General features: G+C 48.8%; 2 protein-coding genes across 2 annotated transcripts; one reads left to right on the forward strand and one right to left on the reverse strand.

Moving 5' to 3' along the window:
* The first annotated feature begins 7,562 nt into the window (after nt 1-7,562).
* Nucleotides 7,563-47,737, forward strand: Srpk1 (SRSF protein kinase 1). Its single transcript, XM_051153435.1, has 16 exons — nt 7,563-7,663; nt 8,031-8,091; nt 22,052-22,170; nt 23,865-23,973; nt 24,629-24,716; nt 25,509-25,596; nt 32,120-32,226; nt 33,164-33,329; nt 35,235-35,260; nt 35,675-35,888; nt 36,252-36,665; nt 37,204-37,304; nt 40,735-40,842; nt 42,262-42,331; nt 44,824-44,916; nt 46,003-47,737. The coding sequence occupies exons 1-16, from the start codon at nt 7,651-7,653 to the stop codon at nt 46,185-46,187; spliced, it is 1,962 nt and encodes a 653-aa protein (XP_051009392.1). The 5' UTR covers nt 7,563-7,650; the 3' UTR covers nt 46,188-47,737.
* A 5,676-nt stretch (nt 47,738-53,413) lies between these two features.
* On the reverse strand, nt 53,414-60,860 carry Lhfpl5 (LHFPL tetraspan subfamily member 5). The gene is made up of 4 exons (XM_051153431.1): nt 60,145-60,860; nt 56,411-56,647; nt 54,987-55,032; nt 53,414-53,848 (listed from the first exon to the last, which is right to left on the reverse strand). The coding sequence occupies exons 1-3, from the start codon at nt 60,554-60,556 to the stop codon at nt 55,022-55,024; spliced, it is 660 nt and encodes a 219-aa protein (XP_051009388.1). The 5' UTR covers nt 60,557-60,860; the 3' UTR covers nt 53,414-53,848; nt 54,987-55,021.
* Nucleotides 60,861-70,341: the final 9,481 nt, after the last annotated feature.

The following is a 70,341-nucleotide window of genomic DNA, read 5'->3' on the forward strand; positions in this document are numbered from 1 at the left end:
TCCTGGACAGGCTGGACTGGCTAGTCTCCACGGGGCTACTTTCTGCTCTCCTCCACCCAGCTAGGGCTGGGAGGATGCCTGGAGGACGTCCTAACAGGGTACACCCCCACCCCCTTCTGACTTCAGGTGGGTTTCAGCAGTGGTAGCCTCTGCCTGAGAGCATGTGAGGAGAAAGCCCCCACCACCACCACTCCGTTGTGCATATCAGAGGGCACAGCTGTTGCTGCTACTGCCTTTGTCAGCGCAGAGCCTGGACCCTGGCGGCCCCAACCGTCCAGTCTCAGTCATCCATCCTCAACAGCCAGTCAAAGAACTAACTAAGGCAGTGACAAGCAGAAAAAGGTGATGGATTCAGTGTGGCCCCATTGAGATGACAAAAGAGGCCCAATGACCCTCACGTCTGTCTAAGCAGTCCTCGCAGAGTGGGGCCCCGCCCATCAGTGACCCAGTGCTGTCTGTCTGGGCTCCAGTCTCTGTACAAGGTGGTCTGACAGTTGTCTTTAGGGGAGACAGGTTCCCCTCCAATTGGTCCCAGGCTTTGGGCTTTTCCTTCTCCAAGCACAAGAATCCTGGGGACATCCCAATTATTTGAGGGCCATTGTTTCAGTAATCTGATGGCCAAAGGGAGGGGCATAAGTCCCTGTCTCTGTCTCTACACCCACACCCACTCACAGGATTTCATGGAGCCCAAGCTGACCTCAAATGTGTTGTGTAGCTGAATATGATCCTTGCGCCTCTACCTCCAAGTACTGGGATTACAAACATGCACCACCACACCAGGTTTACCAGGATCAAACCCAGGGCCTTGTGTACCCTGGGAAAGTACTGGGCCACATTTCCATGAAAGTGTGCATTCAAAATATCTTCAGTGCTGCCAGGGTTGTTTGGTTAGCAGGGGTCCTCCCTCCCTCTCTCTCTCTCTCTCTCTCTCTCTCTCTCTCTCTCTCTCTCTCTCTCTGCTTTTTTTTTTTTTTTTTTTTTTGAGATAGGGTTTCTCTGTGTAGCCTTGGCTGTTCTGCACTGCACTCACTTTGTAGACCAGACTGGCCTGGAACACACAGCCATCTGCCTGCCTCTGCCTCCCAAGTGCTGGCATTAAAGGCCTGCGCCACCACCCTAGGCCTCTCTTACTGTTGCAACTTTGTTACTAGTTGAGACATAAGGAGGAAACGGTCACTTACTAGAGAAGCAAAGGAGCTGAGAGATTCTCCCTCCTAGCACTCAGGAAGACGCAACAATGTCAACACCTCCATCCCAAGCACCTAGCTTCCAGAATGTCTGCTGTTGTCTCCAGCAAACTCACATAAACTCTCTGTGGGTTCTAGAGATGTTTCCTTTTCTTGTCCCTCTAGGCCTTGGTTGGGCGAAACTCAGGTTGATGCTGGGCCCTCGATAACCTCAGTTGACTTTCCTTAACCTGCATCCCTCCATTAATTTATCTTCTGTTAGCCCTATGCTCACCAAACTTATCACAAAGGTAAGGAAAGGTTCTATCGGAGATCTCCCGTCTGTGGGAACAGAGAGACTCTCAGCAGAAAGCATCTTGACACACCTTAGGTTTCTTTGTTGTTTGTGGCATCCATTAGGATGAAGGGGCACCATAGAGGACTTGCCACTTTGTAACATTTTGTCTCCCTCGATATAAAAGAATGCAAGCCAGCACTCAACAGGCAGAAGCGAGTAGATCTCTGTGAGTTCAAGGCCATCCAAGGCTAGTTTAAGATCCTGTGTCAAAACAAAACAAAAGCAAATAAAATAAAATAAAGATAGAGAATGTATCTGGGTGTGATGGCACACACTTAGAACTCAGGAAGCAGAGGCAGAGGGATTGTCTGGAGTGTGAGGACAGCCTGGACTTTGTAGCAGGAAAGGAAAATGACAGTGAAAAGGACCGAGACTGTCAGGCTTGAGGACACATATGCATTCAGGTTTAAGCGATCAGATTTAGAAGCTGGCTCAGCAGTGTCGGGGGAGACTACAAGAACAGTCTCCTCAAGTGTGCTACTTCCAGAGGGATGGCATGTCTTTCAGAAATTAAATTCTGACACCGCCCATGAGCAGCCAAAAATATGATGGCTTTTGCTGTCTGAATAATTCCACTTTAAAAAAGATTTGCAGAAAAACAGCTGGGGGGGGGGGGGGGAGAAGGTATGCGTATCCAAGAGGTAACAAAGGCCAAAAAACAGTCACCACTCTCTGAGACAGAGTCTCAAGTAGCACCGGCTAGCCTTGAACTGGCTATGTAGCCAAGGATAACCTTGAACTTCTGATTTTCTTGTCCCTACCTCCTCAGGGCTGGGCTTGCAGGCAGTTTTATGTAACCCAGGGTATCTGCTTGCACTTTACCCACCGAGACACATCCTCAGCCCCAATAGCTACTACCATTGAATCATTCCCAGAGAGGGCAACCTCTCTGAACTGGTAGCAAAGAGCACAGGAAGGTATAATATACATATGGCATATTGGTTTACATATATAAATAAATAAGCAGAAGCCAGGTGGGTGGTGGTGCTTTCCTGTAATCCCAGCACTCAGGAGGCAGGGACTGGTAGATCTCTGAGTTCAAGGTCAGCTTGGTCTACAGAGTGAGTTCCAGGACAGCCAGGGTTACACACAGAGAAATCCTGTCTCAAATATGCACACACACACACACACACACACACACACACACACACACACACACACCAACCACAACAACAAAAGCAGAACTGGAACTAGTTTGTTTGTTTTTTTGGGGGGGGAAGGGGGGATGTTTCAAGACAGGGGTTTCTCTGTGTAGCCTTGGCTGTCCTGCACTCATTTTGTAGGCCAGGCTAGCCTCGAACTCACAGAGAACTGCCTGCCTCTGCCTCCCCGAATGCTGGGATTACAGGTGTGTGCCACCGAGTCCAGTTTGGAACTAGCTTTTTATTTTTTTAGGGTAGGAGGCGACGTTACAAGCTTACACGAACATTCATCAGGAGCCTAATGCCAGGGCAATAGGGAAAAACACATGAGGGGGGAAAAAGGGATGGCCAATTGTGGGAAATCAATTCAGTGAATTTTACATGGACACTGAAAGAGATTCTCAGCTGAGCTGTTGAGTAGGTGAGCAGCAAGACGCAAGCAGTGAGCAGCAAGTCACTAAGACCTTTCCTTGCCAATGTTTCTGCAACAAACGTGTGTGTGTGTGTGTGTGTGTGTGTGTGTGTGTGTGTGTGTAGCCCAGGTGTCAGCTTCTGGAAGTGGTGGCATAAGCCCCCGGATGGGTCTAGGAACCAAAGGAGCAGCAAGTGCTCTTAGCTTCTGAGCCATCTCCGCAGGCCCCTGGTCACCATCCTTTCACTAAGCCACTCTAAGGGTTTGGTTGCTCCTGGAAACCTGACTGAGATGATGTGGAATGAAGAAACGTCAGAACTCTGGGATGGGGTGGGCTGTGTTTACAATGGTGGAGGGCACCCACTATGCAACTGAAAATTCAGAGGGTTTACTCAAGGACTGCTTATCCCATCTCCAGGGAGGTCTCTGCGGGGGGGGGGGGGGGGCAGTCTCAGGCTATAAACATCTCCAAGGAGGGAGCTGTGGTTCCAGCTGGTACTACCTTCCGCCTTTTAGCTATGATACAGTAGTTAGTCCTTAGTAAACACTTGTACTTGGACCAGAGGCAAGCTGAGTCACAGCAAGTTGCACCCACTTCCTTGCTGATGTATCTGCAGTAAACACTTCCAATGTTTGTGTGTCTGAGTGTGTGTATGTGCACCTTTGCCATCCCTCTGAACCTCATCTAGGGAAGGCTTTGATCCCATGGGTGGCAGGCATCGGGGTCCTTGATAGGGCTGGACCCGTGCTAACAACACACACACATTCACTCAGGACGTCATTGGCTCCCCACAGCGTTTCCCCGAGCTAGTGCAGTCTCAGACTCCATGGCATCCGGTATTTCCTGGTCCGGTTATCCTCTGAGTCCCGAGTTTAAAGCAGAAAGCAGTTTTCTTTGGCTAACAAGTGCAGGCTTCTTTCACAATAAGCCCAGAAACGCCATCGTTCAGGTTCTGCGCAGCAGACACAGGTGATCTGAGTTTCCAATCTGGCAAACCCACCTTTCCAGCCCCGCCCACCTTTCCAGCCCCGCCCACCTCGTCCCTGCAGTCATTCCTAGCCCCAGTCTCCACCTACAGGATTCCACCCCCCGCGCCGCCCCCCCCCCCCCCCCCGGCCTTTTGGCACAATTGATCTTTCTTTCAGGGATGCTTGACATGTCCTTCCCCACCTATGAAAATCCTACACGTTTCCCAACACCCACATCAAACGTGGTGGCCTCCTCCCCGGCTAGACTGACTTATCTGCGTTGCTCAGTAGGTTGTGCCTGGGCTCCATTCTCCTTTCCCAACCAATTGATTACTTATCTGTCTTCCCTCCTTCCATTCATCCTCCTACTCTTGCTCACTTTTTTTTTTTTTTTTTTTTTTTTTGCCTGTGCATGGGGAGGCCTGAGGTATCTTCTTCCTCAACGGTTCTCCTCTTTATCTGTCGATGCAGCGTCTCTCATTGACCCAGGAGCTAGGCAGCACATCTAGCTCGCCGCCAGCTTACTCCTCTTGGCTCCAAGGCACCACTGCACCTACCCAGCAGTTCTATGGGTGCTGGGGATCCCAATGCTAGGCAAGCACTTTACGCTCGGAGCCAGCTCCTGAACCTGAGTCCCACTTCTTTTAGAGCACGGTCTCTGAGCCCCTGCCCTGTCCAGCTATAGCACAGAGACAGACCTGCCTGCCTCTGTCTCCTGAGTGCTGGGACTAAAGGTGTGCACTACCACGATCGGCCTGTTTTGTTTTGATTTTAAGAATTATTTTTTATTGATATGCGTTTGCAGGTTTGTGCCGGGCAGTGCAGTAGCCTACAGAAGTCAGGTGTCAGGTCCCCTAGAGTTGGAGTTACAGATAATTGTGAGCCACAGGAAGTGGGTGTTGAGAACCTAACTCCAGTCCTCTGCACGAACAGTATGCGTTTGTGTTTGTTTTTTTTTGTTTTTGTTTTTTGTTTTTTGTTTTCCCCAGACAGGGTTTCTCTGTGTAGCCTTGGCTATCCAGGATTCACTTTGTAGACCAGGCTGGCCTCGAACTCACAGTGAATCACCTGGCCAGTGCTGGGATTAAAGGCATGCGCCACCATGCCCGGCCAGTATGTGTTCTTAACCACTGAGCCATCTCTCCCGCATCTATCTGTTCATTTTGGAACACAGTCTCACTTTGTAGCTCAGATTGGCTTGGAACTAAGTATATAGCTCTGGGCGGCATGGCACGTGCGGCAATCCCTTGTCTCAGCACAGAGCACTAACATCTGGCTTACCTAGTAACTTTGTAGCCATATTCGAAGTAAGTACTCTTAGCAATTAGGCAGCGGTACAAGCCATCCCAAAGGCCCAGAGGACCATGGGAAACAGGAAACCTCAGGACCACCCTAAAATACGCAGGTGTCATCAGAAGCAAGTCACCGCCAGGATTCAGGTACCCTTGTTACCTGTGCATTTCTGCGCATGCGCCAGGCCATTTATAAAGGGAGGCTCACCCCATCCTCGCTTTCTCTCTTCCTCGCGTCTTCCCAGAGACCACCTCTGTATACCCCTTCCAAAAAACCCTCCTAAGTGGGTCTGCCGCGTGGTGTGATTTGTATATCTATTACATAGTTACGCCGCGCAAACTCTAACAAGTACATTCTCTGGTGTTTGCACAGGGACAAAAACCACCTTGTACCACATTTCTCAGAATATATTCCTATCTTTAAAATATGCACGACAGGGGCTGGAGTGATGGCTCTGTGATTAAGAGCGCCGCCTGCTCTTCCAGAGGTCTTGAGTTCAATTCCCAGCAACGATATGGTGGCTCGAAACCATCTATAATGTTATCTGATGCTCTCTTCTGCAGATAAAGCACTCATATACAATAAATAAATACATCTTTAAAAAAATATGCATGACAGCTGGGCGTGGTGACGCACCCTTTAATCCCAGCACTCAGGGAGGCAGAGGCAGGTGGGTAGATGTGAGTTGGAGGCCAGCCTGGTCTACAAGGCAAGTCCAGGACAGCCAAGGTTACACAGAGCAGCCCTGTCTTGAAAAACCAAGGGGGAAAAATCACGACACTTTTACAACAGAGGTTGTAAGGCCTAAGCATGGTTTTGAAAAAATCATGCTCAAAAAAAGATTAAAAGGAGACTGTTTTGACGCTGTGGGAAGTACATAAAATTCAAATTTCAATGCCTGTAAGTAAATCTGTATCTGGGAGAAATACTGGGGTCCAGAGAGCCTCGCCCTCCACTCTCCTGCCCATTTCAGAAGCACCTGCTGAGCCTACTTTACTGTAAGGGTTTTGATGCCTGAATCACTGGGTTGGGACACCAAGATTCTGAGCGAACATCTGTCCCATATTTTAATCTTTGTGCAATGGAGATAATAACCACCTTGGCCTGAAGTTGACATCAACATCACGTAAGATCTCACTGCACTTAGAAAGGTATGGAAACACCCTATCGCTCCCATGATGCACAGCACAGATAAAATGGTAAAATGCAAACACAGAATTTTCACTTCCCCTTTCCTTTAAAGCTTTTATCTCAACTTCAAACTTTTAGAGAAAATTCACTTTTAAAGTTTTCGCTTTTATCTTAATTTTTTGTTTTTTTTGGTTTGTTTGTTTGTTTTTCAAGTCAGGGTTTCTCTGTGTAGCCTTGGCTGTCCTGGACTCTCTTTGTAGACCAGGCTGGCCTTGAACTCACAGAGCTCTGCCTGCCTCTGCCTCCCCAGTGCTGGGATTATAGGCGTGTGCCACCACGCCCATGCCCTTATCTTAATTTTTAAAAAATTACATTTATATAGTTACGAGGGTGGAGTTGTTGCATGTACCATGGCTTCTTTGTGCAGGTCAGAGACAACCTGTGGGGATTGGTCCTCTAGATCCGGGTTTGAACTCAGGTCTTCAAGCTTCTGAGTCATGTTGCTGGCCCAGTTTTTTAATTGATTTATTTTGTGTCAGGGTCTCAGTTTATTGCCCTGGCTGGCCTAGAACTTGCTATCTAGACCCACGGTTCCTCGAACTCCCAGAGATCCACCTGCTTCTGGAGTGCTGGCATTAAAGGCATGGGCTGCTGGGCCAGGTTCTATTTTTAAAAGACGGTAGAGGCACATGTCTCCTCCCTCCAGCCTTTATTCTGTATGAATCCACGTACAATTGTAATTTTCCATTTTCTTTAGTGTCTTAAATTGGCTCCGGACATCTTTGGTTAATCCGTTTTGCAAGCCGGGAAACTGAGGCAAATCCCGGCTGACTGCGGGGCTTTTACCTTCCACAGGAGGTAAGAGTTTCTCAACAACGTCGCGCGATCTACTTTACGGGCGGCCAGGCCACTAAAACCAGACCCAAATTAACCAGGTTCCAGTTCAGGGTTCCTGGGTCACCTGCGATCCTCTCCAGCACTCCCTGAAGGAGGTGGTAGGCTCCGCGCCCAGTGCGCAGGCGCGCGGCGCCGTGCGGAGGGCGGGACTGGGGCGTGGCCAGGCGGGCCCGGGGGCGGGGCCTGCTCGCGCGGGGAGGGGGAGCTGGGATTTGGGCCGCGGCGGGAGCCCGAGTCGCCGTCACTCGAGTGCGCAGGCGCCTGGCGGTTACCGGTCTCGCCATGGAGCGGAAAGGTGAGCGGCGGAGCGGCCTCCGCCACGAGGAACGACGGCGGCCCCCGAATGGGCGCCGGGCGTCTCTCCTAGCCGCTGTCGCGGACCCCTGAATCGGCGTCGCCCTCGCCTCTTGTCCCCCCCGGCCGCGGCGTCCTCGGGCGCCCGCCGTCCCCGCCCCTCGTTCCGCAGCCCCCAGGCCGGGGCGGCGAGGCCTCATGGCTAGCCCGAGCCCCCTGCGGGTGCGCTGGGCCCGGCAGCCGCCGTGCAGCCCGTGCAACCGGCCCCGCGCCCAGCCCGCGTCCGCAGGCCCCGCCGCCCCGCGTTCTCGCGCCGCTCCCCACCTCCCTCCTCCATCGGCCTTTCATCCATCCCTTTCCTCCCGCAGTGCTCGCGCTCCAGGCCCGAAAGAAAAGGACCAAGGCCAAGAAGGACAAAGCCCAAAGGAAGTGAGTGTTGTACCCCAACATCCCGCCCTTTGCGTCTCCTCGGGGACCTCCTCCCGGGTTGCGGGTCTAGGACAGGCACCGGGTTCGGGCGGCTCCCCGCCGCCCCCCGCCCCGCAACCCCACCCCACCACATGGCTTCTGGGCTGCTACTGCATGATTCGCCCTCCGGGAGCCATGTGGAAAGGAGCTGGGGCGCCAGGCCCGGGTCTGAGCTGCTCCCCGGGCCTGCAGGAAAGGACCTGCACCACTCACCAGCTCCAACGTGGAGGCCGGTGTGGGCTGGCGGCCGGAGCTGGTAATGATTACCTGCCTGTCTGTGAACTCTGCTCTCCCTTGCTCCGCAGCGTCTTAGCCTCCTACGTCTGTCTGTCTGCACGCTAGGCCACCAGGAAATTGTTGAATGAATTTTCCCTGTTTATTCTTGGCCCTGCTAAAACACACGTTCGCTTGGGTAGAGGAGAGCGCTTCCCCGCGCCTGGTTAATCTACTTCCTAAGTCTTCGAGGCGCATCGCCGCCCTGTCGCTATGCCGGCTGACCGCATCAAGCACTGCCGGCAGGCGTGTTATCACCTCCTCTGCCTATAGAAGTTAGTGCATTAATCACATATGCCGTTTGGGTGGCCCTAGTGCCACATTTTTCCTATCGTGTGTGTGTGTGTGTGTGTGTGTGTGTGTGTATGTGTGTGCAAAAAGAGGGCACACACAGCCTGATAGAAACCCACATCGAGGAGGGCTTCATCAAGTGAGCTTAAGCTTTTTTGTTTGAGACAAGGACTCACTGTATAGCCTTGGCTGACTTGGAATTCCAGGATGGCCTCGAACTCACAGAGATTCGCTTGTCTCCGATTCTCAAAAGCTGGATTTAAAGTTGTGTGCAACCACGTCAGGCAGGTGATCTTCGAGGATAGCTTTAAGAACAATGTTGTTCTAACATTTAGTTGCGAAGGCTCCTCCACGTCGTCCTTTTTTTGTTTTTCGAGACAGGGTTTCTCTGTGTAGCCTTGGCTGTCCTAGACTCGCTTGCCTTGTAGACCAGGCTGGCCTCGAATTCACAGAGACCCACCTGCCTTTGCCTCCCGAGTGCTGGGCTTAAAGGCGTGCGCCACCACGGCTCCTGGCTCCTGCAGGTCGTCTTACAAAGTTCTCTGCCCAGCTCTTGCTTTCAGACCCATTATTTTCTGTGGTTTTCCATTTATCTGATACTTTGTGCGTTGTACCATCCAGCTGGGTCTGCGCTGATGTAACACATTAGGGCTCCCTCGGTGGCCTTGCTGGGTAACAGCAGCAGATTCCAGTGGGTTGGGTGTGTTGTTTTTGGAGGCTCCTTAAAGTTTGGGGAAGACATGCAGAGTGTTTGAGTAGGACGGAATGGTGAATGACCTCACCCATTGCTACATTTCCTATTGTGTGTCTTAGGTTTTTCTTGTCTTGTTTTTTGTTTTTTAAATTAGCACGTGACTGAGTCGTGGGCAGGCATGAGAGTGCTCAGGTTCTTGGGTTGATTATCGATGTAGGGACTGTCCAGAGCTAGTTTTGAACCCTGCATCAATTGGTTAATAGAAACATCAAGGAGCTAACCTAGCAGCAGTTGGGAATCTAAGCACTCATTGAGGGAAGCCATGTATTTATAAAGTTTTCTGATGGAAGGAGGAAATTATATTTATTTATTTGGTTTTTTTGAGACAGGGTTTCTCTGTGTAGCCTTTGGCTGTTCTGGACTCCTTTTGTAGACCAGGCTGGCTTTGAGCTCACAGCGATCTGCCTGCCTCTATTTTTCTCCATGTCGCTCTGGCTATCCTGGAACTTGTTCTGTCAACCCGGGCTCTGCCTGGCTCTGCCTCAGGAGTGCTGGGATGGAAGGCCTCGCTATCACACATGCTTTAAAAGGATTTTGAGACAGCCTCACTTTAGTGGTCTAAACTCAGTTGATCCTCCTGCTTCAGCCTCCACGGTGGCAGGGTGACTGGGTTTGTGCCATCATGTCCTGCTGGCTAAAATTAGCCATATAGTATTTAGAAATTTTTTCCCAGGTCACCTGTCTTGTGTAAGACATGGAATTTTACTTTGATATTAGGGTGAGTCAGGCTGTGATTTGTCAGGTGAGTGTGTGGATGGATGCCTAGCAGGCGTTCAGCACTTCATGTTGTCGAGGTTGCATGTGTAGTGGGTGTGGGCGTGAATGCATAAGTCAGAGGCCAACTTTTAGGACTTGCTTCTGTCCATCACCGTGGAGGTTCCAGGGGTTGAACTTGGGTCATCGGGCCCGGTGTCAACAATGCATACCCAGCCTTTTGGTGGTGGCGCACACCTTTAATCCATCCCAGTGCTCAGGAGGCAGAGACAGGTGGATCTCTTGAGTTCGAGGCCAGCCAGGGCTACACAGAGAAACCCTGTCTCAAAAAACCAAAACAAACAAAACATAACAACACATACACACCGAGTCATCTCACCTGTCAGCGTGTTCTTGTTTTTGTTTTTTCTTGCTTTATTTTTGATTTTTCAAGACAGGGTCTCTCTGAGTAGCCTTGGCTGTCCTGGACTCACTTTGGTAAACCAGGCTGCCCTTGAACTCAGCCATCCACCTGACTGCCTCTGCTTCCTGAGTGCTGGGATTACAGGTGTGCACCACCCTGGCTGTGTCTTGTTTTTTAAAAGCAGAGGCTCCTACTTTGTGTCACTGTACCCTTGTGTTCACTGCTGCAGGCAACTTAGCCTTGTCTGTGATCTTAATTATTTCTGTTCTTACCCTTTGGTGATTACAGACTTAGCAGTTATTTCACTGAATATAATTTACTTCCCTCTTGTTTCTTCAGCTGCTTTTCAAGTTGTTGAAACGTCTGATTAATTTGGTTAGAATCTTCTATGAGAAGTCCCAGCTGACCCAGGTAACTTGGTCTGTTCTTGACTGCATTCCTCACAACTTTGCTGTTTTTCAGGCAAACTTTACGTTGCTAGGAAGTTGTTGGGAAGGCCTGCCATACTATCATCTTCTGGTTTTGAGTTCTGGTTGCAGCCTGACCTTGGACAAAATTAGTCCTTTATTTGAGTAGCTCAGCTGTAGTGAAAAGTTGTCAGAACTAAACAGTACAAAAAGTACAGGTGTAAGCCGGGCGTGGTTGCGCACACCTTTAATCCCAGCACTCGGGAGGCAGAGGCAGGTGGATCGCTGTGAGTTCGAGGCCAGCCTGGACTACAAAGTGAGTCCAGGACAGTCAAGGCTACACAGAGAAACTCTGTCTCGAAAAACCAAAAAAAAAAAAAAAAAAAAAAAAGCACAGGCTTAGGGCCTTCTCACTGCTCCCCTATAGCCAAGCCATGAAGGGGCACCGAGGGGATACATTGTCTGATGCTGGGGATTGCCTGGAAAACTAGAACCCAGGCACTTGGAGCAGTTGCCATAGTCAGAGCCTGCTGCTGCCTGGGCAGTGTTGCTGCCTCCAGAGCACAGGCCAAAACTTCTGGCCCTTGGGGTTTTGTGCTGAAAGGTTAAGGGAAGTGAACTTGCATTATTCAAACAGAGCAATTCCTTCTCCACCCTGACTTTTCTAGACTACCCCCCCTTTTTTTTTTTTAAAGACAGGGTCTCTGGAGCTCATTGTATAGATCAGGTTATCCTTGAACTCAGACCTGCCTCAGAGCTAGGACTGAAGGTGTGCACATCAGGCCCTAACATTGCCTAGTTGTGTGGTGATCAGTTCCTCTTTATAGGTGAGTACGGCCTATGGCCTCTTCAGATCTGTAGACCTAGGCCCTGCAGCACATGTCTAGATGGTAATTCTTTGCTGTGTTGGAGACAAAGACGGTAAAGCCTGAGGGGGAAGGTGCCCACCTGTGTGCACAGGGCTTCTGTGCCCTGAGTGGTTAGCTTCCGGCAGCTCGGGGCCTGCAGGTGGCATGGAGCCAGGGTTAGAGCGGCTTCACTCACGTCTCATTAGTCAGCTTGCAGGTGAGTTAGGACTGCAGTTTTCACTGCTTGCAGTTAAGCACCATACAGGTTTGTGCAGATGTGCTGTGTGACTGAGCTGGGAGACCGCTGACATGGGTTCTGGTGCTCCAAGCTGGGGGAGGGAGATGTTTTCTATCCATTTATTTTCCCTAAGTGTAAATTGTTACATTGAAACTTCATGAGAAGAAAGCATCAAGTTCCTAACACAGTGTCTAGTAGAAAGTCGAGCCAGTGCAGGAGACTGTGGGGCTGAGTTCTCTGTCAACTCCACACAGTAGAAATCTTGTGTGTTCTACGGTTGGGTTCTTAAGTTCTGATAGGGTTCTAGTTCAAGACACAGAGTAGCTTCCTGAGCGTCTCAGTAGCTGGGCTACCCTAGTTTAATGCCTGCTAACAAACAAACTACTTTTTGAAAAGAATTTTGAGACAGTTTTTCTCTGTGTAGCCCTGGCTATCCTGGAACTTGCTCTGTAGATCAGGCTGGCCTAGAACTCAGATCTGCCTGCATCAGCCTCTCGAGTGCTGGGGTTAAAGCTGTTCCACCCCATGCCCAGCAAGTTGCTTTCTCTTAAATTATGTACAGATATGTGTGTGTCTTTAGAGACCAGAGGATGTTGGATCCTTTGGAACTGTGGTTACAGGAGGGTGTGAGCCACCATGTGGGTGCTTGGAACTGAACCTTTAGTCTTTAACAAGAGCAGCCAGTGCTTTTAACTGCTGAGCCATCTCTCCAGCCCCCCTTTCTTGTTCTTTCTGCTTTCTTTTGTTTTCTGAGCAAGGTTTCTCTATGTAGACTTGGCTGTCCTGGAACTCAGGGTGGCCTTGAACTCTTGGTTTTTCAAGACAGGGTTTCTCAGTGTAGCCTTGGCTGTCTAGACTTGCTTTTGTAGACCAAGCAGGCCTCAAACTCACAGCGATCCACCTGCCTCTGCCTCTGCTTCCCTAGTGTGTGCCACCACCTCCAGGTTCCTTTTCTTGCTCTTAATAGGTGTTTATAAAAGATACATCCTTTGTCATTTGGAATATTTGTATTTCTCATCTTCTTAAGGACTCTTTGGATTTCACTTGTTTTTAACATAAAGTGATTTTTTTTTTTTTTTTTTGCCCCGTGTGTCTTATTTTCACTTCTGAAATTTTCATTGTTAACTTGTAATTTTAATTGCATGACTATTAAATCTACGTGTGTGTTTTTAAAATGGGATCTCAAGAACCTGTGTCAGAAATACCTTTCTTTGTTAACAGGTGTATGTTAGCACATTTTGCTTACATGGGTGTTTCTACATGAGATCCAGACTTCCCCCTAGCCTCTTAGAATGATAAAGTAAATAAGACTTGTCTTCTGTTAAAAGGGAAGCTAAGAAAGGTGATCAGCTAGAATCTAGATTTTGTAGAGTTACCACCCACCTGCCTTCCATGCTGTGTCAAATGTATCAACCACTCAGGTCTGCAGATGACGAGGTCGGGAAGACATTGTGCACGCGTGGACGCTTGCACACCTGCACGCATGGACGCCTGCCTGAGCCAGAGTGGCACGAGCTCTTCTGGTTCTCCTCCTTTTTTTTCACCTTTGACTTTTTGTGATATTTTTCATGACTGCACTTGTATCAAATTCATAGTCTTGGTTTACTTGGTAGTGTTCCATTGATACATATCCACATGTGTACACTGCAAATCTGTGGCTGGTCTAATGGTCAGGGGTCAGTTGTATTTAATGTTTGTAACTTGAAACGTTGTTCATGTAAAAACTTTTATTCTCCTGAGATAATTGTTGTCTGGAGGATTATTGCTTCTGTTTGCTGACCTAGGCCTACCCCTAGAAGCTGTAAATCTAACCTAGAATGTCTTCAGTCTCTGAAACCTATTGCTTAATGAGCTTACCCTTTCTTGTTCTTACTGAGCTCTGGGCTGGCTAGTTTGACTCAGCTGTTGTGCCTCAAACTCCTCTCCCAGCTGACTTATTCAACCTGGCTTCTCTCTCTGGCCCCTGAATTGCTGTTTGGCCTCAAACTAACTCCAGCAATTGACTCTATTCTTCAGGCCCCTTCTCAGTCCCTGGCTCCTTCGGTCTTTACCTCTCTGCAGCCCATCCCTCTGTCACTGCCCTGCCACAACTGCCTGCTCTCTGCAGCCCATCCCTCTGTCACTGCCCTGCTACAACTGCCTGCTCTCTGCAGCCCATCCCTCTGTCACTACTGCCCTGCTACAACTGCCTGCTCTCTGCAGCCCATCCCTCTGTCACTGCCCTGCTACAACTGCCTGCTCTCTGCAGCCCATCCCTCTGTCACTGCCCTGCTACAACTGCCTGCTCTCTGCAGCCCATCCCTCTGTCACTGCCCTGCTACAACTGCCTGCTCTCTGCAGCCCATCCCTTTGTCACTGCCCTGCCACAACTGCCTGCTCTCTTCTCCTGAGAGTTGGGTGCATCCTATTCTGTCAAATCTTTCTCTGATTTGTCACTTTCTTTTTCGCCACTCAATGAGGCATCACTTTCAAACATGGGTGCTTTCTTCTACAAATTAACTTTACCTTCATTGTTTGGGATTAAAGGCTTGTGCCACCACACCTGGACCTAAGCTTTTCTTTACCTGAAACTCTATACCAGATCTGTTTGCCCCTGTGTCCTGGATTCCAGATGGACCACACCGACCTAAGGTCTTTGGATGTGATGTCTTGCCAGAGCAGCCATGTTCTGAATTAAAATTCCTCTATGTGTTCATTTTATTTTTATAATGTGAAAGCCTTGAGTTAAGACTTTCTTTTTGAAAGGTGGTGGTGTCGTACCCCGTTAATCCCAGCCCTAGGGAGGTAGAGGCAGTTGGATCTTTTGAGTTGTGGAGGCCATCCTGGTCTTCCTGAGTGAGTTCCCCGAGAGCCAGGGATACACAGAGAAACCGTGTCTTGAAAAACAAAACAACAAAAGGATTTCTTCTTTTTTTTTTTTCTCCCATTTATTTGTTTTATGTGTATGGGTGTTCGCCTGCACTAAATCTGTGTACCATGTACAGGCACCCTTGGCGGCCAGAAGAGAGGGGTCAGATCCTTTGGGACTGGAGTTACAGATGGTTGTGAGCAACTGTATGGGATGCTGGGAACCAAGCCCAGGTCTTCTGCAAGAGTAGCCAGTGTTTGTAACTGCTGAGTCATCTCTCTCAGCCTGTTTCTAGCATGTAGCTTGTCTTTTGAAGCCTTAGGGATCCGTTTCTTCACTACTCCAAATCTACTCACAGCCCAAATGCCTGCTTCACTTAGGAACCCCAGCGTGCATTGTTCAGGTTAAAGCCTGGCACTTCCTTACTTAAATGTCACAGTGCTATTCACACAGTGCAAGCGTCCTCTTCCCTAACCCACTCACTCAGCTTTCTTCCCTGGCTCCCCTCGGCCACCATCCTACCAGAGCATGGGTTTCCTGGAGGGTGGGGCCTGGGTGGGATTCTGTAGTTTGCCGGGGGAACTCAAAAGATAAGAGATGGTGGCTTCAGATCCATCAGGGTCCCTTGGTTTCTTTCATGCGGAGATACACACACTGTGAAGTCACTGTCTCTTCCCCAGCCACAGCTTCAGTGTCTAGAAGAGTGCCTGGCAGAGCGGTCCACACTGCTCAGCCTGGGGATGAGTGTCTGTTTCCAACACACATGCCGATAGAAGCTGTGTTGGAACACCGCGTGAATCATCTCCCCCCCCCCCCACACTGTGAGATGACTGTGACAGAGAACTATGTTGTTTGTGTTTTGACATGGCCTCATGTAGTCCAGGCTGGCCCCGAAAATTACATGTAACCATCATGCCTGGTTTCTGAGGTGTTGGGGATGGAGTCAGATCTTTGTGGGTGCTAAGCAAGCAGTATACCGGCCGGGCCACACCCTCAGCTCATCAGGGAACTTCGTAAGGGGTTTCTGATAAGCTAGAACCAGTCTGAGTCTCCTGGGCCCAGAGACCTGACCTGTAACACCCAGCCTCCTCTGTGGTGTCCTGCACCTGCTTCTAGCTGCGGCACTCCAACAAGCCTGCCTGATATTTGAGATTTATTAAGGACCGTCTTATTTTAAAGTGTAGTTTTGAGTCAGTGCGACTGTGAGAAGAGGTCACTAATGGCTGAAATCTAGCCTCGAGAAAACGAGCAGGTTCTATGTAATTATAGTGCCAGCTCAGTCTCAATGGAAAATGTGAACGCTTAGAAAACAAACATTAATTTATGAGGTTTTTTGAACTAAGTTTCAAACAGCACATCCCCATATTCTCCATTTAGTCCCTGAGTCAGTGCTCGCCTATATATCCACAATGGAATCATTAAAACAGCAAGTAAAGTATTATACAACATAAGTTCATCCAAATCTCACTTAACATAGCCAGCTTGTCCAGGAACCTTTTACAGAGACCAACAATGTTGCCTCAGATGGCTCAGCAGGTGAAGGCTCTTGCTGCCATGCCTGCTGGCCTGAGCTCAGGCTGAGTTCACATGCTTGAAGGAGGACCAACTTCTAAAAGTTGCTGTCTGACCTCCACACACCTGCCATGGATGTTCCCCACACATACTTGTGTGTTGGTATGCACACAATAAAAGAGATGTTGCTCGGCTTTACATTCTGATAAGTGATTATGAGTGCCCATGATTTCTCATTCACTAGTTGCTAGCATTTTGTCCTGTGTGCGTGTGCATGCATATGTATGTATTTGAAATGTAAAGTTTCATTGGGCGTGGTGGCACACACCTTTAATCCTAGGCAGGCAGGTGGATCACTGTGAGTTCAAGGCCAGCCTGGTCTATAAAGTGAGTCCAGGACAGCCAAGGCTACACAGAGAAACCCTGTCTTGAAAAACTAAAACAAAAAGGGAAAAAAAGAAATGAAGAGTTTCCAAAAGGTTCCAGAAGTTTCCTCATTCTTTGGAATCCATCCTCCTTACCCTTGGGCGGTGGCTGGCTACAGCTTCTGTAACCATGTGTAATATATTTTGTATTTTCCTTCTTTCTTTCTTTCTTTTTTTTAAATTTTTTAGAGACAGGGTTTCTCTGTGTAGCCTTGACTGTTCTGGACTCGCTTTGTAGACCAGATCTGCCTGCCTCTGCCTCTGCCTCCTGAGTGCTGGGATTAAAAGTGTGCGCCACCACCGCCTGGCTGTATTTTCCTTTTTTTTTAGTAAACAGTAACTTTTGGAGCAGGATGGCGTGCATGTGGATTTGGGAAGAGACCAGCTTACAGCCCAAGTGTCCCTGGCCTGCACGCTGGTCTGGCCTGTAAGCTGGTCTCTCCCCAAATCCACGTGCCATCCTGCTCCAAAAGATGCTCCTCTCCTCCGCCTGCAATGGCCAGTCTGGGTCAGGATTCCTGCGCCCACTGCCCACTGGAGTTGTCCGTCCGTCCCCCCAACCCCCGCTTCCTGAATATCCGTGGTGTTTCCAAGGGACAAAACCCACCAAGACTGCTTTTACCTGGGACAAAGCTTACAATCCTCCCCACAAATAACCCTGCCTTTGGTCAAATTGGCTTTTAGTTGCCCTAACTTACCTTTTGGTGAGCATTTAGGTGGTTTCCTGTTTTGTGTCTTTATGAGTAAAGCTATGTGGGAACGTTTTTTGTTGAACCGTTTGAAAATTGCAGAGGTCATGACTAACTACTACCACTCTAGCTACCTGAGCAGAATGGTGGTGTCCTTGAAGGACCATGATAGCAGAATCACTGCAGGAACTGACAAGTGGAGCCCAAAGTGTGTGCGCTGAGTGGAGTGGCCATCATCACGCCTGCACCCTCACAGCAGTCTTTGTTCCGCGACTCAAGCCTTAAATTAGTCCTGTTTCTTTATGCTTTCAACTCTTGCTAGCTGGCTGTCCATGCTCACCACATGCTTTCCCAGATGGTAATCCCTCAGCTCTCCCAAAGGCCCGCCTTACTGATGGAGAGACCAGGGCTCATTGTCTCTAGGCCATTCAGCAGGCCTGGGACTATTTGTTGGATATATGTCCCACTGCTGTTAAGCAGTATCTGTCTGTAGTGTGTGGTGTTTTCAGTCCAAATTGTTTTTAGCTTCCTCCATTACTCATAAGTGCCCACACCAGCTATACTGAGTTCAAGGCTCCTCAGTGTTCTCTAGCCCTCAGGTTATATTCAACTCGGAAGTGTACAGTTGGAGAACTGTTCCCAAAATTAAATTATTATGTTCCTGATTTTATCATACTAATATATAGTTGGGCTTATTTTTCATCTGTATTTAGCTTTAGGGTTTGCTTTTTGTTTGTGTTTAATTTTATTTAGCATTAAATATGAACCATGTCTCATTCTTTTTAAAATTGTAAGAACTTTTATTTTTGAAATTTGAAATAACACTTTTCCTTTCCTCCAATCCCTCCCATGAACATTGCCCCATTACTATCTCAAATTCATGGCCTCTTTAATTGTTACACACATAGTGTTACTTGTATGTATATGATTTCAAGACTGACAGTTTGGCATTAGATAACCAGTTGGAAGACCTTTAAGATATATTTATTATTTATTATGTATACAGTGTTCTGTTTGCATGTACACTTGCATATCAGAAAAGGGCACCAGCTCTCATAGATGGTTGTGAGCCACCATATGGTTGCTGGAATTGAACTCAGGACCTTTGGAAGAGCAGCCAGTGCTCTTACCCTCTGAGCCGTCTGTCTCTCCAGCCCAATTGGAGGGCTCTTAAGTAGAGAAGGGTCCTCAGCATTCCTTATTTGCTTACAGTTCTCACCGAGTGTTGAGGCCCTGCGAGACCCCTTCTTCCATGTCAGCGTGTCAGTTGGTGCTGCTCTGTGCAGGTCCTGTTAAGGCAGCCATGTTGATGAGACTTAATGGATGTAACTGACATTTTCAGGAGATTCAGTCTCACAGAAAACTCCCTCCTCCTCTTTTGCAAAGTCCGTGAGCCTTAGGTGCAGCAATTGCCTTGCAGATGTATCAGTTAGGGCTTGTTCTCTGCAGTTTGATCAGTAATGCTTTTCAATCATGGTCTCCATTTGTTGCAAAGAGAAGTTTCTATGGCAGAAACTATCTATCTATCTAGATACCAATGTTTTGTTTTGGGTTTTTTGTTGTTTTGTTTTTTGTTTTAGTTTTTTGAGACAGGGTTTCTCTATGTAGCCTTGGCTGTCCTGGACTCAGTTTGTAGACCAGGCTGGGCTCAGACTCACAGAGATCCACCTGCCTCTGCCTCCCGAGCGCTGGGATTAAAGGTGTGCACCACCAGGCCCGGATTTGTGGAGTTTTTCTGTTTTATTTTTTTTCCTAGATAGGGTTTCTTTTTAAAGTTTTATTTTGTATACAATGCTCTGCCTACATATATACTTGCAGTTCAGAAGAGGGCATCAGATCTCATTATAGATGGTTGTGAGCCACCCTGTGGTTTCTGGGAATTGAACTCAGAACCTCTAGAAGAGCAACCAGTGCTCTTAACCTCTGAGCCATCTCTGCAGCCCCCAAGATAGGGTTTCTTTATGTAGCCCTGGCTGTCCTGAAACAGGACAGGCTTTGAACAGAGAGAGATCCTCCCGCCTCTGCCTGGGATCAGAGGAGTGTGCCACCACTGCATGGCAACAGAAACTTTATTTACTTGTGCGTATTATTTAGGATAAGTATTTAGACTGTAGTTGGGAATTATGCTGAATTAGTAAAGTGTTCAGATCTTCCTTAGTAAGCTTTTTGCCCTGCTTTTCCCCTCCACTGCTGAAAGCAAACCATTTTATTCCACTCTGGCTATTGCTTTGAGGTAATAAGAATGTGGAATGAATGGTTGTTGTTGTTGTTTTTAAATTTCAGTGTGTGTGTGTGTGACAGAGAGAGATTGGTTGTGGGGACTCCTGTGCCACGTCAGCATGTCCAAGAAGTAAAGCTGCTTCGTTACTGCTTAGAAAGTCAGGAAGAAGCCGGGCAGTGGTGGCGCACGCCTTTAGTCCCAGCACTTGGGAGGCAGAGATAGGTGGATCTCTGTAAATTCAAGAACAGCTAGAGCTGTTACACAGAAAAACCCTGTCTTGAAAAACCAAAAACAAAAAAGAAAGTAAGGAAGAGCCGGGCAGTGGTGGCATACAGCTTTAATCCCAGCACTTGGAGGCAGAAGCAGCCAGGCAGATCGCGGTGAGTTTGAGGTCAGTCTAGTCTACAGAGTGAGTTCTAGGACAGTTAGAGCTAAAACAAAGAAACCCTGTCTTGATTTTTAAAAAAAGAAAGAGCTGGGTGGTGGTGGCGCACGCCTTTAACACTCCTAGCACTTGGGAGGCAGAGGCAGGCCTCTATAATCCAGCCTGGACTACAGAGCTAGTTCCAGGACAGCCAGAGTCTGCTAACAGAGAGACCCTGTCTATAAAAGCCAACCCTCCCCCCCCAAAAAAAAAATTAATAAAGAAATGAACATGACTGAGACACCGTTCCAACAACAAGGAATGCCTTAAACATTGTGTTGTTGTTCATTATTGAAAATAAGTATATATGTATAAAAGCACAAAGCTTCTCGTGCAGCCTTGATTGTCCTAGACTTGGCTTTGTAGACCAGGCTGGCCTCAAACTCACAGAGATCCACTTGTCTCTGCTTCCCTGAGTGCTGGGATTGCGGGCATGTGCCACTCTGCACCCAGCTCAAAAACACTCTTTTCTAGAAGAAATGGACTTGTGATCCAGTTGGAGAAGTGAAGCTGAGGTTGGAAAAATTGCAGAGGACCCAGTTACAGTTCCCAGCACCTACTTGATGACATATGGTCATCTGTAACTCCAGTTCCAGGGCAAGCAAAAGCCACCTTCTGGCCCCTGGGTGGGTACCAGGCCCATGTGTATGCTGCATATTGATACAAGCGGGCAAAACAATCACATCAAAAAAAGTGAATACAACTTGATTTGTTGTATTTTATGTGAATATGTGCCTCAGTATATGTGTGTGCACAGAGTGTCTAGTAATAGCAGAGGTCAGCAGAGAGTATCAGATCCCTAGAAAGGAGCGTCAGGTGGTTGTGAGCTGTCTGTGGGTGCTGGCAACTGGACCGGGACTCTTGTGAGATGAGTGGTCTTAACTGCTGAGCCACATCCCTAGCTCACTGTTTGGCTTCTTTGACAGCATAGCACTGTCAGTGTTAGCTATTGGCCACCATGGAGCATGCTGGAGAGTCACACAGCTAAGAGGACTGAGCTCTCAATGAAATGTAAGCAATTTTCCCAAGCTGACCAGTACCCAGTTCACAAAAGGGCCCAAAGCTCACAAAACACTTAACACCTGGCCTTTGGTGCTTCCTGTAAACCCAGCACTCGGGAGGCTGAGGCAGGAGGATTAACAACAGTTCCAGGCTTAGCCCTCTTTTAGACATAGGAGGCTACCTAGACCGATAGTCAACTATAAGGCTAAAATAAAGATTTGAGAAGATCCTAATTTAGCTCCTGTTTTCAAACATCACTGATGGAGAGTGCAGATCGAAACGAGTGGTGAGTGGTTTTCTCAGCAAGCGTGCCTGGATATTGACATGTCAATACGTTTCTCAGCTCTCATTTCCTATGGGCCTGCTAACTGCATTTCTTTCTCCTTCTCCTTCTCCTCCTCCTCCTCCTCCTTCTCCTTCTCCTCCTTCTCCTTCTTCTCCTTCTCCTTCTTCTTCTTCTCCTTCTTCTTCTTCTTCTTCTTCTTCTTCTTCTTCTTCTCCTTCTCCTTCTTCTTCTCCTTCTTCTTCTTCTTCTCCTTCTTCTTCTTCTCCTTCTCCTTCTTCTCCTTCTTCTTCTCCTTCTTCTCCTTCTCCTTCTTCTTCTTCTTTTAATATTTATTATTTATTTATACAGTATTCTGCCCACATGTGTGGCAGAAGAGGGCACCAGATCTCATTGTAGATGGTTGTGAGCCACCATGTGGTTGCTGGGAATTGAGCTCAGGGCCTTTGGAAGAACAGAAAGTGCTCTTAACCTCTGAGCCACCTCTCCAGCCCGTAACTGCGTTTCTGAGGCTGCTTCTGGTCGTGTTGGGTGTGATGATACTTCTTTTGCTGTCCATATGAAGTGAATATGTTATGTTGTTTCTTAGGCCTGAAACTCAGCACCGAGGCTCTGCACCCCACTCCGAGAGCGACATCCCAGAGCAGGAGGAGGAGATCCTGGGGTCTGACGACGATGAGCAGGAAGACCCCAATGACTACTGCAAAGGTGGGCTTGTAAGATGCTGGGGTGTGCTTCTCGCCTAGTGCTTGGTTGTCACCACCAACATAGCTTTGAGGTTGCCTGCTTGCTCTGTCCTGTGATAAAAGATGCAGGAAGTGGTGTTTGCTCTAAGTTTGGTTATATTAAATTTTTAAGCTTGTTGGCAGCGCTAGGATCATGCCAGGACATAAGTTACTAGACAAGTGCCTCCTGCGCTCAGCCCCTTTAAAATATCTTTTTTCCAGGCTAGGTAGAGTGACACACACCTTCAATCCCAGCATGAGAGGCAGAGGCAGGTAGACCTTTGTGAGTTCAAGGCCAGGCTAGACTATAGAGTGAGTTTCAGAACAGCCAGAGCTATATAGAGAGATCCTGCCTCCAAAAATAAATAAATTTTAAAAAATTGAGAGAGAGCAAGAGCATGAGTGAACGAGCTGGGTGTGGTGGTGCACACCTCTAATCCCAGCACTCAGGAGGCAGAGGCAGGTGGATTGCTGCCAGTTGAAGGCCAGCCTGGTCTACAAAGCGAGCCCAGGTAATCAAGGCTACACTGAGAAACCCTGTCTTTAAAAAAAAAAAAAAAAGGAAAAGGAAAAAAAAAAAAAAAAAGAAAGGCTTGTTTCTCCTCTATGAAGGTACATGTTTACCTGTGGACTTCTCAGAGATGTGGTGGGCAGATAGCAGAGCTTGCTGCGTAGCCCAGTCTGTGTGTGCGGTTATAGTGTGTACCACCGCACTCAGCTGACCTGCAGTCTGTGTGTGCGGTTATAGTGTGTACCACCACACTCAGCTGACCTGCAGTCTGTGTGTGCGGTTATAGTGTGTACCACCACACTCAGCTGACCTGCAGACTTGGTTTTGTTTGTTGAGACAGGGTTTCTTTATATAACAGCCTGGCTGTCCTGCATAGTTAGTTAGTTTGTTTTGTAAACACATTGAGGATAGACACAGTGAATCTGCTCTCTAGGAGAACTTGAGCATGGCCTCCCTCAACCCCCAATTTTATTAACATTCATCCCTGAGACTGCAGAGGTGGCTCAGGTTAAGAGCACTGGCTGCTCTTCCAAAGGTCCTGAGTTCAATTCTCAGCACCCACATGGTGGCTCACAACCATCTATAATAAGACCTGGTGCCCTCTTCTGTCCTGCAGGCAAAACACTGTATACTTAATAAATAAATCTTAGGAAAAACAAAACAAAACAAAAAACATGCCTTGGTGTACTTGAGGCAGTTTTTCTGTTTGCTGCCTTTTTCTCTTTTCCTTTCTGGGGTTGGGAGGGGCTGGGTCTCATTTGCGAGGCTGGCCTGGACTCACTGTGCTGACTTCTATTGGGAAGAGCACATCTTACTGTAATAGTATGCATGTTATTTTCTCTGAATTTTTGAGATGACAAATGGTAGTAAGATAGGTTTGTTTGGACGATAGATCTGTTGGTCTTTGAGGGCCCAGCACTGTGGCCATAGGCTGGTGCAGACTATCACGTGCTCAGTTTAAATTCTCACCCACCTGTTCCTCACTCCAAGCTGAGTGGCACTGGAGGCTCTGACTGAAGGAAGAGTCTCCCGCTGAACTGATGTCACAGCTTTATCTAGTAAACGGTATGTGAATGCTGAGATAGGACGCAGGGCAAGTGAGGAGGGCTCTCCTTCTTCCTGGCTCCTCTGATTACATCACCCTTACCTCTCCCCTGTTCCTCCAGGAGGTTATCATCTTGTGAAAATTGGAGATCTATTTAACGGGAGATACCATGTGATCCGGAAGTTGGGCTGGGGACACTTTTCCACAGTGTGGTTATCGTGGGATATTCAGTAAGTTTACGTGGCCGCGGGCAAGGAATTGGATACACCTGATGCTTTTGTCTGACCTCCAAGATGGGATCTGGGTCTATATCAAGACTGATTGCCTTTTTAAAATTTATTTTTTAAAATAATTGATGTTTATGCGCTAACTATACCTAACGGATTTCGGTTCCTAACCGGAGTGTGGTCAGCGTTCCAGTGCTGCACCGCTGAGGGGCAAAGAGTCCGTTACCTCTCCGCCTCCCCCGCTGGATGCGACGGCCTGAGTACGCGTCAGTAAAGCGGCCGTGCAGACATCTAATGGTGTGATACACGTTCATGATTGTCCTCAAAAGACTCGAGTTAAATTTCCAGTAATTAGACCAATCAACACAACATTACTATACTGTAACATTTTCTTAACCGTATGGTGTAAAATTTTATCTGTCCCCATGATCAGAAGGTAGACATTTAGTTCAGAGAAGATGTTCAGTGTTTTGAGTTTGCCTGGCACGGTTCTGTTAGCTCGGTCTGGCTGGTTTGTGTCACTCTTAGGTGTACAATGTCCTCTGGAAGTGGCTCCCCTTGGCCACAGGGTAGTGAGGACTCATTTCCCCAGTTACCACTAAGACTTAACTGTAAAGGGAATGGTCAGATAATTTAGTTTGAATTGTCTTTGTTTTAGAGGAAAGAAATTTGTGGCAATGAAAGTAGTTAAAAGTGCCGAACATTACACAGAGACAGCGCTAGATGAAATCCGGCTGCTGAAATCGGTGAGTGTGTGGTCACTCTGTGGCTGGGGTGCTGGTGCCAGGTGTAGAATCTTAGCCTCACGTAGAGCAGGGTGACTGCAGACTTGGGGCTCCTCAGAGCCACAGAGGAAGATAGATAAAGGTACTGGTGCGGTCCCTGAGTGTTGTAGGGATTGCTGTGATCAGTGGTCAGATTTGTGATACAGGCATCACACAGCATTTCAAGTAAGCAGGACTGTGACACTGTCATGAGTGTCTTTCCTCTGGTCAAAGGAAACATTTGTGATACCTACTTTATGTTGTAAAGTCAGCCTGCCTGGCGTGGTGGGGCGCGCCTTTAGCCCCGGCACCTCGGAGGCAGAGGCATGTGGATCTCTGAGTTGGAAGCCAGCCATGACAGCATAGTGAGACTGTCTCAAGAGTCACAGAGGGTTCTCAACCTTCCCAGTGCTGCAGCCCTTGGACACAATTTCTCATGCTGTGGTGACCTCCAGCCATGCAATTTTTGTTGTTACTTCATAACTAACTTTGCTATGGTTAGGAATCATAGTGTCAATACTTTTGGAGACAGAAGTTTGCCAAAGAGGCTGAGGCCAATAGGCTGAGAACCACTGGCCTAGAACAAACACTAGAAAAACAAATTGCTTGGGTTATACCTGGAAACACAAGTTTATTTTACCCAAAACCTTACCATACCTTTTTTTATGGTGAGTTGTGGTAGCAGCCGTGTGGGGAGTGGGCTCGGCAGCCTGCTCCTGCTGACGGGCGACCCTGCTGCTCCACTTGTGCTAAACATGATTCTCCCCAACACAGGTTCGGAATTCAGACCCAAATGACCCAAATGGAGAAATGGTTGTTCAACTACTGGATGACTTTAAGATATCAGGTGTTAATGGAACGCGTATCCTTTAAGAAGAGGCGCAGTGCTTTTTTTTTCTTTTCAGATGTATTTTTTAACCTGTGTGTAAGAGCGTGTTGTATGTATGCATGTGTGTGGATGGATGTGCACCGAATGGTGCAGTGCACACAACGGGGTCTGGTAACTTTGAGGGATGCTATGTGGGTGCTGGGAATTGAACCCAGCTGCTCTGCAAAAGCAGCCCTGGTTTTATTTGGAGTGCATGCACACACGTCGGCTCTGAGGATGGAACTCAGATAATCATGCTTGATCAGCACCAAATCATCTTAGTAGCCCAAGAACTTTTCTCAATTAATTATTTATTACCAAGAGAGATGCCAGGTTTGTGCAGCCATCACCCGCGTCTTTGTTCTAGGTAAACAGTGATAAAAAACAACGGAAGATTGTGTCTGTATTTGTTTTGTGTTTCTTCAGAATGTTATTTCCATTGTCCCCCTTTAAGAATATAAAAATCTAGCCGGGTGTGGCGGCGCACACCTTTAACCTCAGCACTTGGGAGGCAGAGGCAGGTGGATCCCTGTGAGTTTGAGGCCAGCCTGGTCTACTAAACGAGTCCAGGACAGTCAGGGCTACACTGGAGGGGGGGGGGTCAAGAGAAAATAAAAATCTGGGGCTGGAGAGATGGCTCAGAGGTTAAGAGCACTAACTGCTCTTCCAGAGGTCATGAGTTCAGTTCCCAGCAACCACATGGTGGCTCACAACCATCTATAATATGATCTGATGCCCTCTTCTAGTGCTTCTAGTGAGCAGGTGTATGTGAAGGCAGAGCACTGTATATATAATAAATAAAATTTTAAAAAGAATATCAAAATCTAAAAATAATAAATCTTGGCAGAGTAAAGGTTCTATGAACTGGTTCTGTCTGTCTAGAATGTAAATGGGGGGACAAGGGGGTACTAGAGAAGGGTCAGAGGTCAAGAACTGCTCACTGGTCTTCAAGAAGATTCAGGTTCAGTTCTCAGCACCTCCGTGGTGCATGCCTCAAAACCCACATGTAACTGGCTCCCGGGGCTCTGATGCCCTCTTTTGCTCTCCTTGGGTACTGCACACGTGTGGTGAGCACATTCGTGCATTTAGGGAAAACAACATGCACTAAAGTAAGATAAATACTTAAGACAGAATTTTTTTTCTTTCTTTCTTTCTTTCTTTCTTTTTTTTTTTTTTTTTTTCCTTGAGACAAGGTTTCTCTGTGTAGCCCAGGCTGGCCTTGAACTTACAGCGATCCACCTGCCTCTACCGCCCAAGTGCTGGGGTTAAAGGTGTGCCCCACAACCGCCCCGCTAAAGGCAGAATTTAAATGGAGTGACTTTTCACATCCTGATCTAAAAGAAGTGAGTTAGAACAGGTCTGTCAAAGTTTAGATTTTTAGAGCTGGAAGAGGCTCTAAAGTTTTCTGATGGGCAGGTACATGTGATGTACAGTGGGCCACAGCCCGCTGTGCTGACGTGAGACTTGATGCTGCTTGTGCGGCATCCACTAGGAAGGAGGAGTACAGCTCCGTGTACTGGCAGATAGGCCTCCTTGGTGGGTAGGAGTGTTTGCCTGCCTGTATGCCTACATGCATAGTCTGGTGAGACCAGAATTGGGTCTTGGAAACCATGAAACTAGAGTTAGTTACAAAGGGTTGGAGCCACCTTGTGGGAGCTGGGAATCATCCAGGCCCTGGAAGCAGCCTGTGCCCTTAACTGTTGCTCCATTTCTTCAGCTCCCTGGGTCTTATTTCTCAATCTTAAGCAATCATAGCAGCAGACACACACACACATCCTCCCAATAATTATATCACCTATCTGAAATTAACAGATGGCTGTTACTGGTACCATTCTGCCCATAGAATTCAACCTAGTAACTTTACATTCTACTTACTGTATCTGCAAACCCATAAATGTCCTGGCATACCTGTGGAGGTCAAAAGATAACTTAGCACTATGTGAACTGGGGATTGAACTTTTATCATCAGGGGTGGTGGCAAGTGTCTCTGCAGCCCTAAGCCACTGAGCCATCTGGAAGACCCAAAGCAGTATTTTAAATGTACAATTCAAACTCCCATGACACACAATTAAAATTTTTAACCTTTTAGAATATTTTCCCCTTGCTATTACCATTGCTTACCACCAAAGAAACTAACAATTAGTAAAAACATAGCTACAGATCTTCTAGATTTAACCTGATTTGAAAAGTTAGTTTGTAAAACTAAGATTAGGATATCTGTTCCAGTTATAACAAAATCAAAAAGAGCTATTCATACTTTCTTGTCACTCTGCAGCCCTGGCCGGCCAGAAGCTCACTGTAGAGCAAATCAGCCTCAGTTGTGGCAGGCCTGCACCACTGTGCCTTCTCCTCCTCCTTGCTTGGTCTCGCTTTGTTTTACTTTCTTTGTCACTGCCCCAACAACTCCAGTAACAATAAAAAGTGCCAGCACTCTGCCACTGAGGCCTCGAAGCATCTCACTCATGAATTATTTACATAAAATCTTCTGCTCAGTTATAACTAGCTCCACCAGAAAGCCTAACCCTGACTGCTCCTTACATGTGAGCCCCTGTCTCAGAACATCCTCGTGTTACCAGCAGGGTGTAGTTGAGTGGCACCAAGCACAGAAGCAGTTAACTCCCCAGAAACAGCCACCAAAACCTGTCTCCACCTCACACTAGTCACGCTCCCTGCTAGCCCACCACAAGCTGGTGAAGGGAAGTGAAACAACCCGCGCGTGAGAACAAGACTGGTAGGTAAATTATATATTATAATTTTTACATAGACTTTAACCCTGACCAGTGACCTAGACAGTCACTCTGCTATAGACGCCTCAGTGAGCGTCATGCAAGCTCTCATTTGTTAAATTGCCCAGCACCAACCAGTACTGGTGTGTGGTGAAATTTCAGCTCCCCACCGGGGGTGTGCTTGGTGTTGCAGACCATCACAGGCCTTTCTAGCGATACCTCCTGCATCAGATGACTGGTTTTTTATCAGTTGCCAACGCTCGCCAAGGTGTCAGTGTCTTAGTGTTCTATTGCTGTGAGGAGACACCTTGACCAAGCCAGCTAACAAAGGAAAGCATTTAACAGTTGGGGACTTGCTGGCAGTTTCAGAGGCTAGTCCACTATCACAGTGTCACACAGGCAGGCATGGTTCTGGGGAAGAGCTGAGAACTTTGCATGCTGATCTTCAGGCACCAGGCAGATACACTCTGGCCTGATGGGGGCTTTTGGAACCTCAAAGCCCTTCCCTAATAGGTGCACCTCCTAACCCTTCCTGGACTGAGCCTGTGGGGCCTGGGCCAGAATGGGCTGCTCCTGCAGATGGAGCAGCTGTGTTTTTATCTGCCTATTCCTCTGGAGGATGATGGGTTTTGCTGTGCTACTTTTGTCCTGTAAGAGACATGCAGGCAGGGCCCCTCTGAGGATCGGCCATCATCCCTGGCCTTACCTGCCACTCTTTGTGTCACATTTAATTAACTGGAGTGGGGTGGAGGGCTCTTATCTGACAGCCCTGTAACCATTTTTTGCCTTCTGTTTGTTATGGCTCTAGTCATAATTCCTCTGTGTGTTGAAAAGGGCTCAAATGACCCATCTGAAACACCCAGTAACCCAGACACACATGTGCTGCACCTCCCTCGAGAAATACAGCCGTGCATGACCTTTGTCCTTTTTTTAGTTGTGTCCTGTCCATCAAGACTGCACACCCCTCACACTGACCTCTGCCTATGCAGCCCTACGCTCAGGACCTCAGGGACCGTGCGGCCCTGGCCCTGCTCCATCTTCATCTTAGCCTCGTTTCTAGGCGGTGCTCCCTTCTCTTCCCAGCACTTGGCCAGAGCGTTCTGAATCTTGGCAGCTAATGGCTCTACACTCCGTTATCAGTATTGAGATTAGTGTTTCACAGCCCACAGCTCTCTTGTCCCGACTCAAGTACTCATACACCCCAGGCTAGCCTTCAGCTCAGAAGGTGACACTGAAACTTCTGATCCTGCCTCCTCCCTAGCGCCAGGTTATAGGCAGGGTGTTTGGTAAAGGATGCGGAGTGTAACAAGGATGTGTGTGTCCTTATGCAGGCATCCCCAGCTCTGCTGCATCCCTGTCTGCTGATGGTGACTCCTGTGGTTCCGCGTCAGGTTCAGGTTAGGTCCTGGCTGGTGACTGTGGCTCTGGCTTTAGGTGCTTCCCTGCAGCTTTTGTTTCCTAGCATGTGCTACACAGGGTTGGTGTTACTACGATATATCTTTGGTATGTATTCCAGGGTGCCCGCAACTGTGTTACTTGCAGAGTGGTCCCCCCTGCCCCCCCCACGGCTCCCCCAGAGGGTTTCTCTGTGTAGCCTTGGCTTCCTGGACTTGCTTTGTAGACCAGGCTGGCCTTGAACTCACAGCAATCCTGCCTCTGCCTCCTGAGATTAAAAGCGTGCGCCACCATCGCCTGGCTTTGTAGAGTGGTTTTATCCTTTCAAGATTTGCTTTTCTGATTCAGCCAAACAGTGGTTGGTCCAGGAGTAGTAACCTCCCTGAATATTATTTTTTTTATCCAGTACCTTGTGACTGAATTTTTGTTTTTTGAGTTTTTTTTTTGTTTTTTTTTTTTGAACAGTGTTTTAGCCCTTGAGCAGAGGCTGGTTCCTGCCCTACACTCTGATCCTTCCCTGTATCAGTAAGGATTTTATGCACAGTGCCCACCCAGCTCCCGAGTAATGACCCGAAGACTTACAGCAGTAAGTCTTCTAAGTTACTTTAGAAGTAAGATTCTAAGTTACTTTAACGCAGCAATACTGGCCTGGCCTGTGTCCCAGCCATGTGGTCCAGTACCTGCCCTTTCTAGTCTGTCTGGCACCTGCTTCTTCATCTGATGATTACCTCTCCCCACCTGGAAGTACCCCTTCCACCATCAGCTTTTTATTAAAACCAATCAGAAGGTGATGTTTTATAAAACATTGAGACTAGAGATGCTTCTTAAAAATGGCAGTGCCAGAGTCCAGCCTGTAATCAGATCTGCATTTGAATAATACAAGGGTAATGCTGACACAGTGCACAGAAACACTTTGAGATGTTTCCTTACCCCAGTGCTTGAGCACTCTTGGGATTAATGAAGGGAGCAGCAGCAGGCTTCTACCATGGTGGTCCAGCTTTCCCTTTGGCACCTTGTGCTGTGCGTTGTCCCTGTCTGGGACTCCCTAGATTCACAGCTCACGAGACTGCCTAGAGAGTCTCAAGACCTTCCTCTTCTGGGACTACTGCCCTTGTTGCCCGGTGCCACTGCCTCCTGTTTATGGTTGTTTGAGTTGCGCAAATGGAGCCCTGTTATGTGTTGCCTGAGGTTGCTTAAAAACTAAAGCTACTTGTTCATCCCTTAATTTAGGTCTGTGTGGTTCTTTTCTTGGATTAGTCGGTCCTCACCGTTGTGTGTGAGTGATGTGTGCTCTTTATTGCATTGAATCAGCAAATGATGTGACTTGTCACTTGTACTAATCAGAGAGGCCTGCCCTGCTGTGTGTGCGTATCTGTGAGGGGGTCTCCACCCTGGGCTGTTAGTTTACCTGCAGATTTTACAGGCAGTCTTATTGTTTGTGTATTTCTTGGAAATAGGAATGTTGTTTCTGTTACCACAGCATGTATATTTATTATTTGGCTTTTTCTAGGAAACTTTCTTTTGCCCTTCCTCAAATTCTGTATTCATATTAACTTTCATTTTAAAGTAGTATAGTAACTTATAACGTCCCTCAGAATGGTGCCACACACTAGCATGGTCCTGTTAGCAACAGAGATGCTGCCTACTGCTCTTGTACTGTCTCCACAACCACCTTGTGAGTAGACCTAGGCTTGCCCATCTCAGAAAGCTTAGGCTTCCTTTTAGCATCAAAATGTTAGGCCTGCAGCTTGGCTTTCCAGTCTTTAGAAGCTGAGTTGGTCAGCACCAGCATGGCTGCAGAGCCTCTGCACTGCCACAGGGTGTGCAGCATACAGGCGTGAAGACTGCAGTGGCACCAGGCTGAGCAGCACAGCTGTCTAAAGCAAGTCAGAGCTGTTTTTTAAAATGTCGGCAGGGGAGGGGTAACCCAGTGCTGGGCGCTTGTCTCACAAAACCCTAGGCGTGTTCCACTCCACTAGAGACAAAAACATGTTGGTGTCATCTTCTCCTTTCCAGCTAAGTTTTTTACCTTGTCATTGTTGCTAAGGAAGAGTGTGTTCTTTACTTTGAGCCTGTGAGAGTGCGAGTGTCGCCTCAGTGATGCTGAAGGAACCCTGAATCTGACCAGCCCTTGAGCCTGCCACTCTGCCCATTTGCACACCCAGACCTTTCTTCCCTTTCACCATCTGAGTGTGTTAATGTGCTCACTCTCAGCCCTAACTGGCCTTCCTCACAGTTCTCTCCTGTGAGTTGTCACTGATTACAGATGTCATTATTGAAAGCTTCATAATTGCAAAGTAGTTCTGTGACTGAAAAAGTAACCTTGATGTTTTTATTGTGGTGGGGCCCACGTTTGCCTGTTTTCTTGTGCGTCCTTTTTCCTAACGGACTCCTAGATATCTGCATGGTGTTTGAAGTGTTGGGGCATCATCTACTCAAGTGGATCATCAAGTCCAACTATCAGGGGCTTCCACTGCCTTGTGTCAAAAAAATCATCCAGCAAGTATGTATGTTGGTCATTGCTGTGTGTGTGGCATACTTCCCCCCAGGCCTGTGGGGTGCTCTCTCTCTCTCTTTTTTTGGGGGGGAGGGGAAGGAAAAACCTATAATTGTGTAGACCATGCTGCCCCAGAACTGAGGCCTACATTTTCTTCCTGGGTGCTGGGATTTTAAAGGCTTTCACCACTACACCTGGCTATGGTACCTTTTTACATAAAAATGTCAGGTGTTTCCTGTTCATAACAAAACTTTAGAAACTAATGATTACGGCTGGGAAATGATTCACTCAGGAAGGGTCTGCCCCTGAGTGTGAAGACCTAAGTTTGGATTCCTAACACCAGACACAAAAGCTGGCATTGTGCTTTTAAAAAAAGGGGCGGGGGGGGGGGAGGAGCTGGAGAGTTGGCTCAGGGGTTTAGAGCACTGGCTGCTCTTCCACGGGGCTCAGGCTCAATTCCCAGCACTCACATGGCGGCTCATAACTGTAACTCCAATATCTGACACCCTCACACAGACACACATGCAGGCAAAACACCAGTGCACATAAAATAATATAAATAAATAAATAAAATTTCTTTAAAGTGTGTGGAGCCTGGCGGTGGTGGCGCATGCCTTTAATCCCAGCACTCGGGAGGCAGAGGCAAGTAGATCACTGTGAGTTTGAGGCCAGCCTGGTCTACAAAGCGAGTCCAGGACAGCCAGGGCTACACAGAAACCCTGTCTTGAAAAAAAAAAAGTGTAGTATTTGCCTGCATGTCTGCTTCGCATGTGTGCCTGGTGTAGACAAGAGACTGGCAGAGGGTGCTGCGTTCCCTGAGACTGGAGTTGAGCTGGGTCTTCTGGAAGAACAGCCAGCATCCTTATCGGCTGAGCTGTCTCTTTGGTTTTTTAAAGTGTGTTGTGATCTTGCGCTGAAGAGACTTTGCTCTATCTGCATTCAGGTGCTGCAGGGCCTGGACTATTTACACACCAAGTGCCGCATCATCCACACGGACATCAAGCCAGAGAACATCCTGCTGTCCGTGAACGGCCAGTACGTGCGGAGGCTGGCTGCAGAAGCCGCGGAATGGCAGCGATCTGGGGCGCCCCCGCCTTCTGGGTCTGCAGGTACACGGGGAGCTCTGCTTGAGTCAGAACCTCAGGAAGAATTCTGTTCTCACTTGGTCATAGACTGTGGAACAGCACTCACTTACTGAGAAGGTGCTTTAGAAACACCAGCAACATTCAAGACACTTAGCAGGATTCTTCCAAATGGGGAGAAAATGAGCAGTTGTTTTTTAGATAAAAATATCTACACAGTAAAATATCTGACTTAAGTTACTGTTTTAAGGTTTGTTTGTTTGTTTGTTTGTTTGTTTGTTTTTTAAGAACTTTAAAATGTTGACTTTGTAAGGGCAGCTTTTGTGCATGTGGACATTAGGACGGCGTGTGGGAGTCAGTCCACCACCCTGTGGGTCTTGGGGAGTCAGGCCCAGGTAGTTAGCCTGGGTAGCAAGTGTCTTCTTACACACCAGCCGGGCTGAGTTGGGCTCCCGATCCTTGTGTCTCAGTCCCCCATGCCTAGATTGTAATTGTGCGTGACACTGGGCGCTCCCTATGTATTTGCCCATTGGTGCTCACACACTTGGTGAGGACTGGGTGACATGGCCGGGGAGAACCGCAGCTGTCTTCACTGATGAGGACACCTTAGCCGAGTCACCTGGTGGCGTAGCTCGTAGAGCGCCACGGTGCTGATCTCAGTGTGTGGTGATTGCTGACTGGGCAGCTTTGCCATAGGCTGTGCAGAGTTTTATTTTAGAAGCTGGATTGTATTGGAAGAAGCACTTGACACTTGTTCCTTGAAAGGAAGAGCAGACAAGCAGCAGGAGGCGGCAGCTGTTGCGGAGGGCTCAGTTGTAAGAGGAGAGGAGCTTGAACTGCATGGCCGCCCTGACGACCTGGGGAGGAGATGAAACAACTCAGCCCAGCCCAGCCATCACCTGTAGTGTGCCCCAGATCACCCTTTAACACTGGCAGGGAGTGCACCAGCACATGACATGTGCCGTGCACACCTGCTGAGCAGAGTTTGATTCGTAGAACCCATACAAGGCAAACGTGGGAAACTGACTCCAGAGTTGCCCTCTGACCTCCACATGCATGCATTGTGCCACAAAGCCATACAGTAAAAACACCATGCTTTTCCCTTTTCTTTTCTTTTTTTCTTTCTCTGTCTTTTTGCTGTTGTTGGTTTTTCGAGCCAGGGTTTCTCTGTGTGGCCTTGGCTGTCCTGGGTTCACTGTGTAGACCAGGCTGTCCTTGAACTCACAGAGAACCGCCTGCCTCTGCCTCCCAAGTGCACCACTGTATCCAAATGCTTTTTTTTTTCTTTTTTCTTTTTTCTTAAAAGAAATAAAACTGGCAAGTGCCAGAGGGGAACATAAAGAAGCAGGAATGCTGGCTGCTTGTGCATGGAAAGTGCAGCGCTGGTGTGAGCAGCTGTGGCATTAACTGAGCTTGACTCTGCATAGATGGGCACTGGTGGGGAGAACATTTTACAGTCTTTATGACTTTGGCTAAGCTGGCCAAAGAGGTGCACGCCTTTAATTTCAGCAGACAGAGGCAAGTGAATTTATGAGTTTAAGGCCAGCCAGGTCTACCTAGTGAGGCTTTGTCTTTTTAAAAAAACAAACAATGCCGGGCGTGGTGGCACACGCCTCGAATCTCAGCATTTAGGACGCAGAGGCAGGCGGACTGCAGTGAATTCCAGGCCAGCCTGGTCTACAGCGCGAGTCCAGGACAGCCAAGGCTACACAGAGAAACCCTGTCTCGAAAACCCCGCCCCCCAAAAAACAAACAAACAGACTACTTTAAATAACATTTGTCATCTTTCTATGTATTGATTGTTTTCTTAAAAAATAATGCAGCTTCCTGAAGTGTCACTTAGACAGTGTAGACTGTGTGAGGGGAGGGCCCCTAACCTACCTTCTTGCCTGCCAGTGCCGGGACTCTTACTGTTTTTCTCTTTCTTTTCAGTCAGTACTGCTCCACAACCTAAGCCAGTAAGTATAAGCACACAGTGCTTCTGTGTTACTCGTGGTCTCTGAGTGCTGGGTGCAGGTGCAATGTGAAAGGTCATAGCTTGCTTAGACTTTGGAAAGGAAAGAAAAAGACTATGTCCTGCGCTTTTGTGATTTTTCTTCAGTAAATGCCATCGTGTCGTCAGCAAGTTTGTCCTGATGAGGCTTCTGTAACAGAGGTGTCTGAGTAACAAGCCCCACAGACCAGAAGACAAAGACGTCTTATTAATGTCCTTTTTTATTCAGTTTCATAGAAAATCTTCAGATTTTACATTAATGAAATACCAGGGAAAGAGTGGAATTTAATTAGGAAATAATTAAAGTTAACAATCGTCTCCAACCAGGGGTAATGGATTAGCCACCTGAAGGCCTTATCTGTTTGTAATCTCCGCCCAGGCTGACAAAATGTCAAAGAATAAGAAGAAGAAATTGAAGAAGAAGCAGAAGCGCCAGGCAGAATTACTAGAGAAGCGAATACAGGAAATTGAGGAAACGGAGAAAGAGTCGGGCCCTGGGCAAGAAAGACCTAACCAGCCAGAAGAACCAGAGAGTCCTGTTGAAAGACCCTTGACAGAGAACCCACCTAATAACATGACCCGAGAGAAACTTGGTATAACAGAGCATTGCGACAGTGACTTGATGGCACTCTTGAGCACTGGTTGTTATCGTTGTTATGTGATGTTTGGTTTCATGTATGCAGCTCGTCTGTGGGGGTGTCCTGTGAGGACTGAGACCTGGCCGTAATGTAGGCCGGCCGTGGTAAAGTGTAACTTGTTGCTTTCTCCCCAGAAGTGGAGCTAGACTTGTAGCTACTGGGTAAGGATGAAGTGTTTGTCCTCCGTCAGCAGCTGTTAGAGGGCTGCTGTCTTGTTTTTATGCCACTCATTATGAGCTCTAGAAAATGCTTTAATCTTGTGACAATTGTCCCGTTGTTAACTGCACACACATGCATCCTTTTCTCTTTGTTCCTCAGAAGAGTCCAGTTCCCCTGGCCAGGATCAGACACTCACGGAACGTGATGTAGAGGGTGGTACAGCAGAAGTTAATTGCAATGGAGTAATTGGAATCGCTAATTACACTGAAAACAGTAATAATGAAACAATGAGGCTTAAAGAGGACCTACGTAATGCTAACGACTGTGATGCGCACACTTTGAAGCAGGAACCTAGTTTCCTACACTCCCCAAATGGAGACAGCAGTGCATCTCAAGAAACGGATTCTTGCACACCTGTGACCTCTGAGGTGTCAGAGACCATGGTGTGCCAGTCCTCTGTAGAGCAGTCACTCAGCGAGCAGGACGCCAACCATCTTGAGGACAGCATTCGGGCGGAGACACCTTCTGGGGATGAGCAGGAGCAGGAGCACAACGGGCCGCTGGACAGCAAAGGTACCACACACAGCCTCCACAGCTCTGCCCGCGCAGCTCGGGCTCAAATCCCCGGACACACTGGTGCCGAGGGTTTTCTAACTTCGGGTTTACAGCAGGCTCTGGTTTGGGTTTTTTGGTGGAGAGAGGGGTATTTATTTTTCAGTGAAGCGGGTGGTGCGCTGGGCAGACTCCACTCCTGAGCTGCGTCTTCTGGTGTGCAGGTTACTTCATTATATGAGTGCTCCGTCCATCTGCATGTGCACCCGCAGCCAGAAGAGGGCAGTAGAGGATGTAGACGGTTGTGAGCCGCCACGTGGTTCCTGGGAATTTAGCTCAGGACCTCTGGAAGAGCAGACCACATAGCCATGTCTCCAGTCCGTTTAAATGCATCCTGTGGGGGTTTTGCATCCTAGAAACTGGAGGCTTAGAAAGCTTCCTCACTGGTTGCCCGGGGGTGGGGGAGGGGCTGACTAGCTAAGTCTCACTGTGGAGACCTTTGTTTCCCTTAGGCTATCAGATTCATTACATTCTTACTGATAATGGCTGTTGTCTGTAGGAAAATTCACTGCTGGAAACTTTCTTATTAATCCCCTTGAGCCAAAAAATGCTGAAAAACTCAAGGTGAAGATCGCTGACCTTGGGAACGCCTGCTGGGTGGTGAGTCACACTCATGTGCTGTGTTCTGAAATGACTGACTTAGCATAGCATGGAAAGGAGGATACTGTGGGGGATCAACCCCAAGCCCCACCCAGCTCCGTTTTCCTGCTTCAGTCACGCCTGCAGCTTCTTCCTCACCTTTGCTCACTTTGCCCTTGGGGCCCTCGTCATACCCTCCTCCCTCACACAGCTCCATCCTCAGAGTGCACATTGACTTTCAAAGCTGTAGCCTTGTCAATGCAGTTACCGTTTTGCTCACCAGGCATTGATAGAGATTCGGGTGGCTGTGTGTATTGCAAGTGTGCCCGTTACTGCAGACTTGCTCTTACAATGGCCATCTCTAGATGCAGGGTCCTGAGTCAGCTCACGTGGAATGGCTGCATCAGAGGCTTTGTGCCGAAGTGTTCTGTTACTTAACTTCAAAATACATGTGATTATATATTTTTTTAGTAATAGTTTCTTTGCAGCCCGGTGGTGGTGGTGGTAGTGCAGCACACCTTTGGTCCCAGCACTGGGGAGGCAAAAGCAGGCAGATCTCTGAGTCCTAGGACAGCCAAGGCTACACAGAGAAGCCCTGTCTCAAAATACCAAAACCTGAGTAGTGGCACCACGTGCCACGTTCCTGACTGGACAGCCCTCCTTTACACAGGGCCTCTCACTGAACCTGGGCCTGGCCGTTCTTCAGCTAGCTTGTCCTGCCTGTCATTCCTCCAAAGACCTTCCTGTGCCGTCCCCGCCTGTCTTCCACGTAGGTGCTGGGGGGTCACACTCAGGCCTACCGTAGCTATTTTCTTTGCCCTGTGTGCTGCCTTTCACGTATCACTGCTGAAATGTCTATAATCTCCTCACCCTCTCCCATTGGGTACTGGTGTGTCCCACCTGGCTGAACTCTAGTCAGTTCTCACTTTTCAGCCATTTCTTCAATTTGCCAACTTCTGGCATTCAATAATGGGATTTTATATGATTTCCAAAACGCTTGAGTCTTGTTTTTGTTTGTTTTGGGCTTGGGTTTTTGTTTGCTTTGTCTTTATGTATCAGTTTTACCGTGTGTGGTTTAGAGACAGTGCAGATTTGACTTTAAATCCAGCATCTGCCTGGTTAGGTTTTCACTCCCTGGGACAAGTTCCTGCCTGGGAGCTGGTAATGCATTGTGCTGTGTCCCCGCCCGCCTGTCCTTTGCCTGTGATGGCTCAAACCAGTATGAGAGGAGAAAAGCAGTGCCCTCAGCCCAACAGCAGCCTGTAGTCAAGGCTTCCTTCAAGGTCTTGTGTAGAGCTGGTCTAAGGGTCATCAGTTTCTGGAGCCTGTCTCTTACTGGGCCAGGTCTTTCTCCCACAGTTATAAGGGGCTATTTTGCTAGGATAGGCATAGCAGCCTGGGCGGCTCGCAGGCTGGCTGCCTTTTAGAACCTGAAACCCACCATTTCAGCAAGCACTCCTGGCATCTAAGAAATCTGCATCACCCTGAAGGGCCGGCCTGCTTTTCTCATTGTTCTGCTGTTGCTGTTTCTGTTTCCTGTGCTCTTAAGTATTTCATTTATTACTACTCTTTTCTGCTGTGACTATTAACAGAGCTTTCTGGGCCTTGTGAGTGAAATTCTTCTCCCACGTCCATGGCTATATGAGGTCTTTTCGTTGTGCCCAGTGTGGTGCTGCCGCTCGCCTACCCTACCAGGCTTGGGTGTCCTGATTGTCCAACCATGTTTCTAGGTCTAATATGGCCTTGCCTTGACTCGCCTGTCATCACAGCAGAGCATCTCCCAGGACAGCTTTGGAGAAAGCTCCTGGTTCCAATTGGTCCAGCATTTTAGACTGTCCCACACAGGACTTTTATTAAGCCTGAATTTCTCAACATTTAGAGCCTGGACCACAAATGCTATCTCAGCTTGTTTAACCATTTTCCTAGTTTTATTTGGCCCCTGTATAGGTATTATTCATCCCAGATCAGCGTGAAGAAGCCTTAAAAAGAGAACACCGTCCCATTTCCCTTAAGGGGGGTTGGGTAAGGTTTGGGGCTGTGGAGGTTTATCTTCATTGGGAATTGGTTGTATTATTTATTACTGGTTTTGTTCAGAGAGAGAATGAGGTTGGACTCAGGGATTTTCCCTGAGAATATAGAAGTATATAGGAATGAGAGGACCAAAGGTGGATTATTGAATCCACTCTGCAACTTAAGGCCTTAGTTGTTACTCACAAGGCTGTTTTTAATTCACTGGTATAGGATATTAGAGAGTGATGTAAAATAAGCTTGTTTCTAATTCACTGCACTATTCAATTTTATCACAAGACTATACAGCCTAGGTTTAATAGATAGATAAGGTAAAATATTTAGATTAAGTCTTCAAAAACCTCAGAGACCTACAGAATATGGCATTTAAAGAAATTTTGTTTTGAGAATTCTTTGAAAATGAGACAGATTGACTCCTGGCAACACCCAGCCTGCCTCAAAGAAGGTAATGAGCATCAAGGAGCCTCCTTATGGAGATGGCTTCAGGTGTGGCAAACCAGCCACTGGGCCGAAATGTCCTTGCTTTCTGCCACAGACAGAATTCTGCCTGAAATGGGCAAGCTGGGATGCAGGTGGAGTTGACGGCCTAACTCTGCCCAGACAGGGTAAGCAAGTCCTCTGTAGTCCCTGCTTCACAAACGTGCCTGCCAGATAAAGTGGGCCAGAAGGCTGAAGACGATGCTCCAACGTGTTAAAGAGTTTCGAGTGACTGTTCAGTTAGCAACGTGTCTCTGTCTCTCCCCGCCCCACCCCACCCCCCATTTTGGAAGCTGCTAACCTGCACTTCCTGTTCACTCAGCTAATTAACTTTATTCCTTCTCAAGTCTCTGATGGGGTTGAAGACAGCGAGACATTATGAGCACAGCATGAACGTAACGATTGCCCTGCGGCTCTTGTGTGTGTGTGTTGTGTATTGGTGTAAAGATATAAAAGTTTTTTGTTTGTTTTTTTAATTAGACTAAAAGGAATTGTGGAGGAATGCTGAGTGGATGTATCGACCATCAATAAAGCGCTGTTTAGCCAATCACCTGGGCAGAAGGACAGGAAGTGGAAGGCGGGGCTTGCTGGGGGAGGAAGAGCAAGTTTGGCAGTTGAGGGAGAGAAGATTGACTGGGGAGAAGGACAGAGGGAAGAATGGCCGGCCGGTGGAGCCTCGTAGCTTGGGGTCTATGTATTATGTATCAGTTTAGAGTAGTTTGTTTACCGTAATTTAGGAGTAGATTTGTATTAGTATAGTTTCCGCCAGCGTGGAGCTGACAGCCTTGGACTCTGTGTCTTTATTTAGCAATTTTAGGCTGAACTGATAAATTTTTACTGTAACAATGCTTGTGAAATTAGCTAAAGAGAACTTACTTTAGTCTCTGTTGTTTTTCTTTTTTTAAATAAATGACTATTACGGATCTCCACTCATTGAATTATTCAGCACAAGCATTTCACTGAAGACATCCAGACACGGCAGTATCGGTCATTGGAAGTCCTGCTAGGATCTGGCTACAACACCCCTGCTGACATCTGGAGCACCGCGTGCATGGTGAGCCCTACCTTGCCTGTTTGCTAGCTGCAGTTTTCTAGCAAAGCAACACAGCTGCTCACAGAACCCCTAGGGGTGGGGGTAATGAAAGCAGATGTTCTGAGACATTGGTTTTCTGTATTAGTAGATTACTAGTGTCCTTGACCTGTTTGCAGACTGGGGACACTCCTGGGAAGGCGTGTGTCTTCTGCAGTTCAGTAGCCCCAGTCACCTACTGCTTTCTGCTGGGGTGCATTGTTCCTTGATTACGGCTTTCCCCCTTTATGGCCGTCTGTGGTGGTCAGCGCTGGCCAGCAGGCATCATTGTTTTGTGGGCTTGAGCCATGCTCAGAAAGACCCTGGCTGCTCATACTAAACAGGCTGATGACATGGTCCCTACATGAGTGCCCTCAAGGGCTGGCGTTTCCAAGTCGGCTGCTGACCACAGGATTAATTGGAGGGTCCCACTTGCTCAGGGAGTGTAGCTTAGCATTTTGTTACTGTGGATACAAATTCAGGGCCAGACTAACAGAGATGATGGGGGGCGAGGAGGCAGACACGGATAAGACTCTTGCTGGACTGTGTCACCACCAGGGAAGGTCCTCTGTGTGCACATCTTAATTACGGTTTCATTCGTCCCACAAGATCAAAGTTCTCAGAGTTAAGGCTTACAGAGGAGAGGGTTGGCTATGGGTGGTAAGGCAGGAGGGTTGCCAGGAATCCAGGGTAGGACCGTCCTGGGTCACATAGTCAAGATTGTCAGAAACATCAGCAAAATCTGGAGGGTTGTTTGCATTTCTAGACGATTTGAGATTCCAGCACAAGAGGGAGCTGCTCTTCTCAAAAGTGATTTGGAACACCCGTTGGTGCCCTTGTCTGGCCACAGGGAAGCTCGGCATGGCTGGAGGAGAGCAGTGTGAGCGAGCTACATGTTTCTGGGGTACAGAGTGTCGTGATGAAATCTGAGTCACCTCAGGCATGGTCTCTTGGTGGCAAGAACATGCAGAATCGTAGGCCTATGAGCTGGATAAAGGCCCCTGACAGCCTGAGGCATACATGGTGGGGAAGAAAGTTGTCACCACAGTCACACACACAGGGGGAACTAATGAGTGAAGTGCAATTATTAAGGAACATTCTGAGTCTTCTCTGTCTTCACTGTATTGTTAGTCGAGGTTAGCCCACTGCTCATCGCCTCTATCCACTCTGCTTTTGTGTTCTGTGTTTTCCTTTTTCCACTTTGGTTTGTTTGTGCTTTAATTTATATTGGTTGCTTTTACCCAGTGGGATACCGCAGTGTCATTGCTAATTGATGATGGGTTGTTTTTTTTTTTCTTCCCCAGTTTTTATTGATACAGCTGTGTCACCTAGGTTAGGACTCCTAGCAGTAGGCACTCTGTGTCTTGGATGCTTTCACATGCCGTCTCTCTCTCTCTCTCTCAGGCCTTTGAACTAGCCACAGGTGACTATTTGTTTGAGCCTCATTCAGGGGAGGATTACACGCGAGATGAAGGTGAGTTGCCTTTTACAGCTATTGGGGTAGCAGCTACACTTCCCACTGTAACCAGCAGCATTGATAGTTCATAGGCTTTTGTTACTGTGCCAGGTACATGTAAGACCCCGGAAGTGGAGAAGCTGAGTGGGACATTGAAGTCATCCTAGCACTAAGGAGGCAGAAGCAGGAAGGTCACAGGGTCTTGGCCAGCCTAGGCTACACATCGATACTCTTTCTCACAAGTTTAAAAGTAGACACTCTGTACTGGGCTCAGATAGAGAAGACACTGAAGGAAAGATAGTAAAGATGGGCAGCTCATTGCTGAGGTGCTCGACTGGCATGTGTGAGCCCTGAGAACAAGTCCCTGCACCGCTTACATTGGGGAGACGGCACATGGCTGCAAGCCCAGCCCTGGAGAGCTGGCAGAAGGCTCAGCCTTGCCTGCCAGCCTGGGCTCTATGAGATCACCCTTGGTTTAAGAAACAGGGATGGGGAGAAAAAGAGAAAGAAATACTGAAGAGCTCCAGCAGCCCACAATGGCTGACTTGCCAATTTGGGGTTCTCTGTTTTGTTGAGTTTCCTTTTCAGCATCTGCTTGTCTTCCTTAGAAGTCAGTGACTTTTCACCCTGCTCACATGACCTGTCAGTTATGACTTGATGTTGATTTGTAATCTAATCTTTTTTTTTTTTAATTAATTTATTTTTATTTTATGTGCATTGGTGTTATGCCTACATGTATGTCTGTATGAGGGTGTCAAATCTTGGAGTTACAGACAGGTTTGAGCTGCCATGTGGGGCTGGGAATTGAACCCAGGTCCTTTGGAAGAGCAGTCAGTGCTCTCAACTGCTGAGCCATCTCTCCAGTCCCCTGTAATCTAATCTTAATCTTCAACACTACTTGGAGGCAGCACCACACCCGGCCCAGCGTTTCTCTTTTCTACAAATTAAAGCTATGTTTATTTTCTTTTCTTTTTAAGTTGTACAAAATTCTGTTTTAAAACAAAATACAGTGGATTTAAATTTTGTGGCCCTGTGAAGCCCAAACTGTCGGTTGCTCCACCTAAGGCCAGTGGGGAAGACAGTGAGGAACATCTGGTTTTGCCAGCCTCATGTCCAGATTTCTGGTGAATAAAAAAATGTTGGGGAGCCAGGCTTTGTGGAGCCAGGTATGCCCTCTGTTCTGTTGTGCAGCACAGCTGCTGCCTTTGCATATGAGTAGACCATGTGAGTATGCCTTGCTAAAACTCTAAGCACTGTTGAGAAATGGCAGGTCAGAAGCCTGCTTGTTTTGCTCGGTGCAGTTAGGGCGTGTTTCTATGAAGCTGCCACACCACATGCCTCTTGTTAGAAGGTGGCGTAATGATGGCAGGGTCCACAAGGACAGTCCTGCTCTCTGCTCGCTTTTCTTCTCTGAGACAGATGCTCTTAGCCTGTGGGTCCTGACCCCTTTGGGCTCACCTATCAGCTACCCTAAATATCAGATATTTACGTCATGATTCATAACAGCAGCGAAAGTAGAGTTACGACGTAGCAATGAAAATGATTTTATGGTTGCAGGTCAGCACAGTAAGGAGCTGTGTGTGTTACAGGGTTGTGGCCTGTGGAAGGTGGAAAAGCTAGTGCTCTAGAAATGCAGAGCTATAGGTTTACAGAGCTTTAAAATGCCCTACTGTCTCTCTCTTAGATACTGTGTCTTTGCTTGACAAGACTCCATGAACGTACATGCTACAGAATACACACAATGATTACAGTTACATGGGATGGGACCTTCAGCTACCAAGCTGAAAGTTAAAGTCTGTGTGAAAGGTCCCATGTAGGGGCCCTGTTCTCCATCCTCCAGTCCGAACTCATGGCCAGGCCAGTCCCCAACCCCGGCTGTTCCTCTGCACCTTGGCTTTTAAATGTGTGTGATTTATTTAGCAATTGTAGTGATCTGGGAATGCTAATGTGGTGTTTCCTCTGCCTGAAGAACCCACTAGACCCAGGCTTATGGCCTAAAGTAAAGCTGTGGTATAGATGAGCTTCCAAACTTAGGAAGCTGGCAGGTGGGCAGGCACATCTGTAGTCTTCTCAGTCTGCCCTGGACACATTGGTTTTATTTGTCACGAACCAGCTACCCCATTGGGAACATGCTCATGGAAAACCTTGCTTCCTGCTTCACTTTGACCCTGTTGGTTTCAGCCCACTGGGCTCATGCTGTAGAGCTGCTAGACAGAGTTGAATGGTCAGAGGACTTCCCCGGTCTCAGGTAGACCAGCCCAGGGACCACTCGAGCCATCAGAGCTTCTCAGCCAGGGTTAACTTTGGATCTCCCTCTGGGCTGCCTGGAGCGGTGCTGAGCTGGTGTCTTTGGAGTGAACTCTGCATTAAATACACAGTCCATTTCTCCTCTAGGACAGAAAGCAAGTGTGCAGTGCCCTATACAGTGGCGTCTGTCACCTCCTGTGTCTAGAAGCACATTTGTCATTTCTGCTCTTGTGTTCTTTGCTTTGAAATGCCTGTGTGTGCAGATCACATCGCTTTGATCATAGAACTTCTGGGGAAGGTGCCTCGCAAGCTCATTGTGGCGGGAAAATACTCCAAGGAATTTTTCACCAAAAAAGGTAAAGCAAATCTATTTGTTCCCAGTTCTTAAAGGGGTAAAAGCGTCTGACACGAGAAGGTGCGTGTTTCTGGGTCCTGTTCCCTGGGTACTGCAGAGAGTGAGTACACCCTGAGCCCTCAGCGTGGCTTCACAGGCGCTGAGCTGGGTCTGGGTGGTTTCTTCTGTGTCTTCCAGGCTGACATGGAACTTACAATCCTCCTGCTGGGTTAGAGGTGTGTGCCCACCCCTACTTCAAATGTTTTGATTCTGTGTTTCTCATACACTGAGTGTGAAACTGAAATGGAAAACGAATCAAAGGGTCTAGGAGCTGTCTGGGCTAGTGTTTGTCGGGCCATATGCCCCTGTCCTCACGGCTGCTAACCAGCACTGAGGAGCCCGGGCAGGGCCATCTTGAGAAACAGCTTAAGTCTCGTGAGCAGGAAAATGATAAGATGCTCTTAAGGGTCCCTTTGTGTTCAAAGTCAGTCACAGCGGGTGTGATTTGGTAGCCCCCAGAAAAAGGTGCCCAAATGTCCGCACGTGGAGGTTCTTAGCATTGCCCTGGGAAAGCTTTTGGTTTTGTTCTGTTTTTCTTTTTTGTTTTTTCAAGACAGGGTTTCTCTGTGTAGCCTTGGCTGTCCTGGACTCGCTTTGTAGACCAGGCTGGCCTTAAACTCACAGTGCTCTGTGCCTCTGCCTCCCGAGTGCTGGGATTACAGGCGTGCACTGACATGCCTGGTGGGAAAGCTATTAATAAGCCTTTAGGTGCGTCATACAGGCAGGACAGAGCCCCCTAGTTCCTGTTGCTTGAGAGGCAGGAGCCAGGATTTCAAGATCACTTCAGGCAACATGCCATAGCACCTCTAGAAACTGCCACTTCAAGTTGAAGGTACAGCTCAGTGGTGGAGGCTGCCTGGCTCACAAAGGCCTGTGTGATTTGCCTGTCATTTGTTGAGCACTCAGAGTGGTGCCGCTGAGGCCGCGAGTCTAGATTTGTTGGCACTTTTGTGTACATATGTCCTGCTGTAAGCTTTTTATTTTTAAATCATTGCCTCATTTTGAAGCAGCATTTGCAGGACTGTGAGCCTGTGCTGTCTCCCCCCAGGTGACCTGAAACACATCACCAAGCTGAAGCCTTGGGGACTGCTGGAGGTCCTGGTGGAGAAGTACGAGTGGCCCGAGGAGGAGGCTGCTGGCTTCACGGGCTTCCTGCTGCCCATGCTGGAGCTCGTCCCTGAGAAGAGAGCCACTGCTGCCGAGTGCCTCCGGCATCCGTGGCTGAATTCCTAAGCCCTCCTGCCTCTGTATGGAGCTCGTCACTGACCCACCCGGCCCTTCCCTCTGACACACCCCCTCTTTCCTTTTCAGGGTGAAGCTCTTTCTTCAAGGGTTTCTGATTTTTTTCTTAATCCAACATGTTCATTTGGGTTTGCTTCCTTGATCCTGTGGAAATCCCCACAGCCATTGGGCATCCTAGGTGAATTTGGCCTTGGTTGGGCTCTGCCAAAGACTAAACGTATGAACAGCCTCACCCTCTGCCCTGCCCTTTCCTTTAGGTTGTCAGTGCCCTTTTTAAAGAGCTGTAAGACCTGCGAGCCTGTCCTTAATTCACTGACTCTAAGAGTCATATTTTCTAGTGCATATCCCGCTGCCAGCACACGGCTGAGGAGGGGAAGGGTGTGAATTCTGTGAACAGCGGAGACATTAAACGTGCTGTATCCAGGCCGCCTCATCTTCCTGGATTCTTTCTGTGTTTCCTATGTTCACATTTTTACCCCCTGCGACTTTTATGCTATGTTTTTCGATGGGCACCGTTTTGTCACTGTTGAGAGCACTGTCAATTCCTCTCGTCCTCTCACACCTAAGGCCCTGGAATCTGGAGTCTGATTTTTAATGTGGACAGAACAGAAGCAGCGAGTGACAGTCCCTGGGAGCCTCGGGTGGTGTGGAACTAGTTCTTGTCCATGTCTTCTGTTGCTTTGGTCTGCTCTTCCTGTTTTGAGCACCCTTCTGGCACTTCTGAGCTTGAGTGGACTGTCCTGTACTAGAACACTGGGGTGATCCGGACGGGAGGTTTGGGGTTCAGAGCTGTCCCATCTGGGGAGTGTTCCCACATTCCAAGTCCTTCCCAGACATCTCTCTTCTTTCATCCAGTTTTTCCTGCCTTGCCTAGAGTTCTGGCTTGACTCAGTTTCCCCATGTGGCTTTGCTGTTGTCATTTCTCAGAGGCTTGGGGTCTTTCATGAAACCTTGGGTGAGGAGCCAAGGGGATGGGAGGATGGTGCTTTTCTCGTTCTTTCCCTCTTGGTTTTGACATTAGCCATCCTATGCTGCTATTTCCTTGTATAGTGTAAGTTTTTAACTACAATTTTGAGATGATTGAAATGTACTTGAGGCTTTTTCTTCTTAATGCAAAAAGGCTTTGTGAATTTGGTTTTAGGCTCGGCCTCTCATAGACTTGATTACCTAAACATTACATGTTCCTTAGGTGAAGCAAGCATCAGGAGGACAGGCTTGGGGTCACATGACAGCTGCTTGCTCATTTAGCAAGGACCAAGTGGGCCTTGACTACAGCACTCTGGGAGCAGCTCACCCCCTTACTTGCAGAAAGCCACGGAGGTGCAAGCCAAGGCTCCCCTAGCAAGCCGAGTGAGATGGCCCCTGCCTCCTGCCTGTATGGAAGATGGAGAGTCACCCTCTGATTGGCTCACCAGCAAGCAGCCTCCTGTAACTCCTCAGCGTCACCTGAGGAACTGGCCGGCCATTCATTGGCTCTTGATTGGCTACTGCTGGAACCAGCCGTGTTCCTGTAGAAAGAATCTGTCAGGCTACCTATGCACCTATCAAAATAAAGAGAGCAGATGACATCACATAACGGCAGGGAAACCCCACAGCAGTTGACTCCGCTCTGGGTTGACATCTAAAGCAATAGCAGACCTGCCTGAGGCTGTTGCCAGCAGGTCGGCTGTGGGCCTACAGGGGTCCTGGAGACATGACCAAGAAACCCAGGCCAACAGCAGGCTTGCTGCAATCAGTGATTCCACAGGGAATTTTACTCGGGGGAGATCCTGGAACTTCATTCTGGAAACAAGTCCCACCAAATAAGGGCTTTCCCCTACCACGTAAGGAGCCAGAGGACCTGGGAGAGCCGGGCAGCAGTGCAGGAGCTGTCTGTCCGCGGCTCCTGAGCTTGGCTGAGCACAGTTGATGCTGCAGAGGCCAGGTCTCACCCGAGGACTGCTGTCGGCTCTTGGTTAAGAATAAAGCCCTGATATGTTTTGTATTCTTTCTACTGAGTGCATTGTTTGTGTCCTCACAAATACAGATCAATAAACAGAGTATTTAATAACCTTGTTTTCTGAAGTCTTGTTTCTTTGTTGCCAAGCAGCTCGCTAAGTGTGCGATGAAGCAGTGACCCGGGCGCCTGCTCTTTTGTGGGGTTTGTAGTTTTGCTTCTAACTCTTAAATTGTGGGGTTTGCCTGTGTTTTGAAAAAGGTGTATACAGAGCTTATTTCCCACATTCAGGAGATGGCCCAAGTCAGTGACTGTTTGCCATGCAAGCCCCACAAAAAAGGGCCAGGCATGAAAATTAAGAGCCAAAAGTATGACAGCTTTGCAAGGGTGGGGGCAAGATCCATAGGGCTTGCTGACCAGCCGTTTTTTAGCTGAGTCTGTTGGAGTGATGCCTTGTCCCCCCAAAGAGTAAGCAACAAAGGAAGGCACCTGGAGCCAACGGCCTCTCCACAACAGTTCCCGTCAGTGTGTGAAGGATTTTTATTGTTCCTCTTAGTCTTAAATTACTGATAGACACAATGCCTTAAGTTTCCAGTTGAGCCACTGGTGGGGCGGAGCCAGTTGTGTGGGGTGTTCATGTGCCTGCCTGACTCCCTGCACTGTGGTAAATCCCTAGAGATGGAAAATTTGTCAGGTAGAGGAAGTGTGTTTTTGTTTGTTTTTGTTTTTCATGACAGGGGTTCCCTGTGTAGCCTTGGATGTCCTGCACTCACTTTTGTAGACCAGGCTGGCCTCGAACTCACAGAGATCTGCCTGCCTCAGCCTCCCAAGTGCTGGGATTAAAGTCGTGCGCCACCACTACTCGGCTGAGGAAGTATGTTTTTAAGACCTCTGATAATGTAACCTGAGAAAGGGTTCAGTGCATTGAAGGGCTTGTTGTCATCTTTGTAGAGTCTTGCTGTTTGCTGTGCTGAAGTCAAATCCAGGGCGCTGGCACATGCTGGGCCAGAGCTGTGCCCTGAGTGGCGTTCTCCACCTTGGTTTGGGTAACTGGCCTAGACCTTGTCTTGACTCAGCCATGCAGGCGCCGCCATGGCTCCATCTGGTGCCTGTTGTGTGTACACGTCCTGCTTTGATTGGAGTGTGTTGGAATACTGGTGAAACTAAAAGTGTCTCTTACTGGTTTTATTTGCCACTTAATTTTCTTATTTGATTCAGGTTTGTTTTTTAGGGTGTGGGGAGATCTGAGACAGGGTCTCACTATGTAGTTAGTTGTTCTGGAGTTCGCTGTGTAACCCAGGCTAGCCTCTGCCCCCCAGCGGCTAGGATTAAAGGCACACACCGTCAACCCTGGCTGTACTTGGGTTTCTTTTGGAGGGCTTTCTCGGTTTCTTTTTTTAGTTGTTTGTATGTGTATATGTGCCCAGGCATGCATGCATAGCAGGGGTGGGGAGGAGTTGGTGGTAGTACGAGGGTTGCTTCTCTCCTTATACCATGGCTTTTAGGACCGCGTCTCCTCAGGCTTTGAAGGCAAGCACTTTGACCCTTGAGCCATCCTTTCTTTCCTTCTTTCTATTTTATGTGCATGGGTGTTTTGCCTGCACGTGTACTGTATGAGGGTGTTGGGTCTCCTGGAACTGTTAACAGTTATGAGCTGCCATGTGGGTGCTGGGGATTTAACCTGGGTCCTCTGGAAGAGCAGCTGGTGCTTTCAACCACTGGGCCATCTCTCCGGCCCCCAAGCCTTGCTTGCTCCATGTAGTGATCCAGATTTTAATTTGCCTTTTATATTTGTGGTGTTTTTCTGTTAGTCATAAAAGGTACTTTTGTTTTGTTCTGTTTTGTTTTTTGAGACAGGGTCTCTCTGTGTAGCCTTGGCTGTCCGGGACTCACTTTATAGACCAGGCTGACTTCTAACTCACAGCGATGTATCTGCCTCTGCCTCCCGAGCGCTGGGATTAGAGGCGGGCGCCACCACCCCACAGCTGATAAAAAGTCCTTTTTCAAGTACTTCAAGTAGCTACTTTTTAATCTCTATTTTATTTTGGTTTCTTTTTTTCGTTTGTTTTTTGGTTTTTTTCGAGACAGGGTCTCTCTATTGCCTTGGCTGTCCTGGACTCGCTTTGTAGACCAGGCTGGCCTCGAACTCACAGAGATCTTGCCTGCCTCTGCCTCCCGAGAGCTGGGATTAAAGGTGTGCGCCACCACGCTGGGCTTATTTTGGTTTCTTACACCTACCTTCCTTCTCTACCCCAATCCCTTCCAACACCGGGTAAGAGAAGGCTGGTGGGGAGAACGGGCGTAGTTTATAATTCTCGCTAGCTATGCTGGTTAGGGTCGCTGATTCCCTTGGGGGAAGTCCATCTTCATTTCAAGACATCTCCAACTTCTCAGCAAACTGCATCAACAGCAACCAGGAGCAGCATTGGGGGAGAACCAGCATCCTTTCTTGGGGCCTCTGTCTGTCTCTCTCTGGCCTCTGGCATTTATTCCCTTTCCAGAGTCCTCAGAATTAAACTATTTGTAGCTAACAAAGACCACGCCCCTCTTGGGGTCCACACTAGGCAGTTTGCTGCTGTGGACAGTCTCTATCGGCCCCATATCCCACAGCTGAGATTAAAACAAAAATATGTTTACAATAACAACTAAGTTTTTAAAGACATCAAAACTTCTGCTACGAAGTACCCATGAGCGGCATAGTGTTTGGGGTTTGTTTGCTGTGCTCTTGTGTATTTAATACCCCATAGCTGGCATAGCAATGTACACCTATAATTCCATCGCTCAGGAAGCTGAGGCAGGAGGATTGCTACAATTTTGATGCTCACCTGGACTACCCAGTGAGACTGCTGTGTTGTAATCGCATTGACTAGAAAGTGGCCTGTGGGCTAGAGATGGCCCAGAGGTTAAGAGCACTGACTGCTCTCCCAGAGGTCCTGAGTTCAATTCCCAGCAACCACATGGTGGTTCACAACCATCTATACTAGGATCTGATGCCCTCTTCTGGCCTGCAGGTGTACATGCAGACAGAGCACTGTATACATGATAATAAAGAAATCTTTTTTTAAAAAGTGGCTTCTAAGATGCAGCAGACCATCCTTGGGTCTCCCTAAGTCCCAGCTAAATGCAGAGGCTAGAAATTGCAAGCATCACGTGTCCAACGAGACTCCCAGAGGCTAATCCAGCCCAACCCAGCCTATCAGATTTAACCTCTGAGCCTGATGAGGAAAATGCTGAAGTTGGTGAGTTCCTGCACTCTGAAACAAGGCATATGACACCAGAGAAGCTTTGGTGACTGTTGGGAGCTGACAAAGCACTCTGTCTTCAGAGCATTGACCAAGTGATAAGGTCTGGGGCCTGCTGGAGTCACAGATTTTCCAAAGTTGAAAGCAGGTATTTACATAAATAGTGTACAGAAATACTGAGATATTAAGTGGGGAGGTTTTGTTTTAAGTAGGGTGTGTGTGTGTATTGAGGCGGGGTCTTGCTGGCTACCCTGAAACTCAACTGCGTAGACCAGGCAGGTCACAAATGGTGACGGGATTAAAGAGATGTATCACCATGCCTGTCTTGGAGTATCAGGTCGGCGTGGACAGACGTGGCCACTCCTTATAGAGGGCAGAGGGCTTCTAATACCACACAGTGCCCCGTTGGACTTAGCACCTTCAGTCCTCCATTTTGTCTACTTAGGCCCAGCTTGCCATTCTTAGCGCAGCAAGCCTCCGGCTGGAGAGCTTGGCGTGCTGAGGTTGTTAGCCCTGTCCTGCTCCAAAACAGATGTCTGGTGCCCACTGCAGCAGGGCAGATCCCAGGGCTGGAAGGCTCCTAGGCCAGGTGACGTGCAGGTTCGTAGAGTGTCCCATTGCTCAGCTGCTACAGGATTATACTAAATGCCCATTTCATCAGAAAATAGCTGCAAAATGGAGCCCCAGGCCTGGGAAGATGACCCTAATGAGTCTGAATCCCCAGCACTCAAAAGCCTAGGCGTAGTAACAGGCAACTGTAACCCCAGCGTTGGCGAGGTAGAGACGGCAGGCAGTCATTCTAACCTGGTCTACATAGCAAGTTACGGGCCAGTCAGCCGTACCGTGAGGCCCTGTATAAAGAAGAATGAATGAATGAATGAATGAATGAATCAAAGAGATCGAGAAAAACACTAGACCATGGTCTTCCGGTGCATATATGTACATGCATCCATTCACCCATGTACAAACAACACAGAAGGTCACACTAACTCCTACCCCCCACTGTTTCGTAGTTTTGCCAGTAGAGTGGGATAGGAGGGGTGAGTGACCCGTCACGGGGCCTGGGTTAGGAAGACGCATGGCCTTTGTCTGTAACCCCCTAGTACCCGTTTATTCGGCATTGGACCTTCTGAGTGGCCTATGGACGAGGGCCGTGGTCAGTGAGCAGCTGAGAGCCCAAGTCTGACAGGCTGTGACGACCCTGCTGGCAGCTTTGCTGAGATGCACAACCCACAGAGATCAGGTCAGTGTTGTGCTAAGACCCTGCTTTCTGGGACGGTGTCCCCAGCGGTGAACAGCCAGCAAGGACTGCAGAGAGCATTGGGGGTTTCTTTCCAAAGCCCACATTTCATCCAGAAATAACCAGTTTTCATTTCTGACACAGAGTCAGTATAGATACCTACCCCCCCCCCCCCCCCCCCCCCAGCTAGCCCTAAGATCTTCAGCCTCAACAATCAGGGGACTTCACCACGTCTGATTTTTGTTGTTTAGAGGAGATTTTGTTTGCTTTTTGAGACAGGGTCTCACATAGTTTAGGATGTCTTCATACTTGCTATGTAGTCAAAGATGGCCTTGAACTAATTGTCCTGCCTCTAGCAAATGCTGGGGTTATAAGTCTGTACCACCTTGCCTGGGTAGGAGCTTTTGTTTCCTGACAGCCAAGGATAAAAATGCAGCGAGGCCAAGCAAGGCTTGTCAGTGGTGTTGAGTGTAACCCTTTACCTGAGAGGACAGCCCCACAGGTAGTTCCTTAAGTGGGGGAAGCCCAGATCCTGTTTCTCGGGGTCATTCACTGAAGGTAGTTAACAGGTAGTCATGTCGCCGTTTGCTACAGTGAACGGTCACCTATGTCACCTAACCTGGGGCCAGCAGAAAATCACCCATCTGATATGTCAAATCCCAAGTTCCTGTAAATTTTTACTTTCATGTAAATGGCAAGTTTCTGAAGCTAGGAGCCAGCTCCAGCTGGTACACTGTAGGAAATGGGAGTTTTGGTTCTTATGAGCTCAAATTAGACTTGGGAACTTCTCAGTCTGTGTTTGGCCTCCATTCCTCACCCATCTCTGAGAAGCAATATGAAAACAATGGAGAAGCAGAGAGGCCCCACTGACCACCCTCAGCTCCAGCCAGTTTCCCACTTGGCCAAAGCCATAAGCTTGGGCCCCTAAGCATGGACTCAGAAACCTAATGTACCGCAGAGAGGCCGCCAAAGAGTAAAGTGGCTACTGGGGTCACTATCTAGGAAGGAAACTGGGACTCCTGGATGAGTCCCCTCGTGCCACTCAGCCCCTGGAAGTCTTCCGTGGCGGCTGTGTGCTGCAGGTGGCTGTCTGTGGGCAGCTTAGGAGACTGGGGGTTTCTGCCCTGTGCTGAGACTATGTCCCAGGCCTGGAGGAGCTGGAACAGGAAGCTGGAGGCAACATTTTCATCTCCAAAGGATCCAAGTCCCAAGTCCTCACCAGGGAAACAATGGCCTGAAAAATGAAAAGACAAAGAATGCTAGATTATAAAACTGCATTTTAAAATGCAGGGCTCAACAAGATGTCTCTGTGGGTAAAAGTGCTTGCTGCCAAACTGCCAAACCTGGAAACCCAAGTTCAATACCCAGGACCCACATAGTGGAACAAGAGAACCAACCGATCTCATAAATTGCCCCGTGACACACAGACACGCACGCGCGTGCACACATACACACACACACACCACAAAATAGATGTAAATTTACTTTTATAATTTTTTGTTTGTCAAGGCGGGGTATCTCTGGGTAACCCTGGCTGGCCTAGAACTCAAGAGATCCACCTGCCACTGCCTCCTGAGTGAGTGCTGGGGTTAAAGGCGTGCGCCACTGCCGCCCAGTGAATTTCTGATTCATCAGCACCACAGTGAGCACAGGATATGGGGGAGCAAGTACAGTGCATCTCTGTGAGTTTGAGGCCAACGTAGCCTACACAGTGAATTCCAGGACAGCCAGTGCTACAAACAGAGACTGTCTCCAAAACAAAACAAATCAAGACACCATGCTTCTTCTGGAATCACATTGACACTGGATGATCATTCTTTCTTCAGCTGTGCAGGAGCAAAGAGATACAGCTAATACTTGGAATGCCAAACCTATTTCTTTCTTTCTTGTTTGGTTTTTGTTTTTAGAAACAGGGTTTCTGTGTAGCCCTGGATGTCATGGAGCTCACTTTGTAGATCAGGCTAACCTCAAACTCACAGAGATCCACCTGCCTCTGCCTCCCAAGTGCTGGAATTAAAGATGTACGCCACCACCACCCAGAAGTTCTACTATTTCCATTAGATTAGCTTTATTGAATATTGCTTTTTGTTCTCTGTGGCTCATTTCCTATTATATGAGGATTTCTAGAATGTTTCTTACAAATCACTTGAAATTCTTTTTTAAAATAAGAGCCTGAGACATGGTAATGTCTTCCAAATACACCCTATTCTGTGTGCCAGGCTACTCCAGTTTAGACAGTAAGTCTCGGGTATTTTACATCCCAAGACCTGAGTTTGCTCTCTCCTGCCCCGTAGATGTCATGGATCACAGACAGGTTGGTCCTCTGAGGCTGTCCACCTCCCCCCAGCCTCAGGCAGCCCCTGCAGACTCACCTGCCAGAAGAGTCGCTCACCAACCCTCGGTTGCTTCAGACTTCCTCTGGAGAAAGAGAACAGTGTTCACATCAGAGCATCTTTGCAGGTGATCCCTGCGTGCACCTGCTCATCAGAAATAAGGTTTCTCTGCATAGCCCTGGCTGTCCTGGAACTCTCTCCATAGACTTCAAACTCAGAGAGCCACCTGCCTCTGCCTCCCCGGTGCTAGAATTAAAGGCGTGCACCACCACTGCCCCATTCAGAGTCCTCTGTCTAAAGACCCCCTTGTCGACTTTCCAAAAGACAGTTGCATTTTGGCTGGTGATTCTGAACTAGGAGATTGCAAACAGTGAAGAGCATGCTGCACATAAGAAGACATGCTGAAGGGTAAGTTTGCCTGATTATTGCTTCACCTTCCTGAACATCTGGACTTCTCCAGAGAAGACTGTGTCTGAGAAGAGTGCTGCTGGGGCCGAGCGTGGTGGCGCACACCTTTAATCCCAGCACTCAGGAGGCAGAGGCATGTGCATCACTATAAGTTCGAGACCAGCCTGGTCTACAAAGCGAGTCTGGGACAGCCAAGGCTACACAGAGAGACCCTGTCTTGAAAAAACAAAACAAAAAAAGCGCTACAGGGCCCCCAAGAGTGGTGATAACCCTACAAGCAGACATCACCCCAGCCTTGCATGGGGAAGGCACTCTGTAAATAGCAGACTTGTTTTCTTTCCCTAAATGGGGTCCTGGGACACCCAGCAACTACAAGAGCTCCTGTGGGAGGGGAAAGGTCTCCATCCAGCTCTGGCAATGGCCCCATTACCAGTCACAGAGACAGGTGGGCTCCAGGCTCAGCCAGAGAGGGTCTGGCCTCTGGGCTTCCAGTTCCTCCTATGCAGAGTCCTAGGCCCAGCAGGGACCAAGGGGCTGCCCACAGCCTCTAGTCCAGGTCCAAGGTCTGACATGATAGAACTGCTCTCAGGAGGCTGCGGAGAACCCTATGGTGGTGCCTCAGGTGTGATGGTGGCTGCCTGCTAGGAACAGCGTTTGGGGATCCCTCATCTCTACCTAGATTGACACTGGCATGGAAAAGCCTCTAAGGACAGTTGGAAGGCAGGACCAAACGGAGACAGGCTAAGATTCCAGGCAGCAGGAAGCCAACATGAAGCAGTCGGGAGGTTTCCCAGGGATCCACGTGCCCGAGCCGCATGCCAGGAGCTGTCCATTCAGCACCATCCCTCGCTTTCTTACCCACCATCCTCTCCATCTGCCACGCCCCCACCCATGACTTACCCCAGCCTTAGTGCCTCCTGAGGGGACCCCATCCAGCTCCCCCAGTCACATTAGGGCTGTTTCCTTGTCAGCTTTCAACCCTCCACTCCACTGCCCAACCCACTTCTCCACCCACAGCCCCAAGCAAGGATAACCCTATGGAGGAAGACAGGTACCTTTCCCATCTGCTGTGTAGTCATCAGGGAGGAGCTTGTCTTGCCGGTATCCCAACACAAAAGCCAAGAAGGAGAGGATGAGAGCATCTCCGATACTGAGGATGGCCAGCATGAAGGCCCAGCGGATGGTGCAGTGGCCCAGGGTGTATTTGCCCGTCTGCTCACCACACATACGCCGCACCTCACTGGAGTCCCAACCATCTGGGTAGACCAGGCATCCAATCATTAGGCCTGTGGCTAAGGAGACAAGAGGGTACCAGTGATGTCAGGCTGTGCATGCAAACCCCCCCCCCCCCCCCGCTGCCTCCCTCACTCCTTGAACTGCTTTCATCGCTTTCCTGGTCTCTGGGTTAGCCTTAGGAAACAGGATGGGCAGCTCCTTCTGTCCAGGTAAAATACAAGAGGAGAAGCTGAAAAGCTGAGGTGTGCTGGGAGCCAACAGCAGCTGGGGTAGACGCAGAGGCCGGCCTCAGCCAGGGGGTTCTGCCTCACACCAAGTGGCCCTCCTGTCCTTCTCCCAGGCTCACCCTGGACTCAGCAAAGCGCTGCCTACTCTGGCTCCAGAGCCTTCCAGCATCTGATGCCACCCAGGATGCATCTCTTCTGAGAGACACTGGCTCATCTGCATCTCTGAAATGAGGCAGGTGGGGTTTGAGCAGCAGAACGTTTCGCTTCCACAGCACACCTTACAACTCTGGTCCTTCGAACTAATGAACACAAGGGCAGCCCCATCCCTGGCATCTCACTTGCTTCAAGAATGTTTCATGCCGGGTAGTGGTGGCGCACACCTTTAATCCCAGCACTCAGGAGGCAGAGGTAGGCGGATTGCTGTGAGTTCAAGGCCAGCCTGGTCTACACAATTAGTCCTAGGACAGCCAGGGCTGTTACACAGAGAAACCTTGTCTCAAAAAACCAAAAGAGAGAGAATGCTCCATGCTCACTTCCCCTGCAACGATAGTGAAAACTAAGACCAGTGAAAGTGGAGCCCTCAGCGATGCCCTAGAGCTCATAGCACAAAAGAGAGCAAGCAGGCTGTGCTTCAGGCCACTGCCCTTGCAGCTGCTTCTTTCTCAGCAGGCAGAGGTAGGTCCACGCTTGCCAAGCACTTAGAAGATGCCTTTGATACATTGTGTCAGACCATCCTCCCAGATCCCCAAAGGATGTGGTACTCTAAAGATCCTATATGCTGTTTGTTGACATTGTAACCCTTAGAGTGAAGGTGAAGCTTTGGGAAGTAACTAGCTCATGAGATGACGTCATACATGGGATTAGCGCCCTTCTTAAAGGGACCCCAGAGATGCTGGGTGTGGTGGTGCACGCTTTTAATTCCAGTACTCAGGAGACAGAGGCAGATGGATCGCTGTGAGTTCGAGGCCAGCCTGGTCTACAGAGCTAGTCCAGGACAGCCAGGGCTACACAGAGAAACCCTGCCTCAACGCCCGCCCCCCCCAAAAAAACTCCAACTTTTGCAGGGGCATCAATTCTGCTCTTCCATTATCCACTCCCGTTCTCTGGCTTTGTGGGAAATGTTGACCTAACAGATGCATCCCCCAGTCCCCAACTATCGGGCACAGCTCCTCAGCACTCCCCTCCCCAGCACAGAGTGGAACATAACGCCGCCTTTGTCCTCGCTCCACATAAATGCTTCATGGGATGGCGCTCAGCCACCTCTGCTATCAGTATCCCAGCTCTGTGACCCAGATAGTGTCTGGCTCAAATGGCCCGGTGATCCTCCACCCAGGCCTCCTCCTGCCATCTGCATGGCCGACACACCTGTTGAAAGATGCTGGATGAGGACAGGCAGCCCTGAGAAAAGATGGTGTGTCTCTCCACGTCCTGTAGCCCGGGATGGAAGACCAGCTGGCAAGCATGTCCACCTCACTACGCTTTGGGCTAGATTCTTTCCTGTTATGACTACCATGGGCTTGGAAATTGGGGGACTGGGTTCACCTTCACTTGCTAAGTGCTCAGCAACAAGACTGAACCAAGACTTCGTAAATGCAGGACCACTCACTACTGGCTTCAGATGAGGCTTCACCAGAGAAAGAAGTGCTTATAGTGAAGTGTAAATCATGCCTATAAGATATGGGTCTCGGGGGCTGGAGAGATGGTTCTTCCAGAGGACCCGGGTTCAATTCCCAGCACCCACATGGCAGCTCACAACTGTCTGTAACTCCGAGATCTGACACTCTCACACAGACATATATGCAGGCAAAACACTAATGCACATACAATAAAAGTAAATAAACTATTTTTAAAAAGATATGGGTCTCAATAAAAACGGTCTTAGAATGCATCTAATTGGGGAGGAGGACTCTTAATTCTTCCAGGATCTGGTCTGCTCTAGCCTTGGCCAACTCGAACCCCCACCCCCATTAGTCTAATTCCTCGTCTCCAGCTGGGGGCCTCACCCCACCGCCAGCAGCTCTGCCTGCTTGAGATCAGACTCCTGTTTCACTGCCCATCCTCTGAGCCCCACAACTTCAACTAAAGACGGCCAGACATAGGCCAGGTGGTGGCACACGCCTTTAATCCCAGCACTCGGGAGGCAGAGGCAGGCAGATCTCTGTGAGTTCGAGGCCCGCCTGGTCTACAAAGCAAGTCCAGGACAGCTAAGGCTACACAGAGAAACCCTGTCTCGGGGGAAAAAAAAAAAAAAACACAGCCAGACAGTTTGACTCCAATCTCCAGTCCCACCACTGCTGAGGGACGTCTGTTCATGGCCAGGGACTAAGAGACCAAAGGCTACTGAAGCATGTTAGGCCGTCTCTACCTGAGCTCCAATGGAGACCAAGATCATCTGGCCCAAAGACCAAGAGGGCCACCTGAGCCTGGAGCAGACAAGCAGGCAGGAGATGCCTTGCCTCAGGACCCCACAAGAAGCTGCCTACCCCAGACAGCTTGTGCACCACCACACCACAAAACGGTGGCCTGCTTACTGACCCAATACAGAGTCTGCATCCAGGGACAAAGATTCTCACTGCACAGTAAGAGGGGAGGGGTCACAGCCAGCATAACAGCGGCATTCCAAAATCCTGGAGGTAGGAAGGTGTGGAGTGAGGGCAGAGGTCTGGGAGCTGCCAACACCATGGTCCTGGGGTTGGATCCTAGGCCACATGGCAACAGCCTTACTTCTCCCTCTGGTGTTGGTATGACAGACTGCTGCTACCAGGAGCTATGTGCCCCTCCCAGGTCACTTCCCTCTGGCTCAGTAGCTCCACAGCAGAGTGGACCCAACAGTTGATGTCCATTCTGCCTCAGCACACACACTCCCACTTTTTTTCTTTTAGGTTTCATGTGTGTGTGTGTGTGTGTGTCACATGCACACTCTTGGCCACATGCCACAGCATGTGTATGGAGGTCAGAGAACAACCAGAAGGATTCTGTCGTTTACATCGTGTGGGTCCTGGAGGATGTCAGACTTGGTGGCAAGCATCCTTGCCAGCTGAGCCGTCTTGTAGTCTCTGCCTCATCCTTTTCTAGCCTCTCAGATTTTACTCCTTAAGACAAAGTCTCATACTTTAGCCCAGGCTGGCCTGGAACTCACAGCAGTCCTCTTGTCTCTATCTCCCAGGTGCTGGGATCATAGGTGTGAGCCATGCCCGGCTCTAGAATCTTCTGTGGAACACCGGGTCCAAGGCCCAAAGACTCCACAGAAATAGGAAGGCACAGCTGTGCGCTGCTGTCTGCCCCCCCCCCCCCCCCCGCCGCCCCCTCCCACCAACCCTGCTCACCCGCAGCCAGCTGCATCCAGGCGCAAATCTTGTAGACTGTGGCTGTGTTACAGACAAAAAACAGGCTGAAACAGATGATGGAGCCAATAATGAGAAACATAGCCAAGGCCACGAAGAACATGGCGGTCTTGAACGCTCTGGAGGGGATAGAGGAGAAATCCAGAGGGCCGCCCTTGCAGATGAGCTCCGACGACAGCACGTTGCCCACGCAGTAGGAGAACAGGCCAAAATAGCCAGCCTGCGGCGTGCTCACACTGTCGCCTATCCAGTACGGCTGGATGAAGAGGGCCATGACCAGCACTGAAAAGCAGATGGTGAGCGTGCCCCACATCACCCCCACGGCGCGGGAATTGCGCACATAATTGGTGTGGTAGATCTTGGCGGCCTCCTGGGCCGGTAGCAACTTCACCATGGCGAAAGCCACAAGGCTAGGACGCGTGGGTGGGCACTGGCTGGTTGTCCGGTCTCCAGCTCTAAGGAGCAGGGCCTGGTCGTGGGTCAGTCCTCAGTCTGGTGTGAGGAGCAGCCTGTTGAGGTCAGGGCGCAGAGTGAGCAATGCCCCGGGTAGATGGGAGGGCAGCAGGCCAAGGTCAGCCTTGGCTTGGCAGGAGACGCTTCACAGGAGCCTACGTCCGCCCACACCAGGAGGGTCTCAGGTCTGCGCCGCCTCCTCTAGGTCAGCCAGGGTCTGGGCCTGGGCGGCAGCTTTGCCTGCCCCTCCCTCCCGCGGCCCGTCGCAGGCCCCGCCCGGCTGGCTCAGCGAGCAAGCGTTTCAGCACCGCGGCCAGCGCCAGGGCTTGGGGGTGGGGCCTCATCGGGGCGGGGCCAGCGGCCCAGCGGAGCCGGGAGGGGCCGGTCCAGGAGGGGTAGGAAGCTTGTGAGCCCGCACCCCTTCTTTCTCCGAGAGGGTGGGGCCGCAGCTGTCACATTTCTTCTGCTGAATCCAGCTGCAAAACCTCTTTCCAGCCTCTACATCCCTGGCTCCCTAGCCACCCTTGGGGACCTCCACCTCCCAGCAGCAGCGCCTGCACCACCACCACTGCCCCTTCGCCCTGAGGGGCTGCAAGTTTTGACTTTGGTTCGGCTCGAATTTCCAGTCAAAAACTGCCAAGACCACGGTGGAGGCTAGAGATGGTCCTGCCTTAAACTGCTGCAATTAAAGAACAGCAAAAAGCTTTCCCTCCATCTGTCACAAACCGCAAAAGAACTTGGTGTCCAACACACCGCCTTTCTAGTTTCTGTTTTTGCTGCAGATTCTTTTCTTTTTGTTTTGTTTTGTTTTTTGAGACAGGGTTTCTCTGTGTTGCCTTGACTATCCTGGACTCGCTTTGTAGACCAGCCTCGAACTCACAGTGACCTGCCTGCCTCTGCCTCCCAAGTGCTGGGATTTAAAGGCCTGGGCCACCACCGCCAGGCCAGATTCCTTTTTTAAAAAAATGTTTTTTCGCTGGGCGTGGTGGAGGACGCCTTTAATCCCAGCACTCAGAAGGCAGAGGCAGGTGAATCTCTGTGAGTTCAAGGCCAGCCTGGTCTGCAAAGAGTTCCAGAACAGCCAGGGTTCTGTGTAACAGAGAAACCCTGTCTCAAAAAAACAAAACAAAACAAAAAAAGTTTTTCCCTGTTGAGTGTGCTAGCTCACACCTGTAATCCTAGCACTAAGGAAGTGGAGGCAGGAGGATCAAGGGTTCAAAGAGAGGTTTGCTATGCAAGCGTAGGGGCCTAAGTTCAAATCCCCAGACCTCATGTAAAACAAGATGGAAGGTGGAGACCGGGGATTCTTTAGGAGTTTGCAAGCCATTGAGACTGGTTTATGAAAGAGCACGGTCAAGATGCCTGCCTTAAACAAGGTGGAAGGTGAGGCTTGACCTCCACTTGTGTGCTACGGAATAGGCACACACCCGTGGAGGCGCACATCATCCCCACAGAAATTACAGACATATTTAAAAACTGCACTTTGAGCCGGGCATGGTGCCTCACACTTTTAATCCCAGCATTCAGGAGGCAGAGGCAGGCGGATCGCTGTGAGTTCGAGGCCAGCCTGGTCTACAAAGCGAGTCTAGGACAGCCAAGGCTACACAGAGAGACCCCATGGAGAGGAGATAAACCTATTTTTGTTATGATTTCAAGTGTGGGATGGGGAACAGACTTGTGAGAGAACAGGTGATGTTTATCCACTTAGAAGTCGAACCACTCCGTGAGGGAGCTTGATTGTTGCCAGCTGAAAAACATCCTCGAACAGACTCTGGGAGGAGATCTATAGATGAGCACAAAACAGGAGGTGAGGCTTTTTGGGGCTTGGTATTGCTTGGCTGTTCCTCGCTCCACTTGGAGACGCTCCTGGAGAGAACCAGCGAGGCTTCGGGGCTCCGGGCCTTGGGTGCTGCTCCGGGTTCCAGCTGCTGTTCCAGGTTCCAGCAGCAACTTTCGTGGAGTTGCTGGTCTGCTGAAATCCTGCTGACTACGCCAGGGGACTCGTTCCTAGGAACTGATACCCAGAAGGTTTCATTTTTGTTTTCTTTAATCTTCTTTTCCTCTTGTTTAGGCTACTTGGGTTGTAAGGGAGGTATACTAGTTTGGTAAGTTCATAATAAAGTATAATTGTTAAGGAAATTGAGCCTACAACCCTGTCTTGGAAAACCGAAAAACCAAAAACCAAAACCAAAAATACTGCACTTTGAAGCTGGGCTCTAATGGCATTATAATAGCACACATCTTTGCTCTCAGCACTCTGGACTCTGGATGCAGAGGCAGGCTGGTCTCTGTGAGTTCCAGTCCAGCCTGGTCTACAGAGTGAGTCCTAAGACAGCAAGTGAGATCCTTTTTTTTTTTTTTTTTTTTTTAAATCTGACCAACTGTTGGGGTCTGAAAATCCAAAACAACACAAGCAATCACAAGAGTCCAGCAAAGCAAGTTCTTTATTGAATTAGGCAGCAAAAACTGACCAGTCAGGGACAACAGCACAGGCTGGAGAGCTGCCGTGTCTTCGAGAGTTCATTTAATTGTATTCAGGCCGCTACTGGTTGACCAGGGTTGCAGAACAGACTTGGGAGCCAAACTGCCACCCCAAGCCAGGATGCTACAGAGATTTTAAAGCCCCAAACCCACAAATATCTGTACCAAGCTACAGTTACATTTCCCACCATTCGGGACTCAGGGATAGGGGGCTTCCTTAGGAACATGGCTGTAAGCTTCAACTTTTTCCAAACCTGCTTTATCTGGGGTTCGTTAATGCTTCCATCTCCCTTCCAACCCACCTGCCCTAGACAGGAGGGAAGAGAGGTTAATGGGAACAGGAGAAGTCCATCTTGGTTAGACTCAGTTCCTTGGAGTGATTCCACTGGTACAGTCAGCAGGATTCCAGCAGACCCGTTAAACAGCAAACCAGCAGTTTAGTAAAGGCGACTACAACTGCAGCAGCAGGAACCAGAAGCAGCAGCTGGAAGGAACTTTGAAGTGTTCTCTGGAGCAGTTCTCTCCAGGAGCATCTGGAAGTGCAGTGATGAGCAGCCAAATAATAGAAAACGATGCCAAGACACAAATGCCAAGCCTGTTGTTTTGGGGCCCATATATGTATATGTGTGCACACATATATGTATGTGTGTGTATACACACATATGCAATGTGTACATATGTATACACATGTGTATATACATACATGTACATATGTAAATATTCTGTACTAGGAATACATCAATTTGCAAAGACCACACCCCCATAAGAGGCAGTTCCTCTTCTAGTGGACAAACACCACATGTCCTCTCACAAGTCTGTTTCACATCCCACACTTGGGATCAAAACAAAACCCTGGGGCCAGGCATGGTGGCTCACGCCTTTAATCCCAGCACTCGGGAAGCAGAGGCAGGTGGATCGCTGTGAGTTCAAGGCCAGCCTGGTCTACAAAGTGTGTCCACAGCCAAGGATACACAGAGAAACCCTGTCTCGAAAAACCAAAAGACAAACAAAAAAAGCCTGTTTGCATTCACCACACACAGGTACACTTATTATCCTGTTTCCATTGGTTGGATTACTGGACTGTGTGGCGGCAACTTGCCTAGCATTCATGTCTCAACTTACCCACCAGGATGTCAGTTCACACAAACATGTCCTCAGTTACCCAGGAAGGTGTTGGGAAGTTAAACTTTATTTGACCCTTATTCAAAACGGAAGTTTTATTCAAAATGGCTTTAGTTTGGTTCCTTCTTATGCAACCAACCAATCAACAACAACAGAAAAAAAAGAAAGAAAAAGAAAGAGAAAAAAGAAGTGAAAACAACAATTGGACTTTAACTAGGGCACGGCTACTCCCATCTGTAGTCATAGCAAAGACCAAAGGAATACTCCATGTTCAAGGCTGGCCTAGGCTGCCATAAGGCCTCACTAAAGTATGAAGTTTTGTTTGTTTTTTGGTTTTTGGGTTTTTCCCCTGAGAAAGGATTTCTCTGTGTCATGGCTCTGGCTGTGAACCAGGAAACAAGAGCAAGTGTGCTGAGGAGGTATGGTGGCCCCACCAGGACAGCGCTTCAGAGGTGGGATCCCGCAAGCTCTAATTGTCCACTAACCCTAACCTGGGCATAGAGTCTCGCGGAGGGTCTTTACAGAAATATTTAATTTAAAAACTTTTAAAATATATACATCCAATTTTTTTTTTCTGTTTGTTTTTGAGACAGGGTTTCTTTATATAGCCCTGACTGTCCTGGAACTCACTCTGTAGACCAGGTTTGCCTCAAATTCGGATGTTCACCTGCTTCTGCCTCCCATCATACAATGTTTTTTAAATATTATTTTTGTTTAGTGTGTTTGAGTGTTTTGCCTGCATATATGTCTGTGCACTCCAGAGCTGGAATTACAGATGGTTGTAAGCTGAGAAGGGAACCAGAGGCCTCTGAGAGAGCAAGGCCACGACAGCCAAGGCTACACAGAGAGACCCTGTCTCAAAACCCGACCCCACACCCCAAAAAAAGCCAAATGGGGGATCTGCTGGGTAAAATAGTCAGGATTACAGAGCAGACGTGGGTGTAATAAATTAATCCTAATGCCCTCCTGAAACAAACACATGATTGCAAGATGGTCTCACCTTCGAAACAAAGGTGGGGCTGCAAGGTAAGTCAAAATGTGAAGACAAAGACATGGCTGCCGTTCCTGGAACAGCAGTGCAGACCCAATTACAGTTAAGGTTACAGGTGGGCATAGCTACATCTGATCCCTGAGGAACAGGCTTAATCATAAACAGGAACGAGCAAAGTTTATCCTACAAAATGGCTTTTAAGCCAGGTGGTGGCGGCATTCCTTTAATACTAACACTTGGGAGGCAAAGGCAGGTGGATCTCTGTGAGTTTGAGGACAGCCTGGTCTACAAAGTGAGTTCAGGACAGCTGGGGCTACACAGAGAGATCCTGTTTCGGGAGGGGGGGGGGAGATGGCTTTTAAGCCTAAAACAGAGGCAGGCTGGTTCACCATATCATTTATTTTTTACTCTATAATTTCTTTTTTGTTTTTGTTTTTTATTAATTTATTCATACTACACCTCAATGTTTTTGTTTTTTGAGACAGGGTCTCTCTGTGTAGCCTTGGCTGTCCTAGACTCACTTTGTAGACCAGGCTGGCCTCGAACTCAGCGACCCACCTGCCTCTGCCTCCCAAGTGCTGGGATTAAAGGCGTGCGCCACCACGCCCGGCTTTATTCTGTAATTTCACACACACCTGTAGAATGTACTTTGATCATACCCCCGCCTCGTGTCGGTTATCCCTTCCCCCTCCCACTGAGCCCCTCCCTACTTTCACATCTTTTTTCCTTTTGGCCTCTCAACATGGAACTAAGGTTGCTTGCATAAGCATGGCTGGGCAGCGTGGGTTATTTACTTGATCAAGCCCAGTGTACCCACCAGCGCATATACCACTGAAAAATGCCTTCTCCTAGCAACCAGTAACTGCCACTAGACCTCCAGGGAAGGGCAGGACCACACGGGCACCACACTGTCCTCGATGGGAGGACGAGGAGCCCAGCGGTGTGTAGGTCTTGTTCTGGTGGTCGCACCTGAGGTGAGGGTGTGCAGAAGACGGCGCGGCGTCCTACAGCCCTTGTCCGGCTCCTTCATTCGTCCTGTTCTTCTTCTCAAAGAATCTTGCGGGAGGTCACGTAGATGTCCCGTGTAGGCACTCACAGTCTGACCCCTGCAGAGGCTTCTCTGACCAAGGCTGATGGCAACATTTATCTGCGAGCGTAAAAGTAATATTTAGGCTGTTTGACATCGTGTCCATACAACAAAACAGAAATACATACCGCGGGCCTGCAAGATGGCGGGAGCCCGCCACCAAGCCTGATTTTCATGTTGGGGACCCACATGGTGGAAGCAGGGAACTCGGGAAATTCCAGGTCAGCCTCATTACGGCGACGTCCAGAGTGGAAGTTAACGAGAACGAACCCAAGGCTCCAGTACAGCGGGGCAGGAACACGCCCACACAGGGTTCTGCTGATAATGCGACAGAGCGGGCTGAGCCACGCACCCCGACCCGAGATAAGTAGAACCGGGCGGGACGTGAGCGCATGGAAACCCACAGCCACCAGGGGGCGCTCCGCACTGGTCCGAGTGTGGTGTGTATAAAGTAACTTTTATTCTTTTGCGGTTCTTCCATTTGGATCGCTGGCAACTTAGCCTCCACGCTACAGAATACTAAGGTGATCGTGACCAAACCAGAGGCAGGGGACCTAGCACAGACAGCCTGGGCTGGAGAGACGCTAAGCTGCCTCGCAGGCATGCGTCCTAGAGCCTGGCTGTGGTCCTGCCGTGGGCATTGGCAAAGGCGAACTACAAAGCAGGGTGGGCGTGGGATCATATGGGTGTTGACTAATCAGCCAAAGTGATGGAGGACCAGGAGACAGGTGAGGCAATTGTGAAGACCTGCATCAGTTAAGAGAACTGACTGTTATTGCAGAGGACCCAGGTTCGATTTCCAAGCACCCACTGCTCACAACTTTCTGAAAACTTCAGTCTCATGGGATCTGATGCCCTCCATGGCCTCCAAGGCCCTCAGGGACCTACCCCCGTGGTTCATAGACACACATTCAAGCCAAATATCCATACACGTAATATTAACAAGTGGCAATGATAATAATAGTAATTATTATTATTTCAACAATAATAACAATACAGCCACTGCTGTCCACTCTGTTCCAGTCTTGGCAGGAGACTTGGAAAAGGGCTCTGCAGGCTGGGAGAACTAAAAAGAAGCCGGCAGCCTCCAATCACTTCCTCATCTCATTTTTAAAAACTACATCTGTAATCAAAAGAATACGTATCAAACAAATACCTTTAAAAGGTTGAGTGATACAGGTTAAACAAACCGCAGGCACGGGGAGGGTTAGGGACCGTGGGGATGTCAGAGAGCAGGTGCAGGGAGACGGAAGACCCGAATCGACAGCTGCCATTTCTGGCAGGTCTATGTGTATGCATGTTTGAATGGGTGTGGATGTGTGTGTGTGTGCGTGTGTAAGAGCACACTCCTGAAGCTGGCCTCAGGTATCTTCTGTGACTGCTCTCTGTTTTGTGTATTAAGGCAGTCTCTTGCCAACTGTTCCTACTCTAGTCAGTTTTACCCCAGGATCCCGTCTCTGCCTCCCTGGTGCTGCAGCAGACAGGCAGCTGCCGCACATGCCTGGGGAGGGGCTCCGGGGAACTCCAGCAGCAGTGAGCATGTTACCTCCTCAGCTTTTCTTCTTTCATCGAGGCAGGATTGCACACTAGCTCAGGTTGCCTTTGAACTTAGAGCAGTTTTCCTGCCTCAGCCTCTAGAATGCAAATATTTCAGCTGTGAGGCACCACATCCAGCTTTTTATTTTGTTTTTGAAACAATTTTGCCTCATAGCCCGGGGCTGGCTTAGAACTCATAACCCTGCCTCCACCTCCAGAGTGTTTGCTGTTACAGACACACCGCCATGACCAGCTGGCACGATGATTCTTTGAGGAGAGAGGGAGAGAAAGAGTGAGAGAGACACAGACACAGAGACAAAGACAGAGAAAGGGAGGGAGGGAGGGTATACCTGATGCCTTCATACTGCTGGAACCCGGGGCATGGCTCCTGCTGCCTCTTGAAGGCAGATCCAGCCTCCTCCCCTGTGCCTGACTCTGGCCATGCGTTCATTGTCCTCCTGGCTTTCCTCCTCCTTCGCTGGCCTAGTTGTCTTTCTCCCGTTTCACAAGAGCAATTTGGGGAGGAAAGCACCATTTCATCTCATGGGCTGTAGTCTTTCCTCACGGGGGACCAAGGCAGGAGCTTGAGACAGAAACCCTGGAGGGCTGGACGCAGTGGTGGCCTGTAATCCCAGCACTTGAGGAGGCAGCTGCAGGCAGATTGCCATGAGTTCAAGGCCAGCCTGGTCTACAAAGTGAGTCCAGGACATCCAGGGCTACACTGTCTCAAAAAAACAAAAACAAAACCAACCATGGAGAAACACTGCTTGTTAGTGGCTCCCAGGCTCCCATTCAGGTACCACTTAAAAAAAATTAGACTTATTTCACGCGTGTGAGTGCTTTGCTTGCATTCAGGTATGTGAGCCATGTGTATGCCTTGGTGCCACGCCACCTCCAGTAGACTCCGCGTGACAATGCTGTTCCGCAGACTTGAGGCGACGACCCCAGAAGAGAGAGTCTCCTGGGAAAGGCTTGGTACTCTTTCCCTTGGGGTGTTGATAGCGACCTGCTTCCTGGTATTCCTGGTTTGCTCTATTATTTTAGTCAAGGCAACAGCAAGGTGACAGGGACATGGTGCCAGGAGGTGAACTGGACGAAGCGCCAGCCTAGGTACCGCAGAATGAAGCGCCTCCTCCGAATGTGCCTGTTTTGTTATTAGTCATCCTGAAAGTTCTTAAGAATAATAAAACAATGGAGAATGTTTTCAATGAATTACAGCAAACGGAGGCAGTTGAAAAATCCCTTCAATTAAATGAAGGGTCTTTAGCAATGGCGGAGCCCATTCGAGGAAAAGGTAACTCAGACAAGAGTGAAAGTAAAAGCGGAATTTTAATTCCTACAATACAAAACTCCATATGGCATGGCATATGTATTGAGGGGCAGTCGCTGGTGTCCTCCTAAACATAGAAGACCCTATAGATTGGCTACTACACCTCGTCCACCTCTCCCCTGTGCAGGAGTGTGTGAGGGAGGGGATGGATGGGTAGTCATCAATGGGGAAAAGGTGTCAGACACTGACTTACAGCAAAATGTTAATTTTACAGAGGACGGTCTCTGGTCCCTGGCTTAAGCTGAGAATGTAATATCTGCCTGTTCCAAGTTAATGACTTAGAAACAATGATATTACTATGTACTGTGTGCTGTGTATTCTAGATGCCTGGTTGCTTCACTGACCCCCCTTGAATCTACTCCATGGGAAATGTAACCACAAAAACACTCCATTTCAAAATGCGTAATAAAAACCTAGACTATTTGCCTGCAAAATACACTCGGATTCAAACTGCCTCTGTGCTTGTCTCTGTCACCGCCGAATCCTTGCCCACCAAGTCTTCGAGGACCCTCATCCCAGGGATCCCCACACCCGAGTGGGGTGGTCTGTGGCATCCTGGAGGTCAGAAAAGGTCATCAGATCCCTTGGAGCTGGAGGTAGAGATGGTTGTGAACCACCGTGTATGTGCTGGGAATTGAACTTGGGTCCTCTGCACTAGCCACAAGTGCTCTTAACTGCTGAGCCATCTCCTAGGGACCACACCATCCAGAGTGGGTTGGGCTCTTCTGCCTCAATTAACAATCAAGACAATGCCACCATGGAAACAGCCACAGGCCAATCCGATGGAGGCAGTCTTCAGACGAAATCCACTCTTCCTAGGGATGTCCATTTGTCAAGCAAGGTTGACACATGCCACAGATCAGCCTGAAGGTGGCTATGGGGCAGATCCTGAAGAAGGCAAAGAGGTGAACACCCATGAATGGTTCGAAGCCCGCTGTGCCTCAGGCCCCTCAGACAGGACTCCACCCTAGCCCACCATCCCAGGTGTAAGACAGAATCAGGAAGAATCATGACTTTGCTTTTGACATACATAAGTCACTATGGTATACAAGACTTAATTTTTGTTTTGTTTTATTTTTGAGACAAGATTTCTCTGTCCTGGCTATCCTAAAACTTGTCCGTAGATTAGGCTGGCCTGAAACTCAGAGATTCTCCTGCCTCTGCCTCCCAAGCTCAATC

This window comes from Acomys russatus, chromosome 11 (genome assembly GCF_903995435.1).
Source record: "Acomys russatus chromosome 11, mAcoRus1.1, whole genome shotgun sequence".
Lineage (NCBI taxonomy): Eukaryota > Metazoa > Chordata > Mammalia > Rodentia > Muridae > Acomys > Acomys russatus.

Bases quoted from the DNA above. Each gene is read 5' to 3' on its own strand.
- Srpk1 (XM_051153435.1), top strand. The intron at 35,889-36,251 runs GTATAACAGAGC...TTTGTTCCTCAG, and splicing joins CATGACCCGAGAGAAACTTG to AAGAGTCCAGTTCCCCTGGC. The intron at 42,332-44,823 runs GTGAGTTGCCTT...CTGTGTGTGCAG, and splicing joins GGATTACACGCGAGATGAAG to ATCACATCGCTTTGATCATA.
- Lhfpl5 (XM_051153431.1), bottom strand. From the start codon at position 60,556: ATGGTGAAGTTGCTACCGGCCCAGGAGGCCGCCAAGATCTACCACACC. The intron at 56,648-60,144 runs GTGAGCAGGGTT...TTGTCTCCTTAG, and splicing joins CTGGATGCAGCTGGCTGCGG to CCACAGGCCTAATGATTGGA.